Below are 72,089 nucleotides of genomic sequence, written 5' to 3'. Positions count from 1 at the left end.
TGACATACTGAAATTTTTTTGGTTCATATCAGTTGAAACAGTTCATTGTGATAATTTTGAAACTGTTTTAATTTTGAGCTTTTTGAAAACCTTAAGTTGTCATTTCAAATAAAAAAACTTTAATTTATAGGATTGTTTTGACAATATTGAAACTTTTGTTTTCCACAGTTTTCATATTGGGAAATTTGTCATAACTAACCTCTAACAGGGGCACAACTTTGTTCCGGTCTTCTTGCTCTGCAGGAACTGCACAGACAGGGCCATATTTAAGAACAGTTAACTCCTGCGGTGCTGGGTTTGGGGAGGGATGGGTGCAGGACTCAAGGTGCTGTGTTTGTTGTTATCGACAAAAGAGAAAATAGAATGTTTGAAGTAAAATGTTTCAGGTATTCCATATGTGGATTCATTTTTCACTAACCTCCTAGAATGTTTTGGACCTTTGTAGAAGCTTGTGGAGCTTTCCAGACTTTGAGAACTACATTTTCCTCAAACCTCCTAGAATGTTTCATTACTGCAGCAAAACAATTCAAAACGAATTGATTGACCTTATGGCAAGAAAGGTGCTTGATGATATATTGATACGGCTCAACAAAGCAAAGCACTACACCATAATGGACTGCTCTCCTGGCATTAGCCAGAATGAAAAGATGTCATTTACAGTACGATTTGTTGACAATGAGGACATCTGTATCCAAGTAAAGGAACACTTCATCTGTTTCCAATCTTTGGATGACTCTACTGGAAAAGGCCAAACAGAACTGTTTATGAATGTTTTGAATGAGAGTAAAATAAGGTTTCAGGACTTCCGCGGCCAAGACTATGACAATGGCATGAACATGAAGGGAAGAAACAGTGGTGTCCAGGCAAGGATCCTTGTGCTACATCCAAGAGCTTTCTTCATGCCTTGTGGGTGCCATTCTCTCAATTTGGTTGTGTCAGATGCAGTGTCATCTTGTTTAGATTCAGTATGTCTCTTCAGGGTACTGCAAAGGATATACGTCCTGTTTTCAGCATCACCTATCAAGTGGAAAATCCTCAGGGATAATGTTACAAATCTGACCATGGAGTTACTATCTGATACTCTCTGGGGGAGCCACATTGACAGCGGAAGGCCAGTGAAGTACCAAGGCCAAGGTGAGAAAAGAACCCTAGTCCTTTAGTTCAAAAGGTTGAACATTCTAAGGCTGGCACCTACTGTAACACTATTTAATACTGGTCCACCCAACATTGGTGCACAGTTCAATTTCTTGATGATAATACATTTCAGTTATTCTTAAAATTAAAACGTTTGTATAAGCTTAGAGAAAAGGAATTTTTATTAGCTTATATATGATATGAATAAATCCAGACTTAGATTCCAGTGTGCAAATTTATCGTCTTATATGACAGCATCACTCATGCAAATCATGCATCAAAGTCGGGAGGTGCTGAAGATGCTCCTTGCCTGGGGCACTGTTTGCAGACTCCATTAGTTGTGCATTCAGTGTCATATTTATTACCACTATAGTCCCAGTGCAATCTCCATTTACAATATCTTCTGTGCTTTTCCCCGCCCCACCCCACATCAGGACCTTAGGGGAACAGAGGTCTCCCTTCCCTGAGACCTGTGTGTGTGACTGGGATCAACTAGCCTTGTTCTCCCCCACTCTCTCTCTCTCTCCCCCCTCCTGCTAGCATGTCCTTCCTGTGCCTCTTTATCAGACATGGGCTGATAAGCTACTCGGCTGCCAGCCTGATTATTTTATTACCTCAATCAGCTTTCCCTGGTAAGCTAATTGGCATCTAAGTGATCAGACTGCAGGCTCAGCTGTTCACTCCCTACACTATCACACAAGCCCTTCCCATTAATGATTTTGGTTTTGATGAATTGGCTTTTTTTTTTTTTTTTTTTTTTTTTTTTAAGAAAAACATTTTGTTGAAAAATTCCTGACATGCTTTACTGGAGAGGATCAACTTATGGTATCCCAGGACAGAAAGCTCCCAGATCGTGCCAGTTATGTCAGTCACTTCAGATATTTCCTTAGAAAGATCTCTCTCATCGAGAAAGCTGGCATCTGCTTGTACATAAAGAGGAAAACAGGAACAGGAAGTCACCAAGTGTTTAGATCCTGGAGCCACTATTTTAGGGAGCCTTGAGCATTCTTGAGGCTCACAAGTGGATTCTCTAGGAAAGAGGCCATGTTAGTGATTCAGCAGGAAACACTGAGCCTCTGAAGTACAACTGGTCAAAATGTTTTGTTCAGAATATTTTTAATGAACATTTGTCAGAATGAAATTTGTATGGGGAAAAATGTTTTCAATAAAACTGTTCAAGTTTTTAATGAAAAACAGAAATCATTTTTCAGCAACTACAAAAATGGCAAAATGAAAACCTGAAACTTTTAAAGAAATTTTTGGTGAAGCCAAAATTTTTTCTATTTTAATTGTTTGTTTTTCATGGGAACAAAAAGTGTTTCCTGACAAACTAAAGTCTGTAATTTAGACATTTCATAAACTTTAAAGCCAGAAGAGATCTTCATGATCATCTAGTCTGACCTCCTGCACATTGAGGCCACAGAACCTCACCCACCCATATCTGTAACAGACCCATAATCTCATTATCATGATTTTAAAAGTTCAAATTCCAGAAAATCCACCATTTACTCTATTTAAACCTGCAAGTGATGCATGCCCTATGCTACGAGACTAACTACAAAGGCATTTCCCATCTAGTGTCTAATCTCCAGCTGTTGGATGCTATTTGCTACTAGCAGTTGCAGATGGGCCATATGCCATTGTAGTCAGTCTCATCATACCATCCCCTCCATCAATTTATCAAGCTTAGTCTTGAAGCCAGTTAGGATTTTTGTCCCCACTGCTCCCTATGGAACTTCACTTCTCTGATGGTTAGAAACCTTAATCTAATTTCAAGCCTAAATTTATGGCCAGTTTGTACCCATTTCTTCTTGTCAATATTGGCACTTAACTTAAATAACTGTTCTCCCTCCCAAGTAGTTATCCTTCTGATGTATTTATACAGAACAATATCTCCCCTCAGCCTTCATGTTGTTAGGCTAAACATGCCAAGTTCTTTGAGTCTCCTCTCATAAGATATGTTTTCCATTCCTCTGATCCTCCTAGTAGTCCTTCTCTGCACCTGTTCGTTTATATTAATCTTTTTGAAACATGGGAGACCAGAATTGCACATACTATTCCAGATGAGGTGTCACCAGTGCTTGTATAATGGTAATAATACATCCCTTTCTCTACTGGAATACCTTGCCTCATGTATCCTATGATTTGCATTAGCCTTTTTCATGGCACAGACATTGGCAGCTCATAGTCATCCTGTGATCAGCCAATACACCCAGATCTTTCTTCTTCTCTGTCACTTCCAATTGATATGTCCGAAGCTTATAGCAAAAAAAATGTGAACTATTTAATTTCATCCCATTTCTCTATTGCAGCGGTTGGAGTTATGACAACTTACAACAACTGAGGAACTAGCCCAAGATCTGGGGCTTTAAAGAAACCTTGACACAGGAAGGCTTTCAAGCTTTTAGGTGTCCCAAATCAAGCCCGAGCATATTTTATTTGGGTCTGAGAAAAGACTTTCCTCAGTTCCTGAGAAACCCACCCATGCACTATTACAGGGGTGGCCAAACCTACTAACCTTCTGAGCTGCATACGAAAATCTTCAGAAATATGAGAGCCTGCAACGGCTCGGGGCTTCAGTCCTGCAGAAGGGTGGTGGGGCTTGGGGTTTCTGCCCCACAGGGGAAGCCTGCTGTGGCTTTTGTCCTGCTTCTGCTGAAGCCCTGGAAGGCACGCCTTGTGAGGGCTGAAACCCTGAGACCCCTCTCTGTGCTTGACAGAAGCCTCTTGCCCCACACCCTTATTTCAAATGTATTTGTTTAATCATTCTTGACAAATGACTGCCTGAAACTAAACTTAAGCTTTCTATATTGCCACAGAGTGATTAGATGAATCCTAATCATGTAGGTAGGTTGGTTCAGACCAGTTTAATCAGCCTCAGAATTCTAATTGCTAAAAATTATTTTTCTCTATCAGTTTTCCCCATGAGATCTTTTAAATAATCTTAACCATATATTGTTCATGACATTCATTTTGTTTCTATCATCGTTAATAGCAAAATATATAATAGTTTCCTAGCAGTTCTGCATTGATTTAAGCCACTGTATGAACATTTAGAAAAGATACCTATTAGATAATTTGGTATTTTAAAACAACCGTAGCTGGAAATTCCTCATTACCTGCTGCCTTTGGGAATTTGTTGGCTTTGGATATGTGGTATGCAGCCTACATTTTGGTTTAAATATAGGAATAAGGCTTAATACAATAGAAAATGCAGAATTGATGTTTTTCTCTATTTATTTAGTCTTAAAAAACATTACTTTTTTCCCTTTTGAGTAGTTAGAATTAAGCATTTAAAATAATCCAACCTCATCTGGCAGTGCATTATTATATTCCTCTGTGGCTTAATTCAAACATTTGATTCCTATAAACACTTGTTTTCACTTTTAAAAACAAAACAACATGCAAAACACACAGTGCCAAATTCACCTTTCTTAAAACCTCATTTATTTCATCAAAGTTACATCATGGATGAATTTGGTTGATGCAATATAGTTGGCCAAATATGTACTTGCAGAATGCTGCCATTATTCAATGAATATATTATTTGACTATTTTTTTGCATTAGGTTACCAGCTAGAGAAATATTATTGCTATTACAATTGCTAGAGAATAGTATTGCTAATACTATTGCTAGAGAAATACTATTATTTGAATAAATTATTCAATTAATATTTGGCTAATAAATTATTAGTTGAACTCGTACATTGCTACAATAGCTCTAATCATAAATAAATATGCAATATATCACCTTGTTCTAAGGTCTTGATTGTATAAACATTTATGCACAATGGGCCTGATTCAAAGCCTATTGAAATTAATGGAAAGGCTCTTACTGACTTTTGGGGGGTAGGATTTTCACCCCTTATTTAAACAAAATAACTAAAGTGGGATTCATTCATTCATTCAACAACTATTGCAGTTATACTTACTCCAGAATTATGAAAAGGTGCTTTGGAGAGGTCTGAGTAGTCAAGAACCACTCTTAATTTCAGAGACAATTTGCCTTATGTGAGATAGTGAGAAGGGATTATCTGGAAGACACATTTTGATGCTGTATGCGTAAGATGTTACATGGTATGATTAAAATATGACCATGCATATCATTGTTGATACCCCTGTTATATAATTGCAATAAATCTTATACAAAGGGTATGTCATGTGAAGTATCAATTAAAAGTTATGATTTGCTGAGTATGATTATCCAGTTTATATGCACGTATCATTTTTGTATCTGAAGTTACAACTATGACTTTTCATCTGGATTTCAAATGTTTGCTCCTGAGATAATACTTGTTTGTATGTAGTCTAATTATTTTGTGACTGAACAATGCCAGTTGATGGCCCATCAAGGGATACTTAGCTTTCACAATGGGCCAAAAAATGGAGCTTGACCCCATCTGGTGAACTTTCCTGTGGCCATTTCACCCAGTTAATAAATAATGGCTGCTCCTATGACTCAACAAAACTTACAAAGACATGTGACTTGCTCATGTGACCCTGGACTCCATCTTGTTTCTGTGAATTTCCACAAGCTGAAACAATGAGTATCCATCCACATGAGGGGGTATTTAAAGCCCTGAAACCATGTCCATTTTGTCTTCATTTCCTGCTTCATTTCTCTAGACTGGATTTCTAACAAAGAAGCTCTAAACAAGGACTCCCAAGATGTTTAGGTAATTTCCAGAGACTTTTGCAAATTAAGAACTTTGCAACTCAGTTATCTCCACTACTTTGAAACTGATTCATGAACTTTTATTCTCATCTGTATGTATATGACCTTTTAACTAATACTCATTTTTTTTTAAATTAGTTTAGTTAATAAGCATTGGATTTAAGCGTGATTTGGGTAAGAACTAAACTATTCAATGACCTGTTTGGTAATGTGCCCAATCCTTTAGGATTAATAGAACTTTTTTTTTTTTTTTTTTTTTTTTTTTTTTTATATATAATGGATCAATATTTTCAGTAACCCCATCATATTTGACTTGGCTGTCTGGGTAGAAGCCAGAGAGCTGGATGGTTTTAAGGGAACTGTGGTTTTTATCTTCTGAATAACCAGTAAGGTGATCAGAAGCTGCTTGTTGCTGCCTTAGTATATCTTACGGAAGAAAAACCACCAGTATTTAGGGGACTGCCTGCCCCATTCCTTGCAGTTTTGCCTGTTTAAGCTATCTCAGCATGACTCCCCTAGGGGCCAACTTCATAGTGGCATAGTCGGGCTAGGATACACATTACCACAGATTAATTGAGTTTTGGACCAGTACCATGCACTTGTCAAAAATTAACTTTGATGTTTAAGGGTTAAAAATCTTTTACAGTGAGTGAGCTGAGAGCTGGGGCTTGACAGACATCTACTGCATTGATTTAGTTTCAGGTGTCTCCTGGGCCACATGACTAGAGTACTAATTGAATGACAGTCTTAAGAGAAAAGCTTTTCCATGTATTTGGGGTGAAGGTAAGAGACAGAAACCCAAACAATTAATGGGAACAGAATCTTGAGATTATTTCTGGCATTCCAAGGGTCAGCAACACCTATGAAGTATAAATTTGCTGCTTTAACCACCAGTATCCTTGTTCAAATACTGTAAATATTTATGAATAAGAGAGACTAAACTTCTATGCCTCCATTTCTCTGGGAATAACAGAATAACCCAGGGAGTCCATTCTTTCTTTGAGTGATCAGAAACTGTGACATGTGACTTAGTGACAAAGAAAAGAAGACAGAGGCAGAACAAAGTAAAAATAGGATAAACAGGGAGATCTCCCATGGATGCTCAGATCTCCAGTACGCTGGGCTCCCTATAACTTTCATTTATCTTTTGAGAATCAGTACTCTCCCTCTATCATAGAGCAGTTTGTCCCTTCTGCCTTCCCTAAGACTTCATGAGGTCATAAGTGATCCCACCCCTGAAACCAAGGTCTTTCAGAAATGACCCAGTATGAGGTGCCAGTTCCTACAAAGGTATTTGGGGGACACAATACATCCCTCCTCCCCCCCATCCAGCTGATGAATTCTGCACAGAGAAAGGACTGATGCCTTGTCACCCTTAATGTGATAAGTTGGTAAAGAACATCCTTGCTTACTCTGTAGTAATGATTATGGTGCTTTTCATCCCTAAAGTATGGTTCAATGCAAACCCCAGAAGGGTCCTTGTGGTGGTTCCTGGGGTGACCAGATCTGTGAGTCACTTTGTTACCTTCCTGCCTATAGCAGAGAGAGACTTGCTGATGCTTAACTGGATGTCAGCTCCCTGATCACGCCAGTCTGTAAATCACCCAAACAAACTTCCACCCAAACAATAGGTGCATCCCATCCCGAAGCTCCTTTGAAGTGTCCCTGTGTAGTGTTCAGCCCTTTAGCCACTGGTCACTCACAGTAATACCTGGTATGCTGTCCCCAAAGGAATAGTATACACACCATCTCGTATGATTCAACTCTGAATCAGCTCCTGGTACAATATCCTAATCCTGAGATATGTGTATAGTGAAAATAACAATGTTTATTATCAAAGATTAAAATTTAAGAAATAGTAAGGACAATAGAGTAATGTATAAAAAAAATCAATACATGCTTTCTAGTCTTAAACTGCTTTAGACCAAAGCTTTAGCCTGTTATCTCCCTTCAAATGTAATTTTGCAGTATTTCCAAACAAGGTTGGTTGGGATCCTGTTAAAATGCAAGAGGGGTAGCAGTGTTACTCTGTATACATCAAAAACAATGAGTGTCCCGTAGCACCTTAAAGACTAACAAATTTCTGCGGGCCTAAACTTTCATGGGCTGTATCTGACGAAGTGGGTTGCAGCTCATGAAAGCATATGCCCACAGAAATGTGTTAGTCTTTAAGGTGCTATAGGACTCTCGTTGTTTTTGCTGTAAAACTGCTGTCTGCTTCCTTTATAAGTGCAGGATGAAGGGGTGTCATATTGCCTTCCCCTCAGATTCCCAGAGTTCATTGTGTGCCCACAGAGACAGGAGAGCCCCCTGTGGTTCAGTCTCTTGCATCTGGTCTCTCTATTGACTTCCTATCCCACTGCTGACTTTGTATGTAAATGGGGCTTTCATTGTGTACATTTACAATACTTAATTTACATGTGAACTGAGAGAGACAGGTGAAGATGCATCCCTTGTCTGGCAGAAAGCTGTTAGTTAACCCTGCCTTGATTCAGACTTTAGGGACATTTTCATTATATACATCTCTTTACATGCTAACTGTACATACATTTCACAATGATATTAAATATTGGGGTGGTCCTGGCATTCATTGATGATCTTACATGACAGTTTGGTGAACCAGCATGTACATACCAGGATCAGGAGATTCTTGTAATCTCCTTTACCAGTTGGTATTGAGGGGTTCTTCGGTTCACAGTCCTTAGTTAGTGCCTAATGGATTTTTGGGCTTCTCTTCCCATGAACTCATCTGAGCTACTGGCTGCAGGTGTATTTCTTTGGCCACTGTGCAATAAAAGCTAGTATAAATGTTGTCACACGGGCTGGCTTGGGGGAGGGGGGGGGTTTACTGTATTGTGTAACATTAATATGTCAGAATCATAATGATTAATGTAAGATATGCCATGTCAGGTACTGTTAGAAAGGATGTAATGCACTGAGAAAGATGGCAATACTTATGTTCATGGGTTATATCCGTAATGGAAGTTATGGACATAGTTGAGGTACCTGTGTTTCAAACTATGCTGTATAAGACACACCCCAGCAGAGAGGCGGAAGGACAATAGACCACTTACTGGCTCATCAAAACCTTTACAGAAGCAAAGGGCCCAGGAAGAAACTAAAAGGCATACCTGAAGAGTTACCAGGATTGGCCCATGTGACTCTGGACTCCATTTTAGTTCTTGTAACATTCCACAAGACGGCATGGCCAAAGCCAGAGGGTATATAAGGCCAAGCCACAGAAACCATTTTGTCTTTGTTTCTGTTCAGCAACAGACACCTACCTACCTCTGGATCAATTCACTTGCAACTGAAACAAAGGACTAAGACCCATCCAGATATTGGATGTATGCCAGAGGAACTGTACAAGCCTGCAACTCTACAATTCTTCTAAAAACCTGATGTATATGGACTCTCAATCATTGGTATGTATCTGATTTGCTTTGGCCCTTTAGCATTTCTTTTATGGTTTCTTTCTTTTTACAATAAACCTTTAGTTTTAGTTACTAAAGGATTGGCTGGCAATGTGGTATTTTCGGAAAGATCCAAACTTATATTGATCTGGTAGTATGGCTGACCTTTGGGGTCAGAGGGAACCTTTTAGTAAAAAGCATAGAGTTTAAATAACTAGTCTCTTTACTGGACCTAGTGCTGATTGGGAGCCAGGAGCTGAAATGCAGTAAAGGGGGCTGTGGCATTTGTGTACTGGCTTCTTGATAACCGGTTTGGGGGAATCAGAAGCATAGTGTGGGGCTGGTTGGGAAGTCTGACTTCAGTGTCACCCACCAGTGCTGGGAGAATCTGCTTTCCTTTTACAGCCTGCCCTGACCTTGGCATTATCAGGTGGCTACCCTGGGCATGGTATGGGTCACAGTGGCATAGTCGGCAGGATCCACAGAACCAAAACATTTGGGTTTTGGATCAGAACCTCACGCTATTCCAAATTTTAAAATTTGGCATTGAGAGTGTTAAAGATTAAAGTTAGTCAAGATGAGTAAGCAGAGATCATATGATGCCATGAGTGCAAAACAGCTTAAACAGTTATGTAAAGAGAAAATTAGCAATTAAAAGGGAATATCTCAAAGCAGAAAATGAGAGATCTGCTCAAAGACAACGACCTGAAAACAGAGTCTCCAGCTGACTTCCTCGCAGAGGCAGTGGTGGTGGAAGATAGCCAGCATCTGGCAGCAGGAGAGAGAGAGGGCAATTGAAGAGGAGAGCGCCCAGGAACTCAAAAGGCTGAGACTAGAAACTGAGGCAAGACTTTCCAAGTGTAAACGTGAAATCCAAGCAGCAGAAGAAATAGCTGAGAGAGCTCAGCAAAAGTGGACGGAAAAAGCCAGATTCCAACTCCACATCTATTGTTAACCTATAAGGCAAAGTAAGGGATGTGTGATGGGGTGTCCTATCCTACAAAAGATCTGAACAGGTAAAATAGGCCTATTAACCTTATAGGCTGCACTTGGAGTGAAGACAGGGTCTGATGAGGTCTAATGGCTGAAGAAGCCCAGCTGGGGAAGGAGCTGGGCTAGGAAAAGAGAAAAAGAGGAAGCAGCTCTGCAATCACACCCTAGAGAGGAGGGGAGTTGGCTATATAGAAGAAAGGGGAGCTGTAGGGGGATCCTCCCTTGGACTAGAGACTCTGGCAAGAAGCTGAGAGGGGTGAAGTAGCTTATAGGGAGTGGAGGAAGTTGAAGTGATAAACCCAGAGGGGAGCTAGAAGATAGACAAAAGAGGTAGGAAAGCACTCAGGGAAACGGCTATGGGATCAGAGCATGAATAGACCATGGTTGCTGTGCATATGGTCCTTGGGCTGGAACCTGGAGTAGTGAATGGGTCCCCCCGTTGCTCTACTGGCCACTGGAAAAGCAGTGCAGATTTGGAAGTGCATCCTGAGACTGCAGATAGACGACTTGTCCAGTGGGAGTTTGATACCCTGGAAGGGGAGGACTAAATAGTGACCTGGCTGGAGGGCTGAGTCATGAAGAGGGAGCTGCAGAGTCTGGAGACCATGGGGCGAGCAACTGAAAGAGGGGGCACCACACTGGGCAAGAGAACCCCAGCTGTAGCCACAAGGCAGTACCACAGCGATGTGTGCCCCATTACAAGTCTGCATAGTCCAGAGGAGTGGCTCTGTGTGGCTAACACATTTATGGTACCTGGGAGCTGACACCTACCTAAGAACAAGAAAATCTACCTATTACTGGAAGCAGGGGGGGGTAACAAGGTGACGCTCAGTGCTGGGTACCCTGAGAACCGTCACAATGATAGAATATGGTTTTTCTCTATTTCCTGTTGGTCTAACTGGCCCAATGAATGCCACTTGCACTGCAGTTCAAAGTTGCCTTGGAAATACTGATAAAAGCCAAAAGCTAACCAGCTGGTTTTAAAAAGTCCTCAGTGAGATGAATTCAGAGTTTAGGAGGATGTAATCTACTTCAGAAAAATAAACACACTGGAACAAGCAAGCCCAATAGACTTTGTTCAGAGAGGGATGAAGGCTGCTTAGTTTCTTTAATCCCAGTAGCGGATATTCTTTTTATATGGCTAGAGCTTTTTTACCTGAAAATGTCTTTGTTATCTGATTCCTAATCTCTCTCTGTTCATGTAGAACACCTATGCTTGAAATGAGTCAGCCCAATAGGGGAATGGAAATGTATTGGGGATTTGTCACAGGAGGATTAATGATAGAATTTATTTTCCAGATTACATATTGTTTGAAACTGGATACCAACTTGATGCTCTGGAAATAAACACAGTATTTAAAAAAAAAAAAAAATCAAAACAGTATTATTAAGTGTAAAGCTACTGATATTGTAGGATAATTTTATTGTAGGATAGTTTTAAGTACTGCTTTGTAGAATATTATAGGGAAAATAAACCACTACTTTAAAAACATTTCTACAGCTAGAAAAAATGGACTTGATTCTCTTTTCTTTTACAACAGTGTAAATCAGGAGTAATTTCATTAAAGTCAATGCAATAACACTGACATAAGACTGGTGTGAGATTAGAATTAGACTCAGTAGGACTATTTGTCACTCCTGGCTCTTCTGATTATTGCACCCAGTTGGGTGCATGGTGCACTGGACTTCACTTCTACAGTGGAAAAGCAGGTCCTTGCAAGTATGTTCTTTATACTCTATCATATTTGTTTCTAAAGTCTGAGGGTGAAACCCAGGTCTCTTCGATGTCAACAGGCTTTGCTATTGACTTCAATCAGGCCAAGATTTCACCTCTGGATCACAGACAATGATTCTGGTGCAAAACTAAAATGAGTCTATTTGAAAACTTTTTCAAAATGAAAATGCAATAGTTGTCCCCAAAAGGATGTCAGTTTATTCTTGTGGAACAATGTTTTTTGAGAGTGATTTCAGTGGGAGCTGCTAGAGGTACTTACTACTTTTGAAGCCAACCCACTTGCTCAGGTGCCTAGACATAGATCAAGGAGTCTAATTTTAGGCACTCATTTTTTAAAATCCTTGGTCTCAATTTTGTAAACTTTTTTTGTTACTTGTACATGTTGAACAGTTACTTTCCATGCTTTTACTGATTTGTTCTTCCAAAAAAAAGATGCTGTAGTGTATATAACTATATAATTGAATGGAGAAGACCTCTTTCTGTATACGTAGCATACATTGTCATGTGGCTGTCTTGCCAATAAAGAAAAGGCTTCAGCATCTACTACTGGCATAACATATATGCTAAAATTCACTTAAAAAAACCTTCAAGTCTATGGTCCCGTTTCTCCACTCTGTTACTTCAACGTCACACATACGTAACACCACTGAAAAAGGTGTAATGGAGAAGAGAACCCGTCCCATACATCTGAGATTTTTTTTAAATGTATTTTAACATTTGAGATATGAAGAGAGATGCTGAAGTCTTCTCTTTATTGGCAAAACAACTACATGACAGTGTGTGGTATGTATAACAGTGCAAACTTTGCCACTCTGTCTTAATGTTCTTCACTCTTGACCTGGAGTATCACTTCTAGAGCAGAATAGGTAACTGTCTCCAATTTCACTCATTCTTTGACCTCTCCACTTGCACGAAGACTGCAACTCAAGGTGTCCATTGTCATGGATGTTAAATGGCCCACGGTGAACAAGACTGACATGATCAACTACTTTCACATTTGACAGCAGTCATCTAATTACTAGTATCAGATAGTAACTATTAACCCTCTCTGGATCCAAACTGGAGATCCACAGCAGTAGGGAAATAGTCATTATTATGCTCATGAACCGTAATACTGAATTTTATAGTCTAGTTAGAACAACATCCAGCACTATCAAATTTAAGCCAGATCCTCACCTAGTATATACTTAATTTAACCTACACTAATTTATAGAGCTACACCAATTCACACTAACTGAGACTCTGACCCATTTTGTTGAATATCTGGTTTGATGAACTGTGTGTTTCAGTAGTGCTTCATTACGCATTAGAAAATATTTGTTTAGCCACACATCATATTTAGGTGTGATTAGGACACACATGGATGGATTTTTTTGTTTTACTTGGGAAACAGTCATCTGTAATCTGCTAGCAGCACATGTTGATGCCCGTAGTATTGTAATACTGCCAGCAGCTTGTAGTATTGTAATACTGCCAGCAGCTTGTAGTATTCAGTCTTCAAAAGAAGTATGATAACCTATCTGTAGGCTGGTGGCATGGTCCAGTGCCTTGGTCTAGGGGAATAAGCTTAGCAAATTACAAGTCTTTAGCTGTGGCCCCAGGCGGGGCGGGCTTCTCTTGCAGTCTGTAGCCCCTTAGCCCTCCCGTAGGGCATGGCTGGTAAGGAATCTGGTGCCCCCGGCCCTCCAAGAGGCGGGCAGGGCTGGTGAGACAGTCAATGGACCTCAGCCCTCCAGCAGGCAGGGCAAGGGAAATAGTCTGGAGCCCCTGGCCTTGCAGGTAGGCGGGGCTAGTAAAGCTCGGTATCCTTCGTTGGACCAGTTCCGAGAAAGCCCAGCACTCCCAGGGTGGTTCGGGAAGCGGGGAGCGGGATGCAGGCCCACCTGACTCCACTGTGTCCCAGCCCAGGGCTCTATCAGTGGCAAAGCAGTTTGCTACTGAGTCAGCGGGGATCCAGCCACAACATGCTGACTGGTTTGGCCATTGCCTCAGCCACTCTCTAGTCAGTTGTCCCTGGGCTACTTCCTCCCACCCAGTCCCCGGACACCTGCATCCGGGTGACTCCCTCTGAGTTGCTGGGGTAGATGGCGAGTGGGAGTCCCACCAGTCCCTCACAGTCAACTGGCGGCAGGTCTGGAAACTCCTCAGGATCGTCATCAGAGGGCAGCTCATTCAGGTTGCAAGGTCCCAGGGGGTCCTCCAGCACCCCAGGCTCAGTCTGCTTTTGTGGGTCCCCAATGTCAGGCAGCTCCTCCAGGTCAGAGCTGACCTCAGGGGGTTTCTCCCACCCAGCAGTCTTGGGTAGCTGCTCCCAGTCACTCGGGCCCAGTGATCCAGGCAAGCTTTGGAGGCTCCGGTTGGTGGGATGGTTGTTCCAAACAGCTGCAGGGCCTGGGTCAAGCCTAGGCCACAGCCTCTGGGAAGGCACATCTGCCTCCAGCAGCAGCTTCCCCCAACTGAGCTGCTTGGCTGGCCTTTTATACTGGCCCATCCTGTCCTGGCTCCGCCCCTTTTCTCCTGGGTTGTTTGGCCCGCAGGGCCTTGTTCTGTCCAGCAGGGGCATCGTGACCCTTCCTCGGGCCCAGGCTCTGAGGAAACCCACAGCGCGTTGCTACACTATAACTTTTAAATTATACTAATTACATATTGTGAAGTATTGAATATACAATTAGAAAAAGAGATGGGTCAATAGCTTTGAGATATCTTGGGCTATAAATTTCTGTACACTTATACTCTGTTAGTCAGATAGCTAACATTACAAGTGACTGACCTCCTTTTGAAAAAGGAAGTAGGTGAGACTCTACCAACCAAACTCAGATAGATGTTGCATCATGAGTAGACCAGCAAGGCCAGACTGAAGAGTAAACGATTGGCTGCTGTTCTCCTTAGACAAATGAATGTTGCCATAAACTTAAACCAAAATGAAAGCAAATTGTGCTACAACTTAAAGCCACATCAGGCAAGATTTAGACTTGTGTCATTATTTCATAATGCATCTGTATAAAAAAATATTTTCTAGGTATAATTCATAGGGAATAATTTCTTGGGTGATTTAACTTTAGTTTCTGAATGAACAAATGTGACAGTCATTAATCACGTTACTTAATGTGCTACTGGAAGGCACTCAGACTCTGTGGTGATGAGTGTTAAGATTTTCTTCACTTTATGTATCAGAAATTAGTCAAATAACTTTGACTTTGTGTACAACAGTTTGTTGAAAGTATTTGATATTCAAAATCTGAGCTGGGTTAGTTGTCTAGATTGCATACGTGGCACTTTTTCTTTGATTGTTTTAGAGCTAAACTTAAAATCAGGTTTTGGGTGCCAATAAATACTCCTGATTGTGTGTTCAAAATTCTCCTTTTGAAAATTCATTTATAATTTACTGTTTAAATGACCATTTCTGCCAAGTCAACTGTTTCTTGGAATAGTTATGGAAATTGTGCACAAAGGGGGAATGAACAGTTCCAAATATAGCTCACAGCTTTGACTCAAGTAAATATTTGTGGAAAACATTTTGAGGTATTTGCCCATTTCTAGTCAATTCGAAGTCCTTTAGTTATTTTAAGGATTGGCTAATAATCAAACTCTGTAAATCCACTGCACTTTTATAATGCTGACAGTTTGTATAACTTTAAAAAGATTGTTCACCTAGCTAAACTTTCAAAACAGGGGAAACCTGAGAGTTAGCTGGTGCATATTCAAATCACTTCTTCTCAAGAGGAATGGGGACTTGAACTGCGGGTCTTCCACATCCTGTATGATTATCATATCCTTTATGGTAAAAGGAAAATATTGCTTTACTTTTTGGTATGAACTTATCTGAGGGTCTAAGGTGGCTTCTGAGCCTATAGGATCAGGCCCCTCCCCAATGACTTGGGCAGCCAAATCCCTGTCTTTCCTGGTTTGCGAATCACTCTGGGACTTAGGTGTCTGGACACTTATTCTGAGGCACCAGTACATATGCTCAGTTGGGAGAGAAGTGCTTGGTTGCCTAGTGTGAGGCTGCAGTGAATAGACCCAAAGGCAGAAACATACACATCAATGGAGTTGATGCACCTGCAGCATAGAGTGGCAGCCAAATAGGAGTTTTCTGGATCACAAAAATAGGACTTTGGTGCATAAGTATTTTTGAAGATTGCACCCCTAGCTCACATTTTCAGCTTGGTAGGTACATCTGGCACTAAAGTGCATCCAGCTTCTCAGTGTAAATTGTCTGTGAATTCACTCATGAACTTGGCCCCAGTTAATTTAAACTTCACATTGAAGTTCTTCATCAGATTAAATAAATGTATCACAATAATGGGGAACTTGTATTAAAGATTTTAAGAAATAATGTTTCTACAAGTAGTATTTGTGGGGGGGCCATATTAAAAATATAATGCAGTTTACTCAGTAACTTTTTGATTTTCCTAAATGTTGTCCTTTTTTTCCTCAATGGAAACTAAAGGAATAGTAGCAATAGCTTGCCTTAGTTTAGTGACTGGACTACATGGTCAAAAATTGCTTATACCCGACAGGGCCAAATTCTTGTGGTTTTCTTACGCAAGTGGTCTCAAATCTAGTCGATAAGATTTCTATATAAGTAAAACCAGCTGGACTGAAGAGAAAAAATGCAGCAAAATCAACATATTTTAATCATTCTTTGCTTCACAAAGTATTAAGAGTTCCCCTTATTAATGAATTAGCAAATGGAACTTCTGTGTGAAGTTAGGAATTTTTTGACTTATAAGGTAGATGACTAAAACAAAATATTCAAGGTATCGCTAGCTTTTTCATCAGTCCTTATTGGCCGCTCCAATTGTCCTAAATATAAACGAATGCTTTTCCAAGAGTACTGCTTAGCTCAATGGGTAGGTTATTGAAAAGGATTATCTAAGATTTTAACTGCCCATATGATGTAGGATTGCCTTTTTTATGAAGAAGAAAGCATAGCTGAATGTCTCCCAACATTTTCAAGTAATAAAACTTTTAATGTTCTAGTAGTATCACACACCTAGGACTTCCTTCTGTCTTAATGTAACATAGCCCTCTAAATAAGAACCTGCTAATAAATAAACCTGAAGTGAATTTTCACAGATGGTCCCAATTCTGTTTGTCTTCCCACAGTATAGTCAACATAATCAAGGTAAATGTTTCTCTGTGACTATTATATTATGATTTAAAGTCACAGTTCACGCTTAAGCTTTGCTTTTCAAACCTTTTCCTCTTCCTCTGTAGGCAATCTTCTAGAAACTACATCACTGAGTGGTATTGTGCAAAACTGATATTCCACCATTAATTCTTATTTAGAATTATTTAGAGTTTAGCCTTTTCGGTAGCCAGCAGGCACATCCCATCTATTATGGTCCTATAGATATTTGCTTTGCATTAGCAGTTGGACTGTTTCAACATCTGCAGTATGAGGCATCAGTTAAGAGGGTTAATTGCTGTTAGCTGGAAATAAATGCAGGGTTCCTTGAAAGAAGCATGCTATAACTATATATTTTAGTAAGGCTTTTGACACCATCCCACATTCTCATAAACAAACTAGGGAAGTGTGGTCTAGATGAAATTACATTAAGGTGGGTGCACAACTGTTTCAGAGACCATACTCCGAGTGGTTATCAATGATTTGCTGTGAAAGTGGTAGGGTGTATATTGGGATTATAGTGAGTCAAACTGAATGAGTCAATAATGTGATGCAATTGCAAAAAAAAAGCTAATATTCTGGGGTATTTTAACAGGAGTATTGTATGTAAGAGAAAGGAAGTAATTGTCCTGCTTTGCTTGGCACTGGTGAGGCCTCATCTGGAATATGGTGGCCAATACTGGACGCCACACTTTAGAAAAGACGTTGACACATTGGATACAGTCCAGAGGAGAGCAACAGAAATGATTAAAGGTTTAGAAAACTTGGCCTCTGAGGAAAGGTTTTAAAAAAGAGCACATTTAGTCTTGCGAAAAGAAGACCAGAGAGGGGGAACCTGATATGCCACCTTTATAACAGCCCTTAACATATTTGAAGACTATGATTAATTGTTCTCCATGTCCACTGAAGGTAGGACAAGAAGTAAAGGGGTTCATCTGCAGTAAGGGAGATTTAGATAAGCTATTAGGGAAAAGTGTCTAACTTTAAGAATAGTTAAGCACTGGCAGAGGCTTCTAAGAGAGTTCGTGGAATCACTCTCATTGAAGGTTTTTAAGAGCAGGTTGGACAGGCACCTGTCAGAGATGGTTTATGTTTACTTGGTCCTGCCTTATTGCAGTGGACTAGATTTGATGACTTTTTAAGGTCTCTTCCAGTCCTGCATTTCTATGATTCTATAATAGCAGCACCAAAATCCCTGGCTGGCTGCTGCTACACTATTGTCCCTAAATCTAACGTTGTTTATTAATACTTGAACATAGTTTCACATTTCCACCGTACTGGACAAGAATATGTTGATGTAAGGACGCATTGGTGGGGAAGTAGATACCAAAGAGAAGTTAATGGGCTTGGCCAGGGCTACCCAGCCAGATCCAGGATTAGAATGCCATAGTACCTAGTTACACTCCCATGCTTAGTCCACTAGATGAGTCTGTTTCTCTGTATATCCTGTATTACCTTCAGTACATCAGGTATTGTGTGTCACATTCTTTTTATATCATTTGAGAGGGATTTTGAGGATCTATTTAAACTGTTATTTCAGGTCTTCTATTGGACCTGCAGTGCATATCTTCAGACATGTATGTTAAATCATGCATAAACAAAACAAAAATAAACACTTAGCTTCCTGCAATATTGCATCAATATCCTTTTGTATATACACCTTATCCTGCTTATACTACAAACACAATAGAAATGGATAAATATAAGGAGAATGTTTTCTCCATCTGAGATAGATACTATTTAACACATCACATTGTGTGTTGTTCCAATTAGACAGAATACAGAATCTACCGTTAAGCAATATTATAAACCAGAATGTGTAGTGGCTGTTTAGCAACTTAAAATCATGTACTTTAGAAAAGGGGAAAACACTTTCAGTTAGTAGTAGATAGATATGCCTACAGTATACTGACCAAAATGCTAAAAGATCTAAAGGATTTTAATTAAAAGCATTAACTGGGCTTCCTGAAGCTCTTCTAGGATGAAAAGCCTGTTCCTATTAAGTCAATCAGAGTTTTGCCATTTACATTAATAGGGCTAGAATTTCACCCTGCTATCTAGTATGAAGAAAACTCTTCTTTCCAACTATATATATTTTGTTCTGTTTCCAGCACTGCTTGAATGGACTGTTTTGCTTGGCAATTGAAATTAGAGGACCAAAATAGCCTCCATTATTGCAGGAAATTGATAACGTTTGGCTGTTCTTCTAGGAGGCCGTGCTTTCCTGCCTCATTTCCCAATTTCTAAGCGCACTCTACTGTTGCTTAAAGGAAACACTGCATGTGTTCCTTCTCTTATCTCTTTGAAGATAAGCAATCTCCTCCTTACAGTCTTTTCCATTTATTCTACCGTAGATACGCCCATCTCTCTCTCTCTACTTACTGTAAGGGACTCAAGCACAGAAAAATTCTTTTAAGACTTCCCTTCAAATTTTCACAGAAGCCACCTGCCTCTAGGGGTGAAATTTTGCCTTACCATGCACCTGTGTGCTTTCCGCTGAGAAATGGCCCTTGGTCTGAAGGTTTATATTTTCTTTCTAAAATGGTATTGAGTATTACTATGCTGTGATCAAATAGCCATTCAAGCACACAGGTCTAAAGTGCACTCATACAGTCCAAGCTGAGTTCTGCAGGATACATTCTTTGCTTTGGATGAACAAAGCCCAGGAGCGACAACAGAATGCTAGATCCTTCCCAGTAGGATTAGAGGATCATGCTACAGAATGTATAATTTTCAACTGGATTCTAAATATTGTTAATTGAACCATTTTGTTCTTGATGTAAGAGAGCTTCTAGGAAAGCAAAAAAGTCTTCGAAAATTTAATTCTCTCCTGGGTGGCCCTAATACACCATGAACCTTACAAGCTTCCAAGCTTAATGGGCTTTCCTTCCAAATTGCCAGCTCTAATTAAAAGCAAGCGCTATCTTAGTATGCTATTCTATTAGCTTGCATAAAATCACTCTCAATTGCATAGGCCTGTCAAAACTCATATTCAAATCTGTCTGATCTCCTGAGTGATGCAAGACATTTTTTTTAAATTTTGGCCACCTCTGTCTTCTGAGTTAATTGTTCAAGCCCTTTAGTACTGTAATCAAGCATCTGACATTTCTCTTTAATGAAGTTTTTCTCTTGTTGCTATGTCATGCTGCTGGCTTTTACCTTTACTGCTGCTGCGCCTACTAGCAAGTCTAGCTTACCTTCCTGTGCCCTTTACCCTTTTTGACTCCCAACTAGAGAGAAAGTAACTGCCTCTATTGGGATGAGTTGCCCAGCATTAATGACATAGGAATTTTCCAAACAAAAACTTTGCAAAATGTTCAATAGCGTTCTTCCTTTTTTAGGAAAATCTTTGAGTTCAATTACTGCTTCACTGACTTTTGGGGCTGTGCTGACTGGACGCAGGCCTCCTGGCCAGAGGTGCTTTGTTCTCCAGAAACCTTCACTTTGAATGGGCTTTCCATTTCTAGCAACAGTATGCTGGTAGTGCATAGCCTTAGTGAACCTGGGGTATCCCATAATGGATTTTGTATTGTGTTTAAACCAAATATTTGTAAGTCAGTGGTCAAAGTCGATTGCAATGAGGAAGAGCTCCTACTGCACTAGCTAAGGGAGAGAAGCCAGGGGGAGGAGTGAGGTGCTTTTGTTCTGTTTTAGGAGAGGAGAGGAACTGCCCTCCCTTCCATTCCCCTTTATTTTAACCCTTCTCAAAGTGCTTTGGTGAAAATTACTGTGAATAGATTAGGCTGTCATAGACTCCTTGTACACAGTAGGTTGCAGAGCTGCTGCTAGCAGGTCAGGCTTCTGTACCAGATTTGGACAGGCTACCCACCTTCCATCATGGAGACAGACACAAAAGCTGTGTTTACTTTGACACTTTAATACACTGCCAGCTTGGTTGTTACCAGCTCAGGCAAGGTATGTTAAACATTGCATTACCTGGAGGCTGAAAATTATAATAAAGTTTTAGCATTCCATTACACGGGCGCTAGACTTGACTAATGTGAGGAAGGACTGCAGGTTTCAGCCCTAGGGTATTTCCATCTTTGAGAAGAAGTTTTTGCTACCATGCATGGGCCAAACCTATCTGAATACACAGCTTCCAAGATGCCCTATCTTAAAATAGTCTGACATCTTTTTTTATCCTTAATCTCTCCTTACCCATTAATTCCAAAAATCCTCCATCATTTATAATGACAGATGGGCCACTTCTTTATCAGCTTCCACATATCCTCCCTCTCTCCTGCCAGTACTCCCTTTTTAAAGTTATCATTCCTTTCACTCTTCAGCTTCTCATATCCCTGGCATGATCATTAATAAACACCTTGTTGTTGAAGTTACATGATGTGTTATTAATCACACAAGTGGAGTTCTCAAGTGCAATTTTTTTAAGCTAGATTAATTTTCTTCTAGTTACTGTTGCACTGCAGTTTTTGTTGCATTTGAAAAATGCCTAGTCCCTGTGGATTCTTTTAACTGGAGTGTCTTTCTTTGCACTTGCATCTTAATGAAAGCTGTGCAAGCACTAACAATGTGTAAAAAAAATCCTACCACTCGTCACTTTCATGACTCCAAGAAAAGCTTCATTAAAAACAGAGCTGCTTTTAGAATTTTTCTTCCAGATCTAAAACTGTGATTAGTGATAGGAGTGTGAAAAGATTTATCTGCTTTTCTATGCTAGATAGCAGAGCTCCTTAAGGACCTCCTGCACTAAGCTGTGTAGGGACAGATTCGTGTACCCATGGGAAATAGCATTGCAATAGTGGAGTTTTAGGCTTTCTGTTGGGCTGAGATAACTTTTTTGTGGGTAATGGTGTGTTAGAGAAGTGACTGGGCCATTCCATCTTCTCAGCTGATATTTTTCAAAAAAGAGAACCAGATCCTGAGAATGGATATGCCTGTACCAGCATGGAGCCCCATTGATTTCATTGGATCCAATTTCAGAATCTGGCCTGCCTTAGTTAGTATTTGTAACATGCTCCAATCTGTTAAGGACTATATATTATGTTCTAACTTTATTCACTTATTTATTTTATTTCCCCTATTAGTATCTTCTAGAACTGAAACTAGAGAAAGAACTCACTCCTCAGAATTTGATTCTGACAGATGCCCTCCAAATATAATCATCAGAATCAATTTACATTTGATAAGACCTAAGAGGTATTCAACCAAAATACATTAAAGAAAACACAGACAGTAAAATACAGCTCGATACCAAGCTCATTGAAGTCAAAAGGTGTCTCTCCACTAATCTCAGTGAGCTGTGGATCATAATGCAACACTGGTCCTTAAGAAGACATTCTCACACACCTTTATGTAGCAGCAAAGGGAAATATATATATACACACACACACACTGAAAGAATTACTTTAGCATGGAAATGTAAATATACTCGTCCCTTTACAAGCAGGCTATTCAATATCTAGTTCTAAATACTAGCACTCGGCTAATGTTCCCTATAAGGAAAACTTTCTGCTTCCCTCCTTAAATCCCAGTTTTCAGTTCACCTCAGACACCATGGTGGCCACTATAAGGGCATTCAACTTAGGCCTCAGGCCTCACCTCTAGCTGTCACCATTCTCAGGGTGGTCCTGTGACTCTCCACCTGGTCCAGGGATTTAGTCTGTAGTTTACAGTGATCACCCCATCAAATCCGTTCCCTTATCTTAGGAACCGTGACTGGTCAGCCTTCATAAAGCGAAGTACTATTTATTCAGAACAAAAGCTTTACAGAAAAAATGTGTCTTAAAAACAGTAAACAGCTTACCTGCTGGTCTTAGCTTCCCAGGCAGTCCTCCATCTTTCACATGGACACCCTACTAGGAACAAAGTACTTCAGGTCCTTTCACATGGTGTCTCTCTCTTGGTCACAGGTACATGTTAGTTTTACGACTGAGTGAGAGTGATCTGCTTCCCTTTGTCAGACTGGTCACTTTTATACAGTTTTCATTTCTTTGTTTGTCACGTCTCTTGAACTTGGTCAAACTAGTATAGCCAGTTTTTCCTAATGGGTGAGGCTCTTCCAGATGTGCTGTATGCCTAGGGAATTGCATTAATTACCCCCTTTGTGATTTTAGTTTCTGCAGATAATCAGAGGTCAAAATTGCCTCAGTGAATTTAATAGTTCTTTTAAAATCAAGGTCCAGCAGGCTTAAAGAGTTTCTGCTGGAGAGCTAAATAAAATGTTTTGCCATTCACAGAATGTGTGTGTATGTATGTGTGTGTATATATATATATATATATATATATATATATATATATATATATATATATTTTTTTACTATCTAAATCTAATTAAAATCACGTACATATCCAGAATAGGGCTACAATGATATCTTTTCCACCACCAACATATCTGTTCAGTATATGACTATCTTTTGCATGTGCATTGGTGCACACAACTCCCAGCATAAACAAATCGAATAGCCTACACTCAGCTGTAGAGCAAGTAGTCTGCCTTTTTGAAGAGGATGTCAAGAAGCATGAGTCACTCTTACTATTGATTCTGGGATTTTTGCTGCGCCCTTTCTATTTCTAAATTAATTGTCTAATCCGGAGTACTCATGACATGAAATTTATCACTATCTTTATGTAGCAAATCACTTCCGTAAAAGATAGCAGAAAATTAATTAGAAAGCAATTGAATTCATAAGATGATAGCAAAGATGCTTTTTGACACAATGCATTATAAAGGAGGAAAATATGTTGGTATATGGGTGGGAAACTTGATTTTTATCTAAAATTTCTATAAGGAAAAGATTTAAAAAATAATGATTTACCAATAGTAGTATTAATCATGTTGTGGTTCAAGAAAGATATGAAGCTAACTTTAATTAAATTGTATCTAAATAAGTTAGTGTGTTCTGTTTACTAACAAAACAATCAGACTAAACACGGTTTCAGAAACAGTAATAATATGATCAGGTAGTTGTCACCCAAGGACCTTTTGATGCCATCTGGCCTGGGTCTGGCATCTTCCTACTAGTCCAACAAAGAATGTTGTATAAAGTCTCTAATGAAAGCCTATGTCACACTGGTCATCATAATCATTGTGGAAAATATAATGTATGCTAAAAAGCATGTTCTCTAGATCTGAGAGTATGACAGGTCACCAAAAGGTAATCCACATACCCCTGGCAGGCAGAAGGGAAGAGATGCTTATCTGACTCTGGCTGGTCATGTGCAAATTAGTGTAGTATTTTTCACAATGGATGCCCATTTATAGTCTGAGAAAAATGTTAATCAATAGTTTACAGAGGTTGCAAGAAAAAACAAAAACTGCAGGGGTTATCCTGGATAGGAGTAAGTGAACTTTTGAAACTATACCCAGGTGCAGCTGAGCCACCTTGTATTCTATGAGGGCAAGTTGCCAGAGGGCTTGATCTTATGAGAAGGGATTTCAGTCAACCTAGCTGAAAACACTGGGAAAAGGACATAGGGTAATCTCCCTTGTGGGAGATAGGGGAACGACTTGTTAATTAAGTTCAGGCTCTAGAAAGCATGTTATGATTTTGTGTTATATGTAACAATTTGTTTCCAATACTCTCACTCTATTGCTTGGATCTCTCTTCTCTGATAATAAATGTATTCTTGTTTTCACATATGTAACCGCTAAGTGTGATGTGTTAAGTAGAGTGGAGATCCTGAGTTGACTCTGGGGTGTAGTGAGAATAGTGGATCTAGGAGTTCTATGAGTGTTCAATAGAACACGGTATGAGCACTCCAGAGGGATGATAGGAGGACTCAGTGTTGGTGTGTGCCTGTCACTAACATGCAAAGAGAGCGTGAGGCCTGGAAGGCACTGCTTATGTTGCCAGAGCTGGTGGCTTCAGGGAGCTGACATCTAGCAGGAACAGATGAGACTTCCTCACATGAAGGACAGGTGTTGTGAGGTGCCTCAGAACCCTGGGAAGTGTCACAGTAGTACAAACAATAAAATGTTTCAGCCTCTAGTTGCTTTTGACTTCAGGGCTAAGATTTCTAATGCTTTCTTCTTAAACTCATGATGCAGGAGGACTTTTCCTTAAAAACTGATATACTTGCCTGATGTATAATAGTTTTGTGTGTGTGTTTAAAGAAAATAATTAGAGATGTTTGAAAAAATACTTGTGTAGAACTTCAACTTCCCCTTCAGGGAAATTCACTCTAAAGTACTTAAGGAACTAGCCAAAGCAATCTTTGAACCATTTGCTATTATCTCTCAGAACTCACCGAGGACAGGTGAGGTCCCAGAGGACTGGAGAAAAGCAAACATAATGCCTATCCCCAAAAAACAGAAAAAAGAGGAATGAGAGAATATAGTTCTGTCTTTCTAACTAGTGAACCCAGAAGGATACTATTCAGTTTGTAAGCACATAGAGGATATTAGGGTGATAAGTAACAGCCAACATTAAATTGGTTTGGCATGATGTGTTCTTGACAAATTCATTTTCTGCGACAGGGTAAGAAGCCTAGTGTATAGACAAGAATCGGTCTATGTCATATACCTTGATTTTTAGTCAAGCTTTTGACACAGTTCCAAATGACATTCTCATAAGCAAAGTAGGGAAATAGTCTCAATGAAATTACTATGATAGATGCATAACTGTCTGAAAAACCTTTTTAAACAGTTATCAATGGTTCACTGTCAAACCAGCAGTTCCACAGTGATCAGTCTTGTGTGTGATACTATTTACATATTTTCATTAATGACTTAGATAATGGAATGGAGAGTATGCTTATAAAATGTGTGTGGCTGACATCACACTGAGAAGGGTTGCAAGCACTTTGGAGGACAGCATTCAAATTCAATATTATCTTGATAAATTGGAGAATTAGTCTGAAATCAATATTTATTAAATTCAATAAAGACAAGCGCAAGGTACTATACTTAGGAAGGAAAATCATATGCACAATTACAAGATGAGGAAAAAATGCAGTACTGCAGAAAGAGATGTGGGGGTTACAGTGGATCATATTCAGTATGAGTAAATAATATGGTACTGTTAGGAAAAAGGCAGAGGTCATTCTGAGATATATTAACAGGAGCATCAGAAGGAAAATATGGGAATTTTTCCTGTCTACTCAGCACTGGTGAGGCCAGTTCTGGGCGCCACACTTTAAAAAAAATGTGGACAAATTGGAGAGAATCCAGAGAAGAGCAACAAAAGTAAGAGGTTAAGAAAACCTGACCTATGAGGAAAGACTGAAAGAATTAGACTTGTTTAGTCTAGAGAAGAGAAGGCTGAGGGGGGACAAAATGAGAGTCTTCACATATATAGAGAGGATGGTGATCAATAGATTTCCATGTCGAGCAAGGGGAGAAAAAAAAGTAATTTGCAACAAGGGAGACTTAGTTTACATATTAGGAAAAACTTCCTAACTATAGGGACAGTTAATCACTCTCACAGCTACTCAGGGAGGTTGTGGAATGCTCTGTCACTGAAGGTTTTTAAGAACAGGTTAGACAAACAACTGTAAGGGATGGCCTAGGTATACTTGATCCTGCCTCAGCATAGGAGGTTGGACAGATGACCCCTTCATGATTTTATAGTCAACTGGTTTCAGAAGTTGTGAGCAACCCCTCAAACCTAGGCCTAGGGTAAATAAATCCTATATTGTAATACTCTTGGATTGTGCTGTTTTCAGAAGTTTGTGCTGCTCTTTTGAAAACACATTACAAAAATGCAACCAATAGGTGATAGAATATGTTGATGAGGGGATCATTTAAGAACATACATAGATAAGTTAGTCCTAAATAATTAGGAAAATTAGGAAAAACATATGGCACATTTTGGGGCAGTCATGATAAAGCTGTGATAATTACAATCGCAGTGCCTTAGACTAACCATGGACTTTGCACTGATGTGATGCAGACCTTGGTATCTGTAAAAGCAAACGTTAGAAGAAGCCCTGGACAGGCATATAACTGAGGCTTGTAGGAAGGAAACCTGTACAAGAGCTATCTGAAAACTAGCAATAAGTACAAATATATACAACATTTTAACAGCGTCCTTTTTAAGCTGTAAAGGTCTATTGTATGGCTTCTATTAGTCTCACAGCAAGGAGCTGTATAGTAGTAATGTTAAAATACATATGCAAACAAATGAATTGAAATAAAATAGTTATATGTAGTGTTGTGTTATCAAACTTTATAGGCCTTTTTAGTATTTGCTTCCCTTTGAAGTGAAAGTAACTTTTCAGATGTAGTAACTTATTGCCAAATACCTACCTTAGGAAGCATGAATGTACATAGACAGAGGTATAAAAATATTCAAAGTGTTGTACAAACATTAAGTAATTAATCCCATAGCTAAACAATGCCAGATCTAATTGAAATTACAAAGGGAATTCAGGTGAGCAAAATGAGGAATTCATGAAAAAGCACTTGCAGGACTATTTCATTATAGTTCTCTTGTTGAAAATATTTATGCTTTTAAAATTTGTTAAACACTCAGTAGTGCAACATTTTTTGACAGCTGCTTCTGTGAAAGAGCTTTGAGGATAAAAAATAAATGTTTGGGACTCTCCTGTATAGTAATAAAGTATTATGTAATGCTCAAATACTATTCATCCACTACCAGAGGGCTCCTTCCAAAGAACATGGAATTTCCTCCCCCTGGGATGAGTTGTCCACACTAAGAAGCTGAAACCTAAACGTATTGTTTAGACAGGGTGATTTAAAGAAAAAACACTATAAAATTAGACTAGATTTTTCAGAACTAGTCTCCCATTTAGGCACTAAAATAAATGGTCACATTTAGAGTTCAGCACATTGAGGATCTGGGCCTCAGTGCCCAAAGGCGTTTGGGTCCAAATCCACAAAGGGACTAAAGCATTACAATGCCTTGCTTTTAGGCACCTAGGAAATCAGTGGAGCCCACAAAGCCTGACTTAACTGCCTAAATTCCATTGCATGGTGACTGACACCTAAGAATAGGATCCAGAAAAACAAGCACTGTGACTAAGGAACCTAAGCTAACCAATGAGAGATACCTAGGAGACAGGTGTGTCCTAAGTTTGGGCTGTAGGATAGCTTTTTTCTCTGCTTTGGCTCCACAGCTGGGAACCTCTCTTCTGGAGTCAGGTGGCATTGATTCCTAAGCTGTTACTTGTGAGGAGTTAGGTGCCTGACTATAACCTTTAGCTCAAGGATCAGAGCACTCCCCTGGAGAATTCAGTTCTCCCCCTGCCTGATGAGGAGAAGAGATTTGAACAGAGAACTCCCACATCTCAGGTGAGTGCCTTAATCATTCAATGATAGAGTGATTCTCAGGCAATTAATATTTAATTATTCAGTTAGTTAACTAAAGTTGAACAAGAGTGACACTCGTCAGAATGTGCTACAGCCCACTTGTTAGGGCTCTCATTTAAGAGGTAGGGAATCCCTTTTCAAATTCCTTCTGGTCAGTTCCCCATAGAACTGGGATATCCCATATTCTGTATGAGTACTCTACCATCTTGTGTGGAATTAGTATGTTCAGAGCATACTGCTGGGAAAGTGCCCCACAGGTGAAGAAATGCCCCTCTTCCAATGGATTGTGCTGGTGCTTACGTGTAAGGTAAGTGTCAAGATGCCTAGAGCAAGGCAGCAATGCATATGCCCAGATGTAGAAACTTAGCTGCCCAGAGAAAGTTTACACTGAAAATGTAGGCACCAAGTGAGTTTAGGTGTCTATAGGTTAGACAGCGGCCAAGTGGAGGTTTTGTAGTTTCCCTAAATTCATTGAGGAGCTAGGCCTGAGTCTTTATGAAAATCTGTATGTTGGACAGTGAGCACTCTTGAAAATCTGGCCTAGTTAGGAAACCAAGGGTATGCCTACAAGACAATAAAAAACCTGCAGTATCAAGTCAATTGATTTGGGGTTGAGGGGCCTAGGCTGTGGGGCTAAAAATTACAATGCAGATGCTAAGGCTTGGGCCAGGCTCCAGTCCAAGACCCAACCTCTACGCTGCAAATTGTAGCCCCACAAGCTCCAGTCAGCTGACCCAAGCAAGTTGTGGCTGTGCTGCATGTATTTTATTGCAGTGTAGACATACCCTACAAGGGATTTGAGTGCTTTTGAAAATGTTGCCCCATTTGTGAGTGCTAAGTGTGTCTCCTTGACTTCAGTCTAGCGCTGGGCTGCTCACATCCCACTCCCTGGTCCCCTTCCTCCTTCCTTTATCCTAGAAAAGGGTGAGATAGTTCCTTGCATCCATCTGTCATTATCAATTTACATCTTCTGGGAGACTGACACCTTGTTTGGAAGAGGAGAAGGTGCAATGATCATGGCCTCATCTGTGCAGAAACCAGAGTCAGACCTGGGATCTTTGTCCCCTCCTACCCAAAACAAAAGCCTTTGCTGCTTGGGCTAAAGAAACTCTCAGCTGTCAGTAAACTGTTATAGCTGCTGGGTGCAGTTGATAGAAGAAGATTTGATTACACACATCAAATTCCCAACCCTGTAAAGTGCTGAGCACCAGTTGAGCTGGTGGTCATTGTCACAGTTCCAAGGTAACTGCACCTGTATTCCCCCTTGGTGGTCCCTCAAGAGTACCCACTTAAAGGTTTCTGGTTCCTCGGCTGTTACCTGTCCTAGGCAGAGGACTGCATCTCCCTCACTCCTGATAGGGATTTTTCCAGGCTGCACAGTTCCCAGTAAGCCCAGCTGCCTAAAGAGGCCAGTGTCTGCACTTTGCTTTCTCTCCGAAGGCTATGAACAGTAACTACCAGCAGTCACAAGTCACCACACAGATCTTTCTAAGCAAGCCGCTTTATTCTTAAGGTAAAAGCATTACAGAGAAAACATATTTTAAAATAATGGAAAAACCTATATGCATGCTAGAAAGCTCATCAGAGGCCACCCCCAGCTAACCTCAGGCTCTGGTAGGTGTCAGTCCTTCAAAACCCATAGCTGAGTCTTCCCTATGGTTACAAGTTCATAACTGACTCTTACTCATAACCAGAGCAGTGAATGGGTAGATCAATGTAGATTCAAAAGGCTTGGTTTCTGCATAACCAGACATGGGGGATTTGCATTAACTGCTTCCTAGATATTCCCCAGGGAATCATTTCACGCACTTATTGTCCCAAAAGTCCATTTTTGTCTGGCACATTTTCAGTGTAGTCCTCTGAACTCCCAGGTCTCCCATCATATCTGCCCCTCCCCCGCCCCCAAGAGATTACATGCAATCCCAGCCCACAATAATACATGGGATTTAACACATTTGCATTTAATACAATGTAGCCCAAAGATACTTAAATCAATTACGTCTACCAAGAATATGCAGAAATTGTCATATCTGTCACAGTTATTTCCATCATTCTGCTTTCTTAGAACTCATAAGTGAAGTGACACAGGATTTTTATGCATTAAAATACTAGTACTACCTAGATTCCTGCTGACTGATAATTGCTGCACTTGTGACTCCTTAAATTAGTCATTTGAGGGTTGAATAAGGATTAAAGTAGGTGATAGATTTACTTCTGATCTCTCAATCTTCTGTTCAAAATAGGCAGGCATATATGTGGTACGTTTTTGCACAGGTAGAAGTCTTTCCTGTGCCTTCATTAGCTAGGGAAGAAAAGGAAAAAAACAAACTAAACTCAGTTGTGGGTTTCCTTTTAATCGGAAGACTCTGTTCTAGCTTTAGTTGATGTGGAATCATCCTGCACCACTAAATTTAGCTGATTAATCCCTGAAAGAGGAAAAGGGAGAAGGAAAAGAACAGCAAAGTGACCATGTGAAAAATAGGAGCTAAGTGTTATGGGTTTGCCTCTGAAATGAGAAATGGATAGACTGCAATGTCTCTTTGGGGCACATCCCCAGGCTCATTGAAAAGGGAAAGTTCCCTTTAGTAGACCTAGTCCCTGGAACTTTTTAACACAAACACCTAAAAGCAACTCTCTAAAAGCTTTCTTTTCTCCAGATTTTTTTTTCTATACACCTTTGTCATCCTGTCATGCATAGTAACTAAAAGGCTAATTGAAATAAACAGATAGTAAAATAGTCAGTGTCACTTGTAAACCTAGTTAGATATTTTTGCGTGTTGAAAATATAGATAACAAATACATATTTACAGTAATAATGTTTTAGAAATTGAAAATATCTCTGGAGCATGTTGCAGAATTCTACCAGAACGCCTCTGTTGATCAAAATCACTATATATAATAAATGTACAAATGGTTGGGAATTATGGTAGAATTTTTGCTGGTAGCTCCAAGTTTATGTTTAAGTTCATGTCTGTTTGGGCTTGTGTAATCAAAACAAGTCTTAAAATGACAAGATTTTTGTAGTTTGTGTATATTCTTATTTGACATGGACACTACGGTATATAGAGCATGACTGACTTACAGCACCATTTTGACATAGCAGATTTAAAATAAGAAGTGAAAAAACTAATATGTAGGGACTAGGCTTTAAAGAGTTAGTGCTCTCCATTTTAATGTTTAAGCAACTGTGTTTTAAAAGGTCTAGAGTCTAAGAACCTGATTCTGATATAGCTTATACTGGTGCAAATCAGAAGTAATTTCAATGATGCCATTGTGCTCGCTACACCAGCATATAACTGGAATAAGAAGAATAACAAGATCAAAATGATGATGGGAAAGTAAAGTTTTAGGCCCCAATTTTGAATGAATCTGATGCAGATATAGGGTCCCCATCTGCATACGACTCATTGCAAGGTCAAATACTTGATTTGTATATAATAAACATCTCTAACTTCCCTGCTGGATAATACTTACATTTAAATTATTTTCTCCAAAATATATCTGAACCTCCATGAAGAGATCAGATTATTTTCCATATGGTGGTGTAATCAATTGGCCTGGCTTTATTCTCGCTATCTTCAACACAGTGAAATACAAAAAAAAAATGGTGATAAGTAAACCTGTTAAAGTGATTACAAATATTATTGCAAGCTTTCAAGCTGGTTGTTCATGAGTTATTTATTAAACCACTTTGTCCTCCTCCACAGTTGGATCTGTGCCACTTGAGATTTTAGATCTCTTGGCTTGACTGGGAAATATTGTAGAATTTTAACCAAGCAAACTTCTCATTTTAATAATTGCTGCAAGAAACCGTTAGGAATGACTCATTCTAAATGAGGACATCCTAATATTTCAATGTTAATATCAACTGACTATATTAGACAATAAGTACAAACAGATCAGTAAATTAGTGAATAGATACTCATCTAGAAATCTCTTTTATCACAAAAGAAAAGTCTATAAAGTCGAAACCTTGCGAAAAGCATGGCATGGCTTCTGTGGGCTAGCAGATAAAATAGTTCAGTATGAAGCACTTACTACTGTGCCCCTTTTGCTGATCTCTGATTCACTTCTGAAGCTCATCATAAGTTAAATGAATTTGTTTACATTCTGACCTGGTATTTGTCAACTTTATTTTTGGTATGATGTAATTGGAGTACTTGCAGTTTAATATAGAGATGTCTCTTAATCAGAACCCATTATTTGAAGTCCCTTCTGCCCTCAAGCTGGAAGATGAAATGCACTGGCAGATAAAGTGGATCACAGAACGTAACCTCTCTAGAACCTGCAAACCCTTATACAAGTAGTCCTTATTCATGTCCCAATAAAACTATTAATTAATAGTCACATTAAAACCAATTAGAATATCCATGTAGGTATGTGGGAATTACACTTCATCATCATTGTATCTGAGTTTGGAGAGTAAGGTTTCAAAACGTGACTAGTTTTGCAAGACTACACTCAACTTGCCTATTATGATCTGAATTCTTTGCACTTCCAAAACTCATTGGCAGTTGAAAGGGAGCAAAGAATAAAGGTTCAGGCTTTATTGGAACATGGGAACAATTTCTGTACAAATTCTCCCCAATCTTCATTCATTCATAGAAAATGAAACCCTGATCTGAACTGCTCCAACCCAACAGAGAATTCTAAAGGTCAGAACCAAAATTTACTTCTTTGGACCATTTCTAATTTAAATGAAAATGAGGGGCCAAATCGTGCGGTCATTACTGAATTAAGCTTGCACTGAGGTTAATGGGAGTTTGAGAGTAATGTAAGATTACACTACTGTGTGTCTTTGACATTTATTGGCTGCACACATTTTGAGGAGTAGTGAGAAGGTGGACATATGGATCTGGGCTAAGAGAAGTGCAGAAAAGAGAAGGCAAATCCCTTGTTTGCCTAGTCCAGTGTTTCTCAACCTTTTCAGTAGGTGACTAGAGTTGGTCTGGAATTTAACAAAAGTTTTTCATTGGAAAATGTTGATACATTCCCAAGAAAAGTTTCATTTTGATGAATCAGTTCTGACAAAACAGGAAAGGTTTCTTAGGTCCAGGATGGAAGTTCTGGTTAAGAGAGACCACCCTGTTCATCCTGGATCAAGGTCCCCGCTCTGAATTAGGTAGAGCAGGGACTTGAACTTAAGTCTCCTGCTTCTTTTATGAGTGTCCTAACCACTGGTGGGTAGATGTGTGGGGTTCCCTCTCTTCCTCTTCCTGGTTTCTCATAAATTTTTGAAAGCGTTTGTTCTGCTGCAGAATGGGAAATGTTTTTCAAAATGTCACTGTGGGAAAACAGTTTCCCACCCAGCTCTATTGGAGACCTCTTTATTCAAACTATTGACCTGCTGACATTTACATTTTTTTACTGTCAATTTTACAGTATCAGAGATAACAATAAGCCCTAGTAATTTATTTGTGCATGCGCACCTGTGTGTGCATGTGTTAAGAGCTTGACCGAGGACGCTTGATGTTGAAGATGTGTGGGGAATAAGGGAGCAAGATTCTCTTTGCTTTTGATGATGAAAAGATTTCCGATACCTGGGTCGTGACCTCTCTGATTTCCTTTCATGACCAACTGGTTGCGTAATGCTGGCCTAGATCATACAGAAACTCATTCAGGGAGATCCAGGTATGGGTGATATAGTCAGCAGCTCTTCATTCAATTTTGCCTTCTATGTGAGGCAAAGTGTCACGAATCACTGCAGAGTACATCTTTGATAACTTGCAGAGGTGCTTTATTTGTTCTGTGGAATTATCTTTCTTTGTGGCTTTCATTTGTAAATGGTTTTTTCTTCTCATTTTAGCCTACCTGTCACTTCCAAATTCTATAGGTTCTTGCTCACCAGAAACAAAACTAAGCAGCCAGTTCACTTACCTCAGACTTGTTAGGTTTTTATCATGATTGTGCATTTACCTAAGGGGGCCCTGATCTCAATAAGAATTAATTTCACAAGTTGAGTGCAAAATCAAATATACATCTTTAAGTGCATGTAAACCAAATGTTGTTAGAATGAAATATCAAATTCAAATTCCACCACAGGAATTCTATCAGACTTCTTTATAACATTAATGAATAAGTAACCTTAATTCTGGCATTTCCTTCCTGTTCAATCCTTGACTTTGCAATCTGGGCCAAACAGAGAGTGAGAATGATTGCCTTAATCAGCAGGCTATAGATTCTCACCATCTCTCATGCCCAATGAATATTTAAGTATTTATACACAGTGGACCAGCTTTCACAAAAGAGAGATTGAGAGCAGCCCACCGCTGCCCCCAGATTTCCTGTAGCCTGCTGATTTCAGGCACTCACCTGGGAGATAGGAGATGTGGATTCAAATCTTCTCTCTGTCCGATTCAGAGGAGGGATTTTGATCCTCTTTTATCCCCCATACAGACATCTGCCTCTTGAGCTAATTGATTAAATGACTGCAAAATTAAATTGTCATCTTCTATTTGGATTGGAACTAGAGGGGGTTGAGATGTTTTGCCCATGAATTTCACAGATATTGCTGACAGCAGAGGAGTGGTGAGATTCAGGAATGTTGGCTTCTATTCCAGCCTCTGAATGGGAATGTGCTCTAACTGGCATGGATTATTCCGCCTGTTTCCTCCTGTTCCTGTCCTTTCTCTTCCCCAACCATGACTCATCTCAGTCCCATTCTCCTCACTCAGACAGTCCTAGTTGCTATACTTCTTAATTTCTCATTACAGTCCCAGTCTTCTTGCATAGCCATTGCCAGTCTGTTTACCTACCAGGTCTGTATCCCCATTCTCCGTGCCCAGCTGGTCTTTCTCTCCACTCCCTGTCTCCTTGTCCAACTTGCCTCTCTCCCTCACCCTGGCCTCCAGTCACCCCTCCCCCATGGCACATGTTCCTTGTCCTCACTGACTCCCAGTCTCCTTCTCTGGGTTCCTTCTCCGATTTCAATATCCCACCCTCTCAGTGGCTCCTTGTTTCAGTTTCTTTGCCCAGCCATTCCCAGTTTAACTCCCCCTCACAACCTGGCTCTTCATCAGTTCTGTTTTACCTCCTCCTACCCCAGTGGTTTTCAGTCATCTTGCTTAAGCACTTCCAATCTTCACCCCATGGCTCTTCATCTAAACTTCATCTATCCCCCCCACCACTAGTTAGCTCCAGTCCTCTCCTGTTTTCCTCCCTAGCTCCCAGTCTGTTTCCTTGCCCAGCCATCACAGCATCTCCCCACCCAACTTCCCTCTTTTTCATTCCTACCAGTCTCAGCAAGGGGTATAGAAGGAAGGTGGGGGACACGTTGCCCCGATCTTCTTTTGACCCTTGTGGACTGGTTCTTTTTCCCTCTGCATCTGAATCAGGCAGTTTCCTCCTCCACCCTGCCTGGGCACCAACAGAGTTGGAGTGGGGTCACTGAGAGCACAGGACAGACAATCTCCCTGTTCTCAGTTCTGGTACCCTCCCTTGTGCAGCCCACACCAGTGTATAGGAGCAATTGCAGGGAAATTCCTGCTGAGCCCCAGGCTGGAACATGCCCAGTGCAGATGGGATCTTCAGGGAATTTACCTGAAAATCTCTACTGAAGATGTGCAAACTAATTTTTTCCAAAAGCTTCTAAATTGGCCAAATTGAGACAATTTTCATGAGGATGGCAAAAGCCACATCCCTGACACAAAGGCCATGTGTCTGCCACCTTCCAAGGCCAAACACTGGATGCTGGACCTTGTCAAAAGGCCCCTGGGATTTTTTTTAACATGAGCAATACATTTTTCCTTGCGTTGTTCTTGGAAATGGCTGAGCCGTTTTGGCTGAAATAAAATAATGACACATTGTGTGTGAGTATCTTAAGGCAAATGGAAAACTTCAGCCCAAATGGGTTACCTTTTGGTGGTTATAAGCAACTGAAAACAGGGTCTTATGATGGGCAGTCTTAATAGGGGATGATAACGGTCCTGCTTTTAATAAGCAGTTGCAAGAGAAGGCTAGCGATGTGCGCCACACAAACCCTAGGGATGACATTCTGTTCTGTGCCTCTAAAAGGTGCAACACTAGTACAGAATTCACAGCCCATATGGAGTGGAGGTTAAGGTGAGTTTAATGATCCATCTTTGCATCCTTCTGATCTTGGTTTGCTCCGGGGGTCTGTCTAAGTTTCAACAGCTACCTGCAGTGCTGTCTGGAATATTTGCTGCACTGCATACGACAGCCCAGGCCCACCCACTTCACCAGAGCTTACAAGGGGATCCTTTGAAGGCAGCCTTACGGCTGTCTTCTACAATGCATGCAACAGGGAAATCCTCCTCCAGGTGCGTATGGAGCTTTTAGGATCCCTGTACACTACTTTAGGCCTTTCTTTGCACTGGGGGAGACCAGAAGGTTGGTAAGGATCTCACCAGCAATGTCTATCTTTGGCAGAGCATGTGGGGTCGCCCTAGAATGATCTGCTCTCACTGGACTCATCTGTACAACACTCCTCTCTCTCTGAAGTGAATGCTGAGTGTGACTGTGCCACACCATTTTACAAAGTAGGGCAGCAAAAGTGGATGCTTTGAACCACTCCTGAAATTGCTCATACCCTTTTTGGCACAAAGTAGCTTGTTTGTCTTAAAGCAGGATAACTTTTTTCCAACATACTAATGAAAACCTCTACTGATTTGCATATCAAACCTCATCCCTGTCTACCACACATGCCTCACACTGTTCAATCAGTTTAGCCAGTGGATGTGACTCTCAGCCTGAAGGGATATAGCATTTTCCCCTTTTATTTAGTTTTTGGGAGAAGAAAGCATTAATCAATCCAGAATTATCTTGGTCACATGGCTCATCGCATTTTGCACAATGTTTCTAGGTACGCTAGTTTGTTACGTCTGTGGCTAGAATCATTCCTCAGCTTTACTCCAATGTCAAAGAAGAACTACATGATTATTGAGTGAGGAATACACGTAAATACATACCACCATCACTTGTTTTTATTTGAGGCAAAAAATCTGTTTTTGAAGTCCTTTTGGATGAAACCCTATAATGACTTATTAACTTGGATGGTTACAGGAAGAATATAAGACCTTTCTGTCACTTCCATTTACCATTATTTCCAGTGATAGAAAAATTGCTTACGAGTGCCACATGCTACACAGCTATTACAACACACTTTAGCAGTGACCCTAGGAAATTATTCTTTTCTATCAGGCTAAAATCTTGTGCCCAGCATGAGTACTTTGACTGGACAATCTGGTTCTCTGTGGGGAGTAATGCTCTTCTCCCTCCCACTTAGGCACATAAACCTCCATGCTTAGGATCAGGAGCAGAAAGACTTTGAGGCTGTTACTCCATTTTAAACAGGCTCCATGGCCCAAATACTTCTGTGATGTTGGGAAAGGACCTGAGGACCAGTGTAGCAGTGGCTTATTTGCTGTGCCCTCAATGAGCAACTGCATGTCACGTCAGGAATCCCAGTGGAGTTCATCTCTGAGGTATGTGTAGGAAATATACCCATCCTTACAGGCTTCCGGCATCCTGCTTCCTTGCTAAGGAAGAGGACATCCTCTCTGTCAGAGTATCTCCTCTTTTGGGGGTGGGGGAGTGGCCAGGAATTGGGTCAAAACACAGAAATTGCAGAAATGTAGAATATTTAATCCAATAGTCTTATTTTTTTTGAGGAATATCCTAATCCTATGTTTTCATGATACCAGAGGTAACATTCCTAAAGACTGTAGAGATTATAAATGGCTTTGTTGTTAAAACACCTAACTGGGAGACAGAAAATGTGCATTCTGTTCTCTGCTCTTCCACAGAATGCCTTGGGTGAGTCAGTAAATTTACAGAATTTCAGTTTCCCCATCTGTAAAATGGGACTAGCAATACTTGCCTATGTCAGAGAACCATTATTCATTAATGTTTTTAAAGTGCCATGAGATTTGAAGTGCAAAACGTTCTCAGAAGTACCTGTGACTAATACAACTTTTTGGAGAATCAAATAGCAAGCTGAGCCAAATTTCTCATCAACTTTTCTTTCAAAACTACCCTGTTTGAGAAGGAACAAATGACATGCAAAGACATATTTGAGATCTATTTTACTAGAATATTCCGTTATCCAACAGCATGAGTGGTTAAAAAAGAACAACCTACAGCTCAGACTTAAATCACCGGATTAACTTCTGAATTATTTATAAATCCATTCCCTAATAAACTAGTCATTCCTTTTTATGAAGTAGGTAAGTAAAACACATCTATTCATCTGTTCGATCAGGGATCTAAAAAAATCTATTCATCCATCCACTCTTTTACAGTAATGACTGCTATAAAGAAGAGCATTATGTGGAAGTCAGCAGCAGAATAGACCATCCTTCGCATTAAAATAAATTAATCCCTTTCCTTGTTAAACAAACATGATCAATAATATTCCCAAAGAGAAGCAATTTAGCATTCATTTTATTTCAATTAATTATTCTCTGTCTTTTGCTTTTTAAAGCTTCCCTGACCTTCAGTCTTTTGTGTTTGGTCCGCAATGGATATCTTTGTTTCTTTTATTGCCCTGTGGCAAGCATCAAGCTATGCTAAAACTGTTTTTTGTATACAGAAAAGTTAAAGAAAGAATGATTGACAGTTCTGTGACTGCTTTTGCCTTGATTCTAGGAAAAAAGTCGAATTAGTAAGTTGTTTATGGTTTGTTTAGTTTTTTTTACCACTCATGCTTTTTTATGTTAGATTAGTCTAATGAGAGAGAATATTTGAGATCTATTCATTTCAGTTTTGTTTCTTTTCAACAAGTTAGTCTTGCAACAATCTTTTTTTTTCTTTTGCTCATGCACAATAAACAGAGTGTCTCAGCATGCGTTTGAAAGATGGGAAACATATCAAAATTGGCATCCCTTGTATTCTGCAGTTTCATGTATTCATTTCTTGCTGCAGAATTGTACCTCAGAATCTGTTTTCACATATAATTGTTTCCACCCTTATAGCTGCAAAGATGACCTTCAGATTGTGAACTGACTGTGAACCAATGCAGTGTTGTCTTTTTGCGTTTGCGGAGAGCCCAAAACAAGAGCTCTGAGTGGTGTGAACTTGCCCAATTCCTTTGAATTAGGACACTGGATGTAGTGACTTCCTGTGGCATCACTGAAAAAATGCCAAATTGCATTATCATGATTAACAAATTTTGGCTGCAGAATTCCCCATTTTGCAGAAGCCAGTTGTCATATTTTCTTTTGTTTTCTTGCTATTCCAAGCCCTCCCCTGCAGCAGCCTCTTGCTCTCCAGCTGTCCCTAGAAGTTAGAATTCATTGGATTACAGTGTCAGCTTCCCTAGCGCTGACAGAACATTTTTCAATGGAGCAGTTTTCCACTTGAAAATTCTGATTTGATGGAACTAAAATGTTCCATGGTAACACGCAGAAACCATTGGAAACCAACTAGACATTCTGCCTGTCTGGTTTCCTGCCAGCCCACTGGCTGATGGGATGCCCACCTATCCAGGATCCCCAGGCTGCCTGGTTCTCTGCCTGCCCAGCTCCTCAGCCAAAAAAGTTTTCATTCTGAATTGGAATGAACAGTCAGAAATGCAAAATTTCCCACTGGATAGAAATTCAGTTTCCTGCACAGCTCTATATTTCTCACATCTTCTCATGAGACCAGGCAGGATGGGTGTAATGAGCCAGAGCTGAAGACTAGCCTGCAACCAAGGAACAAAGGAAATAGAAGCATAGGCTGGTGCTCAGTTCAATGGAGAATAGTGTACTAGACAAAGGAAATGAGCCATAAAGCTAGCACACAATATTCCACTTACCTGGCACAGATGATGGGGTGGGGAGGGGGGAGATGAAGGTTCTAAGCTGGGCTTCTTGGACAACACTGTTAGCAGAGGCCAATAGAGATGGGCCACTTGGAGAGTGTACTAATAATAAAAAAAAAAAAAAAGTCCAACATTGAAAATAGTCACTGTTGTAACTAATTGTAGCTGAGTATGCATTTTTGTAGTGGTGGGAGAATGGGAATTAGGGTTTTTTTTTCATGGAGAGAGAATAAATATTGCTATGGAATTTAAGGGTTCTTGCCATAGAATTTAAGGGTCCTTGTCACAGAATTTGGTCTCGTGTTGTGGAGTACATGGACTCCTAAACATGTAATATTTAAAGTCTTATTTACCATTTATCCCTGTGTTTTTTTTTTTTTGTTTTTTTTTCAAATGAGCACAAATCCAGTGGCTCTGAAAGTCAAAAAGTGTGTGAGAGACTGTGGAAAATTAAATTAGTAAATTCATACATAAAGTTTAAATAAAATGTTCTCTTTTGAGTAGTCTTTAAGCACAAGCCAGTTCTACCTCATCCTGGGCAGAATGCCAGTTCTGCCTTCAAATGGGAACCATTCCAGAATTATAATACAGAACAGCCTAAATCTATTAGTTGCTTGCAAAAAAAAAAAATTGTTCATATAGTTCTTGATATCTGTCTAAATTATATGTTAGGAAAAATATATATGAATAATACATTTATACATGTATTTGAAGCAAAAGAAGCTTAAAGGGCAAAAAAAGAGAGAGAGATTCCACAGAAAGCGCTTGAAAGTAGCAGTTATAACCAGTTGTCCTGGGTTTACGGAGAGAAATTTGAATCTAAAAATTCTACTAAAGATTTTGACCAAAGATTAATTTAAATTGTTTGAAATGAAACGAATATTCTAACATAATTCATTTTAAGCAATGTGTTTCACAATTAAGCATGACGCTCTACTCTTCTGACACCCTATTATAACTAGTACATATTACTTCTCTATTACTTAAAATGGTTAACTGTAGAACGTGGTAGCAGAGTACAAGGTGATCATAATTCTGCCTCCTTACATGCATTTATAAAATCATGTTTATTTTAAGGGATTTATTCACACAGCAATACTTCAGGATTTACATACACATACTTCTGTCTCACATTCATTTGAAAAAAAATGCTCTTGAGGGCCAGATCCTGTTTCCAGTTAAGTTAATGGGAGTATTGACTAAGTCATCTCCAAATTATTTGAATCTAAGGAAGTATAAAGTAGTAGTTTATTATTATGGAAAATTAAAAGTAATCAGAGTACGTGTAAATGTGGCTAATCTGCATGGATTAAATAAACATTTTTATATTTTCTTTAGACAAAAACGCTGCAATGTATAGTGTTATATCCTGTTACACATTTGTTACACTGCCAAAGGTTATGAATTTTCAAAGCATCTTAGTCATTTAAAGCTTGTTTGGCTGAAAGAGGATATTTTCAAAACAAAATAAAAAACCAAAAAACAAAAACCAACAACTTCAGCCTGAGGCAGAATGTAGCATGGAAGATTTCCACTTGAATGGTTAGTTTGGCAAAGTTTATAAATGTCTTTATACAGAGTCATTGAAGAGGACAAAGCACACAGATGCTTGTTTGAAAATGTAAGAAGTAGTGATGAAGGGTGGGATTATTTTCACAGGGATAGCAGGAGCTGACCTCTCAATAGCATGTGTGTATTAATACTCAATAATGTATTAATAATTTATATCACAGTATTGGGACTGGGACCGGGACCCTACTGTGATGGGCACTGTACTGAAAAAGAAAAGAGAAAGAAAATCTTACAGGCTAAATTCTTTTCCTTTCCTCTTTAAAATTCAATATGTAATGTTAGTTTCAAAATATAGGAAAACTCTGTTCATGTTTTTTTACTTTGGTATATTGATCTGGAAGAGCTAATATGGCTAACATGCTCTGACTTTGTGGCTTTTTATAATGGCAGCATCTGAATCCTTTATTAGTCAATCAGATTGTTCTCTCATTTCTGGCGATTTTGCAAAATGAACTCATACTTGTGATTTGTCAAGTTTCTCTGATGAAGTTGTTGTATATCCGCTCTTTGATTTAACAAATTGGCTGGCTTTCTAAGCAGTTTCTCATGTCAAAGGGTCTGATTCATTAGAAATTAGGCCAGCTATGAAGTAATTCTGGACTTTGCTCAAGGAATAATTGTAAATGTACAATACTGTACAAAAATCTCTATTGATGGTAAATTGATCTGCCTTTTCATTGTGTAAATATCCTTCAGTTATAGTCCCCACTGTTAAAGACCATCAAAAGAAGCAGGACCTACAGACATACTGACGTGTCTCTAACAACAAGGTTGAGCAACGAAAGAGCAGTATTGTACTATACGATTAAATTATAGAATAATATAGAGTCTGAAGGAATCAGGCTGAAAGGGATTGAAAACCGCCGCTAGAATTCTAACTAAATTAAAAGGACTTTCAAGCTCTGTTTTCAAACACTTAAGCATATGCTTAACGTTACTTCTGAGAGTACATCCATTGAAATCTATGGGTTTATTCATGGTAGTAAAGGTAAGCATGTGCTTAAGTGTTTGCAGGATCAGGGCCCTAATGGCAGCAGTATTCTCTGCTTGTCCCACCCTGTGAGGTGTTGAGATCAGCAAGATAACTCATACTAGCTCACTGAGGCAAGTAGTGGTTGTTAAATGCCGTTCTGAATATTGAGGATAGTGGTGGTAGCTCTCTAGAGAGAAGCTACATTTTGGTGCAGACTGATCCTAAGGCAGTCATAAAGCAAGAAGACCTGGACTAGTAATAAAACCAAATCCCAGGAAAGGAGTGACTTTTTAACCTCATTTAGAGTGTATGTATGCTTTCGTTAGATTAGGATGGAAATTTCAGCAATATATGAGCACCACATTATAACAAAACCATAAGCTTATATGATGATCTTAGTTTCGCTCATGATATACCTGGCTTTTAAAAATTTTTGTCTCTGGGAACTCATTGTTTCAGTGACTTTGATAGATTCATAGATTACTTTCACCGTTTAAAAATGTACTCTTTATTTTCAGTCAGAATTTGTGTAGCTTTAACTTCCAGCCATGGGATTGTGTTATACTTTTCTCTGTTAGATTGAAGAGCTCATTATTAAATATTTGTTCCTCATGAAGCTACTTATAGACTGTAATAACAAGAATGGGAAATAATTTTTTCACTGAATTTATTTTTACAAAAAAAGTGGCTTTCCTCAAGTAGAACTCTTTCCACTTCCAAATATAAATGATTATTGTTGCTAGTAATTTTATTTACTTTTGTGACTAAGTCCAAGAAAAGAGGACTTAGATGCCTTTTTGTTACCATCTAGTTTTCTGCCATCTTAGAGCTGCCTTCTGATTACTTTTATTTGGCTTACTGCCAAATACTACAATGCTTTTGTACCCTTCAAGGTTATTTAGAAATCAGCCATATAATTCTCCATTTGGTGCAGCTCCTCTAGTGGTAGCAAAGGTGGAAGATGTATGAACAAGGTGGTCAATTGATAACCTAAGCCCTGCCTACACTACAGCTTTCACCATTGCTAGTGCTGGTGGAGCTGCATCAGTGGAAACCTGTCTGACTCTTTTTCCCTGGAGGAAAAAGGGTGTAACTTGTGTATATGGTTGTGCTGTTTGTTGACCATGGGTAGGGATTCCGCCCACACAGAAATCCACATATACTGACTTACCACTGCACTAATGTATAGCATTTTCATTGTTTGTATCTGTACCAATAAATCGTTGATGTCCATATCTGTTCCATTAGATGATGTCTTGCTCATTTTTATTAGGTAGATGGCATAAAATATGGACAAAATTAATATATTTGACAACTTATTGTTGGTACCTCCGTTTCTTGGGAAAATGAAGGATATGGTTTCTTATGCGTAGTAAACCCTGTCATCTCCTGATGCATACAGATGCAGTCACATAATTTAGAAGAATTTGGTACAGTCAGTAATATTTCTTAAGTTACTTTAATTAGAATAGTAATTAAATCCCCCCACTCCCATTATAAACATATTAACAACAGGAGGACGGATCAAATATATTTATCTATAAATCATAAATATCAGAACACTTTTTGCTTGAGAGTGCAAGGCTTTCTTATGATAAGCACTATGTAAAATAAGTCTCAGATCAAACATGGTAAAGCGTTTCAATCAGACTTGTAAGGCATTTTCCTCTGAATTCAATGTTATAGTTCTGAAAGCTGTATCGTTTATTTTGTCGCAAAAGGCACATGTCTTTTTCAGATAGCCATTGTGAATGTCCATTTCAGAAGCAAGTGTACAAAGCCATTAAGAGGTCACTTTCAGGGCAAAATGAAAGATGAATTTTGGGGGAGGTCTTGGAAGAATTAAAACGTAAGAGCAATAAGACATGTAGATAGACAACAGTAAGAATACAAATAGTCTGAAGAAGACCATCCTAGAATACAAATGAGGTCAGTAAGATATAGCAAGGTTAGTAAGATACCCTTTACTTTGCATAGTAAAAGAAAAGTTCCTTACTAAAAATGTTACTTCATTGGTATATAAAATGCATATGGTATAATGTGCACACTTACAATATTTCTTAATTAGGAATAAAATGAAAGATTAATAGCCATCATATTTTAAACTAAACTAAAAATGTACTCTACATTCACAAAAAAAGTAAAGTACACATGTTTAAATATAGCTGTGCATGTTTTGCATATGGGAAATATTCTGTGTGCAGCGCTCCAATCCACAGTGCTTCTCATCATTTATTTTAATGTACTAAGGACGTCCTCCAAAAGCTCACTGAAGTTAATGGAAAGGCTCTCATTGACTTCAGTTGGCTTCTAATAAGGCCCTATCTATGTGACTGTCAGAGTCCAGGCAACTGCACTTGTATTCCCCCTTCATAGGACACCAAGGCACTCACTCTAGGCTCTCAGCTCCTGAGTCATCTCCTCTCTCGGGCGGAGTCCCATGTCCTTTTCCCTCCTAATCAGGGTTTTTTCTAAGCTACACAGTTCCCTATTTACTCTGTGATATCCCCAGCAAGTCAGACTGCATAAACAGGACAGTGTCTGCACTTTACTCACTCTCTTCAGAGGCTATAAACGGTGTAATTGCTCACAGTTATAAGTTACCACACAACTCTTTCTAGGCAAGCACATTTATTCTTAAGAAGAAAGCATTACAGAGAACATTAAAAACCATATACACTCATGCCAAAAAGTTTACCAAAGATCACCTCCACTTTCTCACATTCCACATTGGGATTTTGTTGTGATTGCATGCACAAGTTAGACTTTCCATTATACATGTTGAGACTTTGATCTTCAGATTCTGAGAACTGGTAATCAGTAGACAATGGTTCCTTCCTCAGGGCATAACTTCAAAAGGCTGGGTTTTTGCATACGGGAGGGGAGGAATTTGCATTCATCTTCTCCTAGATAATTCCCAGGAAATCCACTGAAGACACATTGTCCCAAAGAACATTTTTATCGGCCACATTGTTCAATGTAGTCTTTTGAGCAGCCAGGCCAACAATAATAAATCTTTGCACTCAATACAAGAGAGTCCAAAGATACTGAAATATAATTCAATAAAGTTTTTCAAGGACATTGTAGGAGGCTGGCTTTCTAGGCAACAAAATGGCAGATGAAATTCAATATTGATAAATGCAAACTAATGCACATTGGAAACATAAAATGATGGGGTCTAAATGAGCAGTTACCATTCAAGAAAGAGATCTAGTCACTGTGGATAGTTCTCCGCAAACATCCACTCAGTGTGCAGCGGCAGTCATAAAAGTTAACAGAATGTTGGGAATCATTAGGAAAGGGTTAGATAAGAAGATAGAAAATATCATATTCCCTCTTTATAAATCCATGGTACACCCACACCTTGAATAATGCATGCAGATCTGGTCAGCCCATCTCAAAAAAGATATATAGGAATTGGAAAAGGTGTGGAAAAGGGCAACTAAAATGATTAGGGGTATGGAAAAGCTTCCATAGGAGGAGAGATTTAATAAAACTGGGACTTTTCAGCTTGGAAAAGAAACTATGAAAGGGGATAAGATAGAAGTCTATAAAATCATGAGTGATGTGGAGAAAATAAAAAAGGAAGTATTATTTCTGCCTTCTCATAACACAAAAACTAGGGGTCACCAAATTAAATTAATAGGCAGCAGGTTTAAAACAAACAAAAGGACAGTATTTCTTCACACAACACACAGTCAACCTGTTGAACTCCTTGCCAGAGGATGTTGTGGAGGCCAAGATATAACAGGGTTCAAAAAAGAACTGATAAGTTCATGGAGAATAGGTCCATCAATGGCTATTAGCCAGGATAGGCAGGCATTGCTGTTTGCCAGAGGCTGGGACTGGCCAATGGGATGGCTGACTTGATGATTACCTGTTCTATTCATTCTCTCTGAAGCACCTGGCATTGGCCACTGTTGGAAGATAGGATACTGGGCTAGATGGATCATTGGTCCTATCCAGTATGGCCGTTCTTATGAGATTGTCACATCTGTCACAACAATCATGCACTGTAGTGTTACATTAATTTTCAGGAGATTCACACATGTTAAGAAGGGGAAAAATTAGGAGCTTTTTAAAAGGAAAAGAAAAAACTACACAAATAATTCCTAAAATAGGATCAAATTCTATTACTTGTATTACTGAAACAACATTGTGAATAGTAAAAAGTTACAATTTAGCTATATAGATTTTTATCTTTTAAAATGGATTATATTGTTTCTAGGGATACTTATAGCTGAGTTCTAGCTACCTGTGTAAACCCAGATTCACTCCATTGACTTAGTATTTACAGTAAATCTAATATGCACAATGTGTTTTTTAAAAATGCAGAATACTTTTGGAAGATATTGTTATCTGTGCTACTCTGAATTGCTATATATTTAATACCACTGACTGAATACTTTAAAAAAAAAAAAAAAAAAAGAGTAGCTAAAACCTTTTTTTCAATGAAAATTTTTATAACTTGCTTTGGTACTTTGACTTTTTTTGCATAGATGATTTGTCTTGGTCTTCAGGAATGCTCACAGAAAGTGAAGTTCACACAGACATTTGCAGTGGCAGTATTCTGTTGGCTATTGCAATCTAATTGATTTCCCTTCTCCTGTTTTTTGACGTTTGCCCTACAAATAGGGAGTAGAACCATGTCCAAGCCCATATGCATTTCCAAATAAAGAGATTATTAAGCAGAAAGCCTGAAGGATTTTCTAATGTAATTTTTCATTTTGTTATGTGAATTAAATTTTTATTTGCAAAGGCTAGTTAAGAAAACAACTGATTACCTCTTTCTCTTAAGTCAGGTCTATCTTTTCCCTGTGTCTGATTAGTTTTCTATGATTTAATAACATGGGCCCTGATCCTCCATTATGATACACATAGACAAAGCAGTCTGTACACATAGAAACACTTTGGCTTCATCTGGGCTCTGAGGGAGCTTAGGAGTCTGCACGCAAGGATTTCAGTGCAAGACCTGGGGCCTTGTGTTTAACAAGAGACATAGGACAGGGAAACCTAAACGTTGCCTATGAAAGACAACAACATTGCTTCCTTCTTGTGTATCATGTTTTCCCCTTCTGCTAATTTTCCCCACTTCCCACCTTTCCTGCTTCCTTTTCAATTGTCTTTCTTTGCTTTTCTAACCCCATGGTTATTCCTCACCAGGAAGCTTTTTAGCTTAAATTTGAAAATGAAATAGAGGGATGACGTCTTAAATTTCTGTTTCAACCTAATTTATGAGGGCTTGATCCTGCACCATTAACATCCATGAGAGTTGAATGAGAGCTGAATCAAGCCCATGAGAAGCATTTGTCATCCTAGCAGTGGTCAATGTGCTGATGCAAGCCTTGGGGAACCATTATAAATATTTGACTTGAGAATAATTGATATGATTTCTTGCTTGCCTTCCTACTCCCTCACATGCATACAAAGCAAATGAATGAGAGAAACAGTGTTAAAATATGAAACAATAATGCAAAGGAGATAATATAACAATTTAGAAAAATCATAGTAATTTGTATGCATCAGACAACATTACTTTAGATGCACAGTTATAAATCCTATCGGGAGAGGATTAAAATAAACATGTTTCTTTCCGAATGCTTAAGTTAGATATGAAAGCCATTGCAAATGAAGATACCATGAAAGCAAAATGTAAGACTAAGCGCTTATGATATTTTGGGCAAGAATATTTGGAATAATTTATGCAAATTAAAGGCAGAGTTATTTTGGTCCCATTTCTTTTCAGAAATATGTGACCCTCAGGAAAAACATGAGAATTATTAGGCTAAGGATTCAATGGGGATGGAGCATGAATTACCCGTATGTCACTAGAGAGTTTGCCTCCAAGCCAGGGCTATGTTGCTTTGGTGGGGTCGTATGGGGAAGCACTCATTTCTTATGTTTTTTTCTACACTGCCCTTGCTGTGTGGATAACAAGTTCAGTTCTTCCAATACGTGTAATAGTGTGCAGAGGTTTTTTTGGTTGACCCTCTGTTAGAACTTTGCTTAATTGTTGCTGTCTTGTGGCAGTTGGGACACTGAAATTAATCAAGCCACACTGATTTGCTCCAGCTGACTATCTAGCCCACGGCAGAGTCCAAACATACTCCCCTTCCTGTGATTTTTGGTATTTATCAGTAATTCAAATATTCAGAACAGAAAAAGTAAATCAATGACGCTAAATTGATTTTTACCAGCTGATAATCTGTCCCATCTAGTGAAGATTCTTTTCAGAGCTGGGTGGGGACTTGGAACTGCTCATAATCTTCTACTTCTCAACAGTACTAAATTCATTTTTTAAAAGAGCATTTAGAAGAAAATTCTGACTTTGCATAAGAAAAAACATACTTCTGTAATCTGTCTGAATTTCAGGAAAAGAAATAATGATATATAATACTTCATAGAAGATTAGGGTTGGAAGGGAACTCAGGAGGTCAACTAGTCCAACCCCTTGCTCAAAGCAGGACCAACCCCAACTAAATCATCCCAGACAGGGCTTTGTCATCCATCCTAGAGAGAGTATGAATGAGATTAGGTTAATAGAAAGACAGCCAATCAATCAGAAAATCCTTTTACTATTTGTGATACTTAGATAAATCAATTCAATATTCTCCTCTCCAGTAGAGAAAGGAAGACCAAAATATATAGCATTGCATAAAGAGGTGTCCCAAACTGTATTTTAACATAAATTTAATCATTCATTAAAAAAAAATCCAGTTCATGAAGTGGCAACAAAGTAGCATGTCTGTAAATTATTAGTATAATCTGATAGCAAATGTCAATTTTAGCCAGCAGGTTGATATCAAATACGTGCCCTATTAAACTAGTTAATGCAAACCTAGCGTAACATCAGACATTAATTTCTTCTTATATATAAATAATACTCAAGTGAAATATCAAAAGATGAAAAGTTAGTTCAGGTATTCTATCTGATCTTTGCATTGCATCTGGGGCTGGCGCATTTAAAAACTGAAATGAAAGCAGGAGGAGCAGTGTTTCTCAACCTTTTAAGTAGCAAGTACCCCCTAACTTCTGAAAATTTTAATAAGTACCCCAACACTCAATTGTCCATGGGATTTTATATTTACAGACTAATGTGAGCCATATGTTGGAAGAAGGGCTGAGTATATAAGGCCGTGATATGACAGATGTCAGATCTAGTGTGGGTAGAGTTACCACCTTTACACCAGGGGTGCGCAACTCAAGTATGTACCGGGGCTAGAGGTGATGTTGGCTAAAGCTAGGAGGTTTGAGCAGCATGCCAATCCTGGGGAATATAAAGCGCTGCGCCAAATTTTATGCCATAGATTTGAGAGGAGGAATGGGTGAGACAGGGAAGGAGGGTGAGAGAGAGAGACAGGAAAAGAGGGTAACTGGTGAAATCTGGGGCTGTCATAGTGGTCAATTTCACTGCTTAGCTAGAGCAGTGAAATTGACACGTTTTCTGGGCACTGGGCTTTGAGCCAGGGAGTGGGGCTGTCACCTGGGCAAGTTGCAGGCGGCTGCTGCCTGGCTGCCAGCCCGGGAGGTGGGCGACTGCCACCCAATCTGAGATGGGGCGGTGGAGGCTTCCACGCTGGCTGGGACCCAGGGATATGGGCAGGCAGCTGCTGCCTGTCTTCAAGCGGGGGCTCTGGAGGCTGTCCCTCGGCTTGGAGCCAGGATGCGGGTGGCTGCCACCCAGCTGCGAGGCCAGCTCGCAAGATGCAGAAGGCTGCCACTGGGCTCCCATCTGGGAGCTGGGAAGCAGGGGGCTGCTGCCCACCTTCCCCAGAAGCTAGCAACTGCCACCTGCCTCCCAGCTGGGAGCGGGGACCGGGTGGGAAGCGGGGGGCTGCCGCTCGCTTCCCGGGAGTGTGACAGCTGCTGCCCACCTCCCGGCTGGGAGCTGTGACTGGGTGGGAAGTGGGGGGCTGCTGCCTAGCTTCCCCAGAAGTCAGCAGCCACCAGCCTCCCCTTCACTGTTTTTCCCCAGGTACCCCCTGCCTGTGTCTTGCGTGCCCCCAGGGGTACGCGTACCACAGGTTGAGAAACTATGAGGAGGAGGAATAGAAACCACCTGCAAACTGCTCAAAACATCCTGAAATTGAATAAAGCCATGGGCAATTCCATCAGTTTCCAGAGAGGAGCCCTCACTGAAACATGACTGTTGACTCTTCAAGTCAAAACCTCGCCCACTCCAAAAGCCAGGTAAAATAAATCGCAAAACTCAGTGATAATCACTTTAATTATGAGAAGACTAGGTGGGAAAAAGATTCCTTGTGTTAAAAATAAAATGTACTGGGTACAAAAGAGGACAGATGGAAAAGTGTTTCTCTTGTTAAATCATTACCATTCCACCTCCGTCTTTGACGAGCTGTAGCCTACCCAGAAGCACTGCAGCTAACTATCTGCATGTGTGTTGTAGAGCTATCAGGCTGAAACCCCTGTAAGTTAGTTTAAAAAAAAAACAAAACCCAAACCAGCACTCGGGGTGTGTCCACCCAGCTATCAGAGATGTGACTGCAACACACGTGGGCATACCCGAACTAGCTTTCATCAACAATAGCAATGAAGCCATGGCAGCATGGACTAGCAGCTCCAGTAATACCTAGCGCCCTGGATGGCTTGTACAATTCTTGCTATTGTGGCTTCACAGCTGCTATTATTCAAGCTAGCTAGATCAGAGATGGCTTCTGGTATGTCTACATGTGCTTTAGTCACACCTATGATGGCAAGTAGATGTACCCTGAGCTAGGGGCTTATCATTTTGGAGAGATGACCATAGCCATTTGACTTATTGGTTAATGCACAATATTTATTAGGGACAAAGTCTTTTCCTGTTGCTACAATTGAGAGCTGCTAAGTTTCCATATCCTTTTTTAAATGGTCTTGTGCAGTGCATGTTTAATCACACTAAGCAAAATCCTTACTCAGCGCAAATACAGTCTTCATCAGGCAAAACTCTTTCCCCAATAATGTGAATCTGCAGTTCTGACACTCTCTTTTTGCCCCGATGAAGATTAGTCAGTGGCTTTGAGTAGTAGTGTCTCATTTCTGGATGTATAAATGTTTTGGGGTTAATCCTTGTAACTAGAGCAAATTGATGAATGATCAAGAAACCCAATGCATTTTTCTTTTTTATCTTACACCCTAATTCAGTATTCTGTTGTCCAATAAACTATTGATGGAATGCTGTCTGCCCTTCATGACCCCGGTGTCTGTAACTATGCTGCAATAGTAGATAACACGAACTGCTGACCAGAGTGACATGACACGATTTTGACTGGAGGTACCACTTAGTCCATACACACAGGACCATTTGATGTGAAAAGAGCTTGTCCCTGAAATATTAACTCTCCTTTCCTCTTGCTTCTATTTGAGCACAGCTAATAACACTCACAAGGAATGAATGTGGCCCATTGACTTCAGTGGGATTAGGTGCTTGAGTATGGTTAGCAGGATTCATTTATTCTTGGCCTTATGTACAGATGATTTGTGAAATTCAAAGTTCTGATGAACTGTAGAATTCCAGGGAAATTAAAGAGAGGTCAAACCAGGAATGAAAGTTTCACAGAAACGTTGAGGTTGCACATGAATTTTGTGCTAGGAACGTGCCATAAACAGTGGAGTGAAAAAAGGAGAGGCGAGTGGTGATATAAATGACATGCCAGATGTAAACTGGTCATTTATAAACTTGATCCTACACCCACAGAAGTCAGAGTAAATGTTGCCAAAGTAAGTTCAACAAATGCAAGATCAAATCTTTATGTGGTGTAAATTAGAACAGTTTTCTCTGTGTTTTATCTTTCATTCTCCTGATAGCTGCTATTCAATTTACTTACCCAGTGAATACCAATCATTGTAAATAAGTCATATGTTCAATCTGTATTTTCTATTACTATTTTTATCATCCACAAATTTGGCCCTGTAATATTATAATATGTTTATTTAATATATGCAAGTATGTTTGGAAATAGTTTTAACTACATTTCTCTTTAAAAGCTGAGATGAGTCGGTAAGAAAAATCTAAGTCCAGTTTTAAAAGGAATCTCTTCAGGACTATATACATATATAGAGAAATATAATCTCCCCAATAATGTATATTTGGTCTACTTTATATCTTCCTGGCTGTATTTTCATAATTTCCTTTCTTAGTATAATTTTTTATAGGGTTTCAAAAATGCATTTTAAAAATTTTGATATCAAAGTTTTGAGCCAATAACCTATCCATCCATAAAAATAATATAAGGTAAGGGACTAGTAATATATAGTATTGAATGTGAAATTTATCTTTTTCTATTTTTTTTTTACATTATTTAGATAAAATTAAGGATATATAGATCTGTCTGGATTTGTATATTTTAATGGAATAAAATCTGCATTTCCATATTAATATCTTTATTTTTAGTACATAATAAAACGACTTTTACATTTGATGGAGGACAAATCAACAAATTTGTTACATGAAAAAACATCTTGTTTGCTTATGTGCAGATGTCCTCATTTTCTCATAATTAGGAAGTTCTTGCTGCTCTACCAAAGCAAGCAAGCCTGAAAGGGAAGCACCTGCTACCATTTTAACCCAAGAAAAGAGGTTCATCTAATTAGAACCTATTCTAAAATAAGATTGAGAGGAAAAGGCTTGTGAAAAACAGTTCTCGGGGCTTTTAATTTATGCATTTTTCAATCAGCTGATTTTTGTCTGCAATGTTTATAAATAAATATAACAACTTGCAAAGGGCCATTCTTTTAGCATTGCCAATAAAGCTGCAAATCATAGTGTACAAACCCTTTCATTAATCGTTCTTTGGATCTAACAGGGATAAATTCAGCAACAGAATGCATCTTCTAGCTGGATGTTACTGCAGCCGTACTATACTCCTGGTGTGGTGCATAATATTTTATAGCCGCACCGTTCTTATCATAGCTATTTGCAAATAACGTCTTGTGTAAGAAGTTGGGAGGGAGATGAAGGTTATAGGGACCTAGATTTTAAACCAGTTGCATATTTGAATGGGGGACTGTAACCCAGTACCACAGAAATTACAGGACAAAGGTAAATACAGTTGTTTTCCATATTTGGTTACATTCAAAGAGGCTATTTTGATCATGATGGAGAAAGTCCTCCACTCTCTTCTACATCCCTCAAGGATCACAGGTGAGCCAGTGAAACCATTAGGAACTATTTGGCTTCTCTCTGGCAATTACCTGTGGACTAAGTAAGTGTGCATGGATAGGCAGGTGCTTTAGGCGTTGGTAATAGGCACAAAGTGGCTTGAGTGGATAAGCCATAATGGACTCCCTTGCTCCAGTATTGGCAATGAAGTGAAAAGAATTTAATCTAATAAGGAAAACAAAGAGAGAGAAATCATAACAATCATAGAAGAGATGAAGATGTCTACAAATTAGTCCATCCCTCTTAGTGCAGAATTCTTTCCGACAGTGTATTTTCAATATAAGATTTGACATAGTACTAATGTCCTAAGTGGTGGAATTTCCATTTCACTGGTGAGACTACTTTACCTTTCAAATCTAAGGCCCGGATCCTACAACTGATTCTGTGGGCAGACTCTTGTGTCTGCACAGTCAGTTATAGGATCAAGTCCTAATATATTTCATAGGCAGAAGTTTTTAAAATATATAGTCAGTATAAACATTGCTTTTCTTAAATTTGTACTATTATATCTAGCCCATTTTACCTTCCTGAATAATAATACTCGATCCTTGGTGCTTTCAGCCTGCAAATATTAGAAGACTGAGCATATCTGGTATCATATCTGACCTCTTCTGAATTATAGTTTAGCCAAGACATTTTTAGGGACTTTTTATATATATTAAAAGTCTAAATCAATCCGTCTAGCCCTTTAATCATTTTGCAACTCTTCCAGAGTTCCCTCTACATCTTTTTTAGTGAGGTGCCCAGAACTGAACAAACACAAAATCAATTGATATAAACTTTCATAAAGCCTTAGACTTCAATCTAAGAAAGCACATTCTTTTTTCTTCATTTTAAAAAAAATGTTAACTTAAAAGAGATTAAATTTACCTTCTCAAATCCTTCAAGGTTGGTCCATCCTTCTTTCTTTTATTATGCTAACTATTAAAAATAATTGGAAATCTTAACTTATTTTGTACAGAGGTAATGATGTGCACTTTTCCCTTTAAGCAGCCTATGCATAGACAATTGAAACCTACAAGTTTCCAGAAGCTTTCCTTTTCCAATTTCCATTGCCACTTTTTGAGAAAAGTAACTTTTTTTTCTTTGACCAGGAAGTGGTTACCGATCAGCTGAAAACAAAAGGAGCATATCGCACCCAATCCGCAGAAATATAGTGCAGCATTAAAAATATCTATTTTCAAATTCTAATGCAGAAATGTTTTATATGCAATATTGAATCACTACCTCCTTCCATTCCCCAACAATGGAATAGATAGAAAGTCTATAATAGTGATGATTTTCAAAAGAGTTAGGGTTGAACGAAAATCCTGTATTATGAACACTTACCAACTTTGAGAGAGCTGGTATTCAGACTTAGATTTTAGCAATGTCTTGCCGCATCCCTCCAATTAGCTGAACCAAACCCCCAGAATTCAATATCTCAAACTTTGGGAGATCCAGATTCTAATGGGCTATTGATGAGATTTTTGGCTCCTAAGTGCTTAAATGCCTTTGAAAATGAGATGTAGACTCTTAAATGAGTTAGGCATTGCAATGCTGAGTGCAGCAACACCTGAATACCTTTAAAAATATGGGCCTAAACCAAAATTGCAGACTTTTTTAATGTGCTCAGTACCATGGTATCAGAGCGTGTCACAATTGTTAATTACACAAGAGTGTTGCACAATTTATTGATGAGAACAGGTTTTGTATACACATGAAGACATATAAATAGATTCTCTATTCCATTTCCCATCCTCTCTGTAAACACATGCTCTTCTGGAACAAATAGTTTATCACATTACTGGGATTATGATTGCCTTATTTTTATTGGCTCTTATCCTTTACAGTTCTGAGTACATGGAACCTCACTTTCACTTTAGGCATTTGACTTGCCAGTTGGCCCTCTTACCATATCTCAGCTGTAAGAATTTCCAGGCCAAATGATATTCTCCTGTAGAAAGACTGAGGCTGGGGAATTCAATGAGTTTAAACATGGTCATTTGATCTGCCTTGAGGGGTCTGGCCTTTGCAAACCAGGCAGGGAGCATATCCCCCAAACCTATAGAGATTGTGAGATCTACCGCAAAATCCTGCAGACCTTTGGAGTATATGCAGACAGCCAGAAGACTTGAAACAAATGACCAGGGCCATAACCAGAGCACAGAGCTTTAACTAGGCATTTTAGCTTCCAGAGGCAACTTGTGGAAGGGACACGTTTAGTCATGTGCTCCCCAGATGTTTTGGTTTTGTCCTCCCCAACCCAGACAGGCTGGGTGGCCTGTTGAGGTGAGTTGGGGTGAAGGTGGTGCTCCCTCCCTGAGCCCCATCACATGGGGCTGGCCCCATTTTTCCACCTCCTGTGGCTTTGGGTTCTGGGTTGGACCAGCCCCGCATGGTGGGACTCAGAGAGAGAGCACCACTTCCACACTCTGACTCACCTCAGCAGGTCACTCAGTCTGTCTGAGTTATAGGGATGCAATCAAAAAAATCTGGGGCAGCATATGACCCCACATGCCCCCTCCACCTGTTGCCTGTGGGTGGAAAAATGATAAAAAAAAACAGTAGGGGGCACAATATACTAGCTCACTCAGGCGCTAAAATGCGTAGTTACAGCTCTGCAAATGACCTGGACATCCTGTCTCTTCATGATAACATGGCTCACTTATGAGTAGAGCTGATTGGGGGAATATTATTTCCATCCTGTGAAACGGTTCAAGGTTTCAAAAAATTTTCCCTTCCCCAAGCAGGAAGCTGAAGTCTCTAAATGTTTTGGCGAACCAAAAATCTGAAAAAATTTTCTGTTCAAGTCAATTAAAATGCTTCATTTTGATTTTGTTGTGTTTGTTTTTTAAAAAAACTCAAATGTTAACAATACATTTTAATGCAGATTTCAAAACAAAGTAATTTTGAACCAAAAAAATTGAATTTTTTGTTTAGCAAATGTTGTGTAAACAGGACGTTTGAACATCATCAAACATTTTTCAAAATGAGAATTCATCCAAACAGACCACCTCCTGCAAAAAGTGTTGGTTTCAATGAATCAGTATTTTTTTTGTGTGTGCGGGGGGGGGGGAGGGGAATTTGCTGCCTGATTCACAGAAGAGATTTGAGTCCACATTTCCTATCTCCCAGATGAGTTCATTAATCATTAGGCAATAGTCTCTCTCTCTCTCTCTCTCTCACACCCAATGAATATTTAAGGATTTATACAAAATAGAGAAGTTTTAAAAAGATAGATTGAGAGCAGCCAATCACCTGGTGTATAGTGTGGTCATGTGGCTGGGGGAGGAAGGCGGAACTAAATTCAAGTCTCTGCTCCAGAGTGGAGATTCAAACCTGGGTATCCCACATCCCAGGCTGATGCCATAACCCCTGGGCTAAAACTTTATGGATGGATACACAGAATTTGCTGGTCCAAAATTCCAATTTTCCAATTTAGTGACAAATTCCAAATATGTTTGATTCTGAATCAAATATTTTCTGATTTTTTTTTTCTAGCTTGAACCAAAAAAAATAATTATTTGTTCAACTTGAAAACCATGGTCCTGCCAGTTAATTGCCTGTGCTATAAATAATCCTCATAGAGACATGGTTGAGAGAGTTAAGTAGGATTCAGCATAGAGATTAACACAGGAAAATCCCTGCAAGTTCCAAGGAAGATGATACTATAGAGAGCAAGTTTTCCCCAAACCAAGGTGGCCCACTTACTTAGGAATCATGAAAAGAACCTTCTGCAAAGTCAGAGGCAAGGGAGCATGATGTTGTGTTAATTCAAAACTGCTGACCAATAGGCAAAATTTTGATCCAAAACTGGTTTTCTGCTTCTTTTATCCTCTTCATAAGAAGAAAAAATGAGGTTGATCTTGGCTGTAAATCACAGGTTTATGACTAGTACTCATTGACACTTTGTGCTGGGTTACCAGTGAAACAAGAATTGCAATACGTCCCAGATGACTAGAAAGTGAGTGGGCACGTTCAGTTCTGCCTTTGCCCCAGAGAGCAGTTCTCTTCTGTTCTTCTGGCTGGAAATGCAGTATTTTTGTCCTGGTTAGCGACTGGCTTTACTTTCCAATTAATCAGTGGAAAAAAGTATATGAATGTTGCCAGTTTTCAGGCTTGTTTTGTATCCTTGGCTTCATGGTTGAACGGCAATGAGTTCCAGAGCTTTTTCAAGTTGAGTCTAGAGGGACTTATTCAACAGACTTGTTGGAAGACTCTTGGAAGGCAGCTTGACATGCTGGTGGTAGGAATATTTTAGAGGAAAAAAAGCTAGCAAGACTTGTGGGTCATCGTAACACTAGCCATCTGTAAGATTTGTCAGACAAAAGAGAACATGGAGTACTGGCTCATTTTAAATTAAATCAGTAAAAACAATAGAAATAAAGACTAGAAACAACTAAAACCAACTTCGTATGTGAATATTTGCAGATATGGGATGGCCTATAACCAAGGAACTCCATTCTCCCATGTATCTGGCAGACAAGAGAACCACCTACGCAGAATGAAAACGCCACATGAGGGAAGGAAAAGGCAGGCAAAATGAAACGTACTCTAAACAACCAGGTATTGCAAAGCAACAGCAGGTAAGGATTGGGCTTGAGAACCCTCCGCTAGCTTCAGGTACATACTGAAGCTGTAGTGCTCGACTCCACACCATGCTTTTATTTTTCTACCCACATAGGGGCTTTCCCTTTCATGAGCGTTTACTGTCTATCTCCATTCTCAAAAATAATTTTGTCTAGATTTTAGTTTAAAATCTTTATTTTCCCCCCAAGTTTTGGAGTTCACATGGATTCCGTTTGACTTCCCTTCATCCATCACTAATATCTTAGAGAAACCATTAAGTTTACTTATCACTATTCATATATATCTGTTACCTGCAAAAAATCAAGGCACCTCATTTATATCCTACCGAGGGCTCAAGGTGTGACCTGGTTAATTTAGGTACCCGCATCCTTTCCCTACTGAGGGCCAGGGTGTAAATCACCTACCCTTCCCCAGGGGACTCAGGAAGAAATCTGGTCAATTTAAGTACCTGCCCATACCCACAGGGCTCAGGGCTTTATGGGTCTGCAGGACCTTTTCCCAGTGAAAGAGCCTTACACAGCTGTGCTCTAAACATCATTTATTAGCAACACACAGAGGATGCATATGCCAAGCAAATCCATTATGCTCACCCCTCCCAATATACAGACAAACTTCACCCAATGGCCAGTCAGAATCTACTCATCTGGGGGTAGCAGGGATGCCTCTGCTTGTCACGGTAATGCAAAGGAATGAGAATTCTGGTAGCTTGATGTTCAACTGCAGTCTGGAGATGGTTCCCAAAGAGCATTGTTTCTCATTTACATTATATGGGTAAAACTAGCTATCTCCTTCAAATTTACTAAACCTATTACGTTATTCAATACCACTTGGTTAAATTTTGTTACCTATCACACACTGGCACCTATGTTTCCTCTTCCCTGCTCAAATCTCTTTTTACATTTTCTCTCTTGAGTACAAATTGTAACTTATTCATGACCTTCTTTGTTTTTGCAGATAGTCAACACAAATTCTCTGGTCAGAGCCTACCTTATCTAATTTATCATTTGCTGGGTCTTTTCTATCCTCCGTAACTTCCCAGTGCCTGGGCGTCTCTACTTTGCAACCCTTGGTGTTATAATTCTTGTTAGGGACATTCTGAGGTGAGGGTGCCTTAATTTCAGTGGTGAAATCCCTGAGTTGCACCCCAAGCTGATCATGGCTAGTTTATTATGGGGGTGAGTTAAGTCCCAGGCCTACATATCTGAATATCCATTCTTTCCAAATGTATTATTTCATTGATAGGCTTTTTATTTTGCTTATCGCTGCAGTATTTGAGCTCCTCACAAATGTCTGTGTTTAGTCTTGTAACACTGCTGCAATGTAGATATGAAAGTGTCATTATCCCCATTTCATAGACCGGGAAACAGACACAGGGAACTTTAAGGCTCAACCTAATTCTAACTGAAGTCAACGAATGAAGTCCCATTTATTTCAAAGGGACTTGGATGGGGCATGAAGGCCCCAGTCCAGAAAAGCACTTGAGCATGTGCTTAAATCCCAGTGACTTTAATGGGATTTAAGTATGTGTATATAAATACTTTGCTGAATAGCTATGTATCTCATATATATCTCAGGGTCTGGAAGAGAAATTAAATTTCTTGATTCCCAGTCCAATGTCAGCCACAAGGTCATCTTTCTTTCTTTCCTTTACTATCATTTAGCTCTTCAGTGTTAAACCTAGGATTAAATAAAATAACAAATCACTTTGTATGTTAGCAGAAAACGCTTGATCTGACTGAAATATGAGATCACCAGTCACTACTGCAGTAATCACAACTCAGAATTTACATTAATGGGGGAAAAAAAGGAAAAAAGCATAGAATCATAGAATATTAGAGTTGGAAGGGACCTCAGGAGGTCATCTAGTCCAACTCCCTGCTCAAAGCAGGACTAACCTCAGCTATATCATCCCAGCCAGGGCTTTGTCAAGCCTCAGCTTAAAAACCTCTAAGGATGGAGATTCCACCACCTCCCTAGGTAACCCATTCCAGTGCTTCACCACCCTCCTAGTGAAAAACTTTTTCCTAATCTCCAACCTAGACCTCCCCCCCTGTAACTTGAGACCGTTGCTCCTTGTTCTGTCATCTGCCACCACTGAGAACAGCCTAGCCCCATCCTCCCTGGAACTCCCTTTCAGGTAGTTAAAGGCCGCTATCAAATCCCCCCTCACTCTTCTCTTTTGCAGACTAATGCAATGCATTTCTATCTTCTTTGGAAAATCCTATTGATGTTGTCTCTGTATTTTTGTTTTAAAAGGAAAGATGGTTTTTAAAAAGCCATATAGACTGAACTGAATAAAGACGTTCCCTGGTACTTCTTTCCTATACTTAAAATATTATATGATCTAAATCCCTAATCCACAACTGAGTCACATTTTCAGTTGAGGAAAAACCAGGCCTACTAAAAAAGATGTTACATCTGCTCAGTGATAGAATCATAGAATATTAGAGTTGGAAGGGACCTCAGGAGGTCATCTAGTCCAATCCCCTGCTCAAAGCAGGACTAACCTCAGCAAAATCATCACAGCCACGGCTTTGTCAAGCCACAGCTTAAAAGCCTCTCAAGATGGAGATTCCACCACCTCCCTAGGTAACCCATTCCAGCACTTCACCACCCTCCTAGTGAAAAACGTTTTCCTAATATCTAACCTAGACCTCCCCCACTGCAACTTGAGACCATTGCTCCTTGTTCTGTCATCTACTATCATTGAGAACAGCCTAGCTCCCATCCTCCCTGGAACCCCTTTCAGGTAGTTAAAGGCTGCTATCAAATCCCCCTCATTCTTCTCTTCTGCAGACTAAACAAGCCTAGTTCTCTCAGCCTCTCCTCATAAGTCTTGTGCTCCAACTCTCTAATCATTTTTGTTGCCCTCCGCTGGACTCTCTCCAACCTCTCCACATCCTTTTTGTAATGGGGGGCCCAAAACTGGACAAAATACTCCAAATGCGGCCTCACCAATGCCAAATAGAGGGGAATAATCACTTCCCGTGATCTGCTAGCAATGCTCCTACTAATGCAGCCCAATATGCTATTAGCCTTCTTGGCAACCAGGGCACACTGCTGACTCATATCCAGCTTCTTATCCACTGTAACCTTCAGGTCCTTTTCTGCAGAACTGCTGCCTAGCCCGTCTGTAGAAGTGCATGGGATTCTTCCATCCTAAGTGGAGGACTCTGCACTTGTCCTTGTTGAACCTCATCAGATTTCTTTTGGCCCAATCCTCCAATTTGTCTAGGTCCTTCTGTATCCTATCCTTACCTTCCAGGGTATCTACCACTCCTCATAGCATAGTGTCATCTGCAAACTTGCTGAGGGTGCAATCTACCCCATCCCCCAGATCATTAATGAAGATGTTGAACAAAACCGGTCCCAGAATCGACCCCTGGGGCATTCCGCTTATGACTGGTTGCCAACTAGACATCGAGCCATTGATAACTACCTGATGAGCCCGATGATCTATCCCATTCTCTATGCATTCTCATCCAACCTCTAGGACAATGCATCCCATGCCTTCTGATCAACAGGGTATCCTTCTGATCCATTCCTTCCAATGAGTCTTCCAAATTGTTCTCTTCAGTAGTACCTGTGCAGAGAACCTGAAAATGATTTCTTACCTCTATTTGCATGGTGGGCATATAGGTTCCCTTTCTTCAGGAAGTCGCGTGCTGCCAATTTTCTTCCCTGTTCTTCAGTCTCCCCTGCACTGTCTTCTCTGATTCTTCCTTATGGCTGATCTAAGTCCTAAAGTGAGATTACAGTGGATATGTTGGCCATGATTAAATTGTATCAGCTATTCCAAATGAAACTGCTGAAATATAGTGTGTGACCTCAGCAGACTTTTCTATTTGTTTCTGACTTTACCACCAGTAAGTATTCAATCTGCTTAACGCCACAGGTGGCTGTCACTGAGCTTTCCAAAACTAGACACTGCTAGAAAGCTGATTTTTTTCCCCCATAAATAAATGTAAAATGCATCGTTTATCTTTAATATGTAGCTGTTCGCACGTATAGTGGAGAACAATAGTGATGGAGGAAACCGATATTAACCTCAGCCCATTTAACCATAATCAACACGATGTGACAATTGTGTGGGATCACATATCTTGGCATTTTCTACAGTAAGTGATGTTTGTAATGATTAATAACTAATGTCTCAATTAAGATACATTAATCTCCAGTAGATTTTTGCATCTACTTTTTATAGAATAAGGAAACTGCTGAAAAGAAGTCATGTTATCTGAGGCAAAACTGTATAGTTCACTCTTGTATCTTTTGGTCTCCATTCTACTTTATTCTTTCAGGTGAATGCCTACATTACGAGTACTCTAATGTTTTCATCTTGTACGTAGATGACTCAAATGTTTCATATCCAAAATGTTTGAAATCAAGGAATGCGATCAAGCTTGTAGACTGTATTTGTATCTATCCAAGGTCTAAGTCTTTGACAGTGGCCACAGCTAAATGCTTCAGAGAAAGGTATAAGAACCCCACACGAGGCAAATGTGTGATGATCTGCCCCCACATAGGTGTAATAGCTAGAGCTAGGTTTAAACCCTGACGTATCATTTAATTTGTATCTAGTAGTGAGTGGCCAACAGTGGATTCCTTTTTTAATCTGGATCCCTCCAAAATGTGTGGTACAAACAAAAGAGAAATTGATCCAAGCTGCCTCTTGTTATGTTTCTTGTAGCAGGTTCACACAAGGCCCTCCTGCTCAGGTCCTCTGTGCCCAAAAATCACACAGAGACCTCGGTTTCATGCTCACACCTGTGCAGTTTATTTACAAGTCGCTTGTCCACCACCTTCTATGTACAAACAGTCCAGTTTACTGGCCTCAGAGTCTCAGCCATCAACCAAGGGGAGCTCACTCTTCTCCCTCCTCTGTGGCTCCTCCCTTTCTGGCTTTTTCCCCCTGCACTTCCTTCCTGTGAGTCTTTTGTAGCCCCTGGCTAACAAGACCAGCAGCTGCTCCCTATTGGCCCACTAAGTGCAGGCTTCCTCAGCCAGCTCCAATTCTCCCTTAATTAGGGCTCACGTGACAGAGGGCTGGCTCAGCATTCCTATGCCTAGCACCCTGTCACGTTTCTCCTTGCCTCATGTTTTGAATCTAGATTCAGAAGAGAGCACCACTGAAGTTTAATATTTTCAGTGTATCACTTTGTCATCTCTCACTTCTCACCTAAAATATGCATTCATTGCCCCAAAACTTCATTAACTTCATGAAGGATACCTTGTACCCGTCAGGAATATCGAGTGCTCCTACATCAGGAAATATGGATGTAAGGTACATATCACCCCACTACAACCTCAATTCTGTCCTCATTGAATGATGCCCCAATCAGCCCTGATAGATATTACTGCAGAGAATATGGAGCACTGTGGGGGCACAACACAGGGATATACTCGGACAAATTATCAGACCATCTCCCCACTAAGGCAAAAGATCTATTTAGGAGGGATGCTTAATTAAAACCTATTAGCTTTGCCTGGGTTTTGCTCAACCACTTCATCTACCCTGCCCAAACCACCATACTTTTTTAAAAAATTAGAAAAAATCAAAGAAATAATGGAAATTTAATCGCAATTTTAAGATGTTGACAGTTTGAAAGATTGTTGGATAGTGTAACTGTGTATCAATTGCCAGAAATAATAATTTACTGGATGTACAAAGTTTTGAATGTACACTATTAAATGAAATTGTACTTGGAAAAGGACATCACTGCATCATGTGTCTCAATAAGTGGAGCCTAGCTGAAAACTAGATCATTGATTCATGTACAGGGAGAAGACAAAGAGGGGGATACATAGCACTAAAGTTCAGAACTATAACACAAAACTGACATTTCTTCTTTTTTAGCAGAAAAGCAACACCAAAAAGGCGCACTGAGATGAAAAACTGTTTTGTATTTTTTTCCCTCCAGAGTGCAATGGAATGGCAAGACCATATTCTGTCTTCAATTTTTAATGCAAAGCTGCAATGATTCCAACTGGAGTTCTATGCATGAACTGAGAAGAATATTAACCCTAAGACTGTACAGATAAGTGTGGATTCTCAATTCAAACATCATCTTTCAATATAATTTTGTATTGAATGCCATGATCGCTGGTGAAAAGAGGAAGCCATTTGGACCGTAGGAAAAGAAACGTGATTGGAACTGACCCCAGTATTCATAGTGGTGGTGAACTGGCTTCTCTTCAGTTTGAACATTTTGATAGGTTTTGAAAGACAAGAAATACAAAAGAATGAGATTATCTTTAGTGCCAATTTTGGACTGAGTGAAAGTGCAAACACTCACTGTGGGTATCTCTACCTTCTAATGGTCTTCCTGTGCAAAGGATTCTTAATTACTCTGACATTTTTATTTCTCTGCTATTTAATAAGAGTTTTCAATCTCTCATTTTAGTAAGAGATTATGATAGAAGAGTCTATTAGACAAAAATAGTCACCTTCAGTCAACCAAGTGAATATTCAGGGATTGTGTACTCGTCTGTGAATTGGATACACATTGTCTGAGGCTAAGAGTCAGAATTAGAGTACAGTTAAGTATCACTAAATGACCTTTTATATGTAGTTTTAGTCACCTTAAGGAGAAACTGTGAGTTTATTTTAATTTTCTCAAAGCCTTTGTGAAGGCACTGAAGGATTTCACCCTGAGGAGCTACACCATGAATATGAATCTTTTACCAATAATTAAGAGCTTCGTATTGGATACTTATAAAGTAACATTTTACAAGCAACTAAAGGTCATTAATGGAAACTGATACAAACTTGTCTAGTTTTTAATGCTTCCTGCTACCTCCTATCAAAGTAATTTTCACCTGAGATCTGCTGTCCAAATTGGTTTACCGATTGATGCATAGGCTTCTAGTACAGTTATATCAGAAGAGAGCAACTGCAGCACAAAGTATACATAAAAGGCTTGATTCTGTGGCCTGGCTGAGCTGTGCATGGCTGAGTACAGGAGAGGGTACTACAGGGTGTGGAGGGTAAATTAGCAATACATTAAAAGTTTTCTAACAGTCAGGGCATCTGGCCTCTAGTCCCAGTTCTACCTTGCTCTGTTTGGTGACTTTGGGCAAGTTACTTTGCCTTGCTGTGCCTCTGTTTCCCCATCTGTAAAATGCGATGATGACTTCCTTTTGGAAAGAGCTTTGAGGCCTACTGATGAAAAGCTCTATATAAGAGGTAGTTGTTATTTTTATTATACTCTGCTACCTATAGCTCTAAAATCTGTCCCACAGCTGAGAATAACTGGTGTGGGGGCATCCTACTCGTGCCCCTTGCACTATGGGTTGGTAGTGTAGATGACCCAGTGTTAATGTAGGTTGACTCATCCCTATTTCGTATACACTATATTGTCGTTTTAAGTGAGAGGTGCAATAACAAATGTTAACAAAGTCCCACTATCACTTTACTTTCTGTAGCATTAAAACCAAACACCTTATCAAATAAAATGCATTTAAGCATTTTAAATTGTGTGGGGTAGAGCAAATATTAACTTACACTGTTTTTTACTACAGTGGTTCCCAATCTTTTTGAGTGAAAGCCCCAATATTTAAGACTAGGTAAAAGACATGCCCTGCCACTCTCCTTCTCACCGGCCATAAACACATAACTCCTAGAAACACATATAATGATTATAATAATAACATTAAATTACATAATAACAATAATAATAATAATAATAATAAATTTATCTTCTCTGAGTAAGAAGCTAAGCCTTCCCTGGCGTGGCCATCACTGCATGCCCCATGTGGCCCTGCCTCTTCCCATCCCTAATGGACTGAGGATAATGGAGGTGGGCCCTGGGGGGTTTGGCCAGGGCTGCTCCAGGCCCCCATGGGCATGGGGTTGCTTCTCTCTGGCCAAGTGCCCAGCCAGTGTGGGGCTGGAGGGGGCTGCTCCTCTGCTCCGGCCCGAGTGGAGCTTGGAGAGCTAAATGACCTCAATATTACTGAAGCCTCATGGACCCCATGTAATCTTTGGTGCCCTCCCCAAGGGGATCCTGCACCCAGGTTGGGAACTGTTGCTTTACTATATTCGTCATTCAACCCAAATTTCCTTCTATTACCTGCTTCAAAGAGTTTTAGTTCTCAGTCAGAAAGAAGAACTGAGGGTTTTGGACAAGCTTTATAATAAGACACCTCCTGAGTGGCCTGATGGCAGAATTTCTTTTTTAATCTAAACTTCCTCTTGTAATAAATTAAACAGCTTCATTTTACTTGCAAAGAGAGCTTTGCTGGTTTACAAATGTAGAAATCACAGTAGGTATTTTTGCAAGTAATTACACTTCATTTCTCAAATTAAAAAAACTTCTCTGCAGCACTGACATTTACCAAATCAGTGACAGCAAGTTATTTATAAAATAACACTAGGATACTAAAACCGATGTGAAATGCTGTACGTAGATGGGCTTTGTTAAAAGTAGCATTGCAGCCGATAATTTTACAAAATATACAGGAAGAAATCTAAGTAATTGGCGCATTGCGAAACCAACTGGAAAAAGTAACCTTTTAAATTCTTTTTGAAGACATTTCTTGCTTACACTTGCTGTACTTGAAATTCCATCTCTTATCCAGCTTTCCTTTAACATGAGAGATTAATAGATTCTAAGGCCAGAAAGACCACTGAGATTGTCTAGTCTGATCTCTGAAAAACACAAGCCATAGGACATCCCTGAATTAAGCCCTGTTTGAATTAGAGCACATATTTTAGAACAACATCCAGTCATGATTTTAAAAATTGCCAGTGAGGAAGAAACCTTTTGGTTGCTATTGATAAGTTGTTCCAATGGTTAATTACCTTCACTGATAAAAATCTATGCCTTATTTCCAGTCTGAATTTGCCTGTTTGACTGAAGTGCCCTTTATCATATTTCTGTTCCCTTGCAGGTACTCTTAGACTGTGATCAAGTAATCCCTCAACGTTCTCTTTAAATTAAATGGGTTGTACTGCTTGAGATTGTCACTATAATGCATGTGTTCCAATCCTTTAACCATTCTTGTGGCTTTTCTCTGAACCCTGTCCAATTTATCAACATCTTTTGTAAATTCTGGACACCAGAATTGGATATAGCATTCCAGTAGCAGTCACACCAGTGCTAAATACAGAGGTAGTATAACCTTCCTACTTGAGATTCCCCTGTTTATGCATCCAAGGATCACATTAGCCCTATTTTTAATAACAAGGTCAAAGATTAGACACAAGACCTTACCAAACAAATGCTTTGCATGTTCATTTTTCTTTCTTTCATTTTTTCAGTAATTACAAACATAATTTATGGCAGAAAGTCGAGCAGCAACCCATATGTTGTTTGCCACTATAAAAGACTCTGAAATCCTTCATGATTCCAAAGTATATCTCTGCCTAGGAAAGTATAATTGTTTCTTTTAAATAATGGAAGAAGCTAAGTAATTCATTAATCTCAAAGCCTTCTTTTTGTAGGCCTGATTCATAACCCACTGAAGTCAACAGCAATTTTTCCACTGACTTCACTGGGCTTTGGATAAGAATTTATGTCAGCAAAGTTTTTGTTGTCATATCGCCCAGAGTATGATAGAAAAAAGGGATAGCAGTATCTTTGGGGAAAAAATGCAGTCTCTGAAGGAATGTTTTTGCCACTATGTGTGTGTATATATATATATACAATAAAGTTAGGAGAAAACAATATTTTTGTGACTATTAATTTGATTTTAAACTGAATTTTTCAAGAACTGTTCATACCCCTTTTGGTATATCTTTTCTGTGAATGTTTAAGTGAACAACTTTTGTGCCTGAAAAGTGAGTGGAAACTAAATTTCAAAGTTGCATGTACAAAGCATTCATAGAAACCAAATATCAAATTATCTTTGGTAAGTATTTACCGCAGAAGTACTTGTGAGCTTATCCAATCAGGTGACAGAAACAATCTAACTAGATTTATATGACTTGTCTCAAGTAAGCAATGCATCTTGAATTTTGAAATCTGCAATTAACTAGAGTAAAAAAAAAAATTACTGGGAAAATGTAAATAATGAATACATTTTTAAAAATGGTGTTCTGCTCATGGAATTCCATATCCTGAAAAAGCAGATAAATTAAGCAAATACATTATTCCTTGCAAAGTTTCTACCTAGATCGCATATATAGCCAATTCTTTATTATCTCCAAATGAAATACTTTATTTAAGGAGATTAAAACATAAATTTAGGAATAATTGGGTGTTAATTGCCAACTTCATTTTAAGTGGTTTCCTACAACGTGTGTTAGCTCCTTATACTTCACAATCCGTGATGCTTAACAATGCTGTGACACTCTGATTGCCTTTCCTGGACTTGAAGGAAATTTCTGAGAAGCTCAAGAACATGGCCTTGTCTACACTAGCACTTATGTGGGCAAAACTTTTGTCGCTCAGGGGTGTGAAAAAACACGCCATAGCGACATATATTTTGCCAGCTTAAGCGCTTGAGTAGCTATGTTTATGTCAGCGGGAGAGATAATAAAACCACCTGAATGAGCGTCTCCCACTGACATAGTGCTGCCTACACAAGCTAGTGTAGACAAGGCCCCTGTCTCTTCTGCCACGAGATGTTGGTCCTGTAAAAGATATTGCCCTCACTCCCCCCCCCTTCTCAAAATAAAAAGTTGCAAAGTCAAACCCCCAAAAGTTAGGAAATGCCAGAATTAAGGCTGCCTGTGCAACCTTAATTCAACCCTCTTGTGCATATGCATTATGATACAGTCTTTAATTACATAATAATCATATTTTTTTCTATTTGCCCCTTGCCTCATTTAGTGCACAAAAAGGACGGTGCTCACTTAATGAACAGCTGTTCAATATTTTGTTTTCTCCTCATTGCTCAATGCATGGTCCCATGCTTTATTCACTGCACACTATTCAAACTTTGCTCTGAAGACACAAGTTTAATTTCTTCATGAGCATTTCTATGGCATTCATCACTATAATAGCTAAACATTTCACAAATATTATTTAACTTAATGTTCATAACATCTGTGGGAGATGAGGGGATATTATTGTCATCCCCATTTTATGGATGGGGTACACTTCCATTAGAAAACATTCAGCTTGCTCTATCCCTATGCAAAGGCCACCCCTTTGTTAGGTTTCAAGTCCCTGCTCCAAAAGATGTTGGTGCTAGAGCTTTTGAAAGAAAAGGTCATTGACATTTTTTAACATGGACAAAGTAATGTATTTTCTTCCTCATTCTTCTTCCCTCATTCTCAGAAATGGCTGGACTGTTTGGGCTGAAATATTTCAGAGGCAGGCACCTGATGGGGAAAATTTCAGCCCAAACCATTAGTCTGGCAAAGTTATAAGCAACTGAAACTAGAGTCTTACAATGAGTAGCATTGGGCAGTCTAATAGGCAAGTGTTATCAGTCCTGCACATAACCAGCTGATTTTACATTTAGTATTCAACTTCTCGTCTGCTATTGAAAATAACCCTGAAGTTCAGCTGTTTACTGAAGGCTATGATGATGGCTCTGGAATAACAAGCAAATGCCAGATGATAAATCAAGTAAATTTTTCTTTCATACAGCCTTAAATTTCTTACAGTTCTCATCAATCTTATGACCTAAAATAAATAGTGTAGTCCAAGAAGGGAACCGAGAAGATTAGGTTATAAGAAAAATGATCATAAAAATAAGAGAACGTGATAAACAAAGTCCCTGGCCCTGGGTTCCCAGCCTTGGGGCAGTCACATTGCAAGGCTCCCCAGTGGTGCCCAAGAGAGCTGGCAAAGAAACAGTTCTAATGCTTTCTGAGCACTGATAACCAGTGCATAAGATGAAGGAGTTTATATTGAAGAATGCTCTGATTGGTCTTTCTTTCATCATTGTAAAGTATTTGTGTACAGGGGTTTCCCTATTCTATTGCCCATTTGAAACTAAGGGTCAGATTTAATGCCTGGCTTCGGCTGGTGGAACTTGAGCTGAAGGTCCCTGTTATTGGACCAGCCACATCCTGAATGTGCCCTCCTGGCCTGAAGTTGCTCTGCAGATGCCCGGTTTCTATCTCTTCTCTTCAGGGCCTGTAACAGGGCACTATGTATACGAACTCGTCTTAAGTTCAGCAAACTGGGGCTGAATTTATTAACATAACAAAATATTCAAAAAAAATGTTCTCAAATCCTGAGTCCTGCTGTGGGCCTCCCAGGCCTTCCCTGCCTGGAGCCTTTTCCCTGAAAACTGAGATTTCCCTGCTGGAGCCTAGTCACTCCCAGCAGCTCCACCTCCCCCCATTTCCTGCTGCTCTTTAATGGGGGAATCAGCTGATCTCTGCTCAGGTGTGCATCCTTCATAACTAGGGTTGACTGGTCCAAAGCAGCTAGCCCTTAGGGGCAAGCCACCCTGTTACAGTCCCTATGGTGGAATGCTAAAACCGCTTCCCAGCCTATTAGGGCTAAGATCAAGTTGATCGCCTGTTGGGGACTATGCGGTGCCTTCTGGCTCCCATGTGTCTTCTGGCTAGAGGCGATAAAACATTCCCTCGGTCTGCTGCCTATTAATGGCCAAGACCAAGCGCACTATCTGTTCTTATCAGTTTAATTCAATTCATTTGGGTTAATCACTGAGGCAGATGCCTGCACCACCAGAAGAGCTGAATTACACCACCGAAGGAAAACTCCAGATCTCAAGATGGATTCTGCTGCTTCAGCTGTATTTGGAAGCTTCACCAGGACTGAGAAGATGATCACTCCAGCGCCAATTTGGCGGAGGACTGCCCATGCTGCTGATTTTCCTCCTTTTGGAGGTACTACTCGAAGAGCTGCTTTAATCACTGCTTGGCCTGCTGCCGCTCCTGCTCCCTCTCAAGCTGTTTCCCAGGAAACTGCTTCCATCAGCACTTGTCCTGCTGCCGCTTTGGCTCCAGGGACTGCTCCTCGGGAATCGACTGCACTGGCGATGATCCCACGGAAGCCTGTCCCATGATCCTGCGCTATTGCTCCTGCTACCTCCTGGGGAACTGCTTCAACCAGCACTCGCCCTGCTGCTGCCGCTGCTGCTTCTGCTACAGCAACCACTGCTCAGGAATCAGCTGCCTGCATTGCTGCCGGTCTCCTAGATGCCTCGCGGAGAGCTGCTTCAACCCACACTTGCTCCGCTGCTCCAGCGACTGCTCCGGATCGTCAGGAAGCAGCAACATCCTCCTTGGTGCCCTGGGGATCAGCACATGATGCCTGTGTTGCTCCGCCCACTTCTCCCCAGGATGCCCCTCGGGGAGCTGCTGCTTCATCCGAAGCTTGCCCTGCTGCTGCCTCTGCTCTGGGGAAATCAGCTGCCCCATCACCATTCTCATCGATGACCGGGACCGCTGCCTGTGCTGCTGCTCCTTCTCTGCCTCCGGACAGCTCCCGGGATGCAGCTTCGACCCACACTTCTCTGGCTGCGCTTCAGGACCCCTGCTGGGACGTGGCTTTGGTTGGTGTCCCGATGACGGCTCCTTCCCTTGCTCTCCCGATGGCTGCCCCAGGAGCTACTGCCTCTTCTGTCCCCACTTGTGATGCCTCTCGGCATGCAGCTTTGCTAGATGCCGCTGTCACTAATGATTCTACTCCTTCTCTCTCTAAGTCCACCCCGCGGGATGTGGATGCCCCTGATGCTCGAGACGCCTCCAGGAAACGGATCTGTCTCACACCAGTAACCCTCCTGCTCCCCCTGCCCTACAGAGAGCCCCCCAAGGAGCAGCTGCTGCTGCTGCTCCCTCTAGAAATGCCTCAGGGGGTGCAGCTCCAGCCATT

At 39.8% G+C, this 72,089-nt stretch overlaps 1 long non-coding RNA gene across 1 annotated transcript; it reads left to right on the top strand.

The window, feature by feature from the left end:
• The first annotated feature begins 28,506 nt into the window (after positions 1–28,506).
• Positions 28,507–65,103, top strand: LOC137155376 (uncharacterized). The gene is made up of 3 exons (XR_010920445.1): positions 28,507–28,618; positions 58,189–58,343; positions 64,269–65,103. It is a non-coding gene; the product is annotated as an uncharacterized lncRNA (long non-coding RNA).
• Positions 65,104–72,089: the final 6,986 nt, after the last annotated feature.

The sequence above is a fragment of the Emydura macquarii genome, unplaced genomic scaffold, assembly GCF_026122565.2.
Source record: "Emydura macquarii macquarii isolate MOO-44397 ecotype Brisbane River unplaced genomic scaffold, CSIRO-AGI_Emac_v2 contig_1353, whole genome shotgun sequence".
NCBI lineage: Eukaryota > Metazoa > Chordata > Testudines > Chelidae > Emydura > Emydura macquarii.
Note: the sequence above shows the minus strand (reverse complement) of the source record. Positions and strands in the feature narration are given on the sequence as shown.